At 41.2% G+C, this 72,089-nt stretch overlaps 5 protein-coding genes across 5 annotated transcripts in view; 2 read left to right on the top strand and 3 right to left on the bottom strand.

Moving 5' to 3' along the window:
• The first annotated feature begins 21,689 nt into the window (after window positions 1-21,689).
• LOC117349664 (olfactory receptor 5V1-like) lies at window positions 21,690-22,631 on the top strand. The gene has a single exon (XM_033923256.1). The coding sequence runs from the start codon at window positions 21,690-21,692 to the stop codon at window positions 22,629-22,631; it is 942 nt and encodes a 313-aa protein (XP_033779147.1).
• A 7,919-nt stretch (window positions 22,632-30,550) lies between these two features.
• On the top strand, window positions 30,551-31,483 carry LOC117350535 (olfactory receptor 5V1-like). The gene has a single exon (XM_033924842.1). It carries the CDS (start codon window positions 30,551-30,553, stop codon window positions 31,481-31,483), a length of 933 nt encoding a protein of 310 aa, XP_033780733.1.
• A 4,975-nt stretch (window positions 31,484-36,458) lies between these two features.
• On the bottom strand, window positions 36,459-37,445 carry LOC117349662 (olfactory receptor 6N1-like). Its single transcript, XM_033923255.1, has one exon. The coding sequence runs from the start codon at window positions 37,443-37,445 to the stop codon at window positions 36,459-36,461; it is 987 nt and encodes a 328-aa protein (XP_033779146.1).
• Window positions 37,446-61,320: 23,875 nt separating this feature from the next.
• On the bottom strand, window positions 61,321-62,094 carry LOC117349661 (olfactory receptor 6N1-like). The gene has a single exon (XM_033923254.1). It carries the CDS (start codon window positions 62,092-62,094, stop codon window positions 61,321-61,323), a length of 774 nt encoding a protein of 257 aa, XP_033779145.1.
• A 9,977-nt stretch (window positions 62,095-72,071) lies between these two features.
• The window catches only part of LOC117350536 (olfactory receptor 6M1-like), a gene marked incomplete at its 3' end in the record, with an annotated part of 7,241 nt that continues 7,223 nt past the window's right edge, over window positions 72,072-72,089 (bottom strand). Inside the window, exon 2 of the mRNA XM_033924843.1 lies at window positions 72,072-72,082. Within this exon, the coding sequence (XP_033780734.1) occupies window positions 72,072-72,082 (11 nt within the window). The remainder of the gene's footprint in view (window positions 72,083-72,089) is intronic.

Raw genomic sequence — 72,089 nt, 5'->3', positions numbered from 1 at the left:
AGAGATCCACGCTTTTTGAATTCTGTCACCATTTTCATCTCTACCACCTCCCTCGGGAGGGCATTTCAGGCATCCACCATCCTCTCTGTGAAAAATAATTTCCTTACATTACTTCTGATAGACAATGCCGGACATGTCAGGCTTCTGGCGCTGAATATCCAGGTATTTTAGACATCTACCACCTGATATTCTGAGCTATTTAGCTGACTGGGTTTGGCTCCTGGTCTTCTAAGTACTGCTAAGCCTGCTAATTCTTGAATATCCTGAATATCCTGGTCACCTGGTATGTTACGTGACATAGCTCGTCAGTGTCAATATTGATTAGTTGACCAGATAAGTATAGCAGCCAGATAGACCCACCTAAATAGCAGATTTATCTTTTGCCACTAAGATTTAGCAGTCACCTGATGAATATTGGTTTGGCCGGCTATGTCTACAGCAGCTGAACTTAGACTGGAAATTCAATGTCGGTGGCTGGACATGGTTTCAGCATTGAATTTATGGGTTTGCCACAACTGTGGAAGGAAATCCAGCTGCTCCTTGCAGTCTGAATATCAACCCCCTAAAAGTTAACTGAGTACTTGCTGATTTTCAGGCGGGTGCCCAGTTAATTCGGTGGATAAAGATGGGACAGCCTTTTTGCCAAAGGACTAAATATTGCCACTAAAACCCAGATTCTCAAAATGACGTTGTAATTAGGCAGTGGTAGGCACTGTACTTCCACCTAGCAATTGCTTTACTTGGTTTAAATGGTGCAGTAATTGACTGCACCATTTAAAACCAATTAAATTTCCATTAAAAAAAAGTAGGTACAGGGAATCACATTTAAAGGTGAGGCCTACTGGTACCTAATGTCAGTACAGCCATGGTTAAGGACAGAGTTGACATTAGGTGCCACTTGGACACCAGAAATGTAGGCCAGGGTTTTAAAGGCCTACATTTCTGGCACCTATCTTTGAAGGAGAATCATGCCTATCTTTGACAGAAGCTGCAATTCTGCAAACAGCACTGTAACGTGATTGACATACCACTGGCACCATTTATAAAGGCATTGAACAGTTATGGCACTGTTTGCAGAATTTGGCTCTAACTGGCTAAGTAATAGCTCTGCCCAAGTTCTACCCTCAGACCACCCCTGATCTAACCCGTTAAGGAATGACCTGTTGGAGCCAATATTCAATGGTACTATCTGCTGAATATTGATTCTGTCAGAATTCATCTGGACAGGAGCCTCTCCAGCCTGGTTAAAACTCTGAACATTGACTCCTCAATGTACAGTATAGAAAATTTTAAGAAAGAATAGCCCTGGTGGTTGAGTAAAGCCACTAGAGAGAGGTATAGCCATGACCATAGTTAGAACAATTGGAGGAATGAAGTGGGAAGAAGTACAGTAGGTTCCAAAGAGGAGTTGGATGGGGAAGAAAAGCAAAGAGATGCACCAAACTGATCCAGCTGGATGGTAGGGAGCCCAATCTCTATATTACAGAAGTGAGGGAGGATTCAAGATTAGGCAAATTCAGGTGGTAGAATAGTTTGGTTTCCTAGCTCTTAGCCTAACTCCACATGACTTATAAAACAGATCTCTGCTAAGTGGCATCAGACTTCTAGCCCTTGTCCTTTATCTCTACAAAAATTGATGTACCTGCTTGGTTAGATCTCATTGAGAAGATATTCAGGGACAAACCAGCCCTTAGCAATCTTGCATTTAAAAACATGTTGATTGCCACATGCTGATACTGGGTGGGTGGGGAATATGGAATATTATCATCCTCTTAACTGTTCTTTTTTCTTGCAAAATGTAAAGATAGCCATGGAAGAATGGTGAACAGTCTATAATCTTGTTTTACTATTAGCCCTATTAAGCAGAAAGGGCCAGATTCTGCAGATACAAGACTTTTGGGGATAAGACTCTTGCATTTCAAACGGGTAAGCAGCAGTCCTGGCTGGGCAAATGCATTGGTGGAGTTACGTCTTTTCGAAAAGGAATTAAGTCAGCCCTGTTTGACAAATTTATTTACTAACTGTGGGTACTATTGTTAGCAACATTTTACACGATGTATATGTAAGAAATGTATTGTATTTTTAATCATTTGTATTTCGCCGATTGTCCAGTCCTCTTCTAGAAATGGTTTGGTTATGGCGGTATAGAAGAATAAAGTTATGTTATGTTATGTAAATGGTCCATAAATCAGCAGCCGCCTACAAAACCGCGCTGGCTATGTGTCAATCATGCTTAGGCACCGTTTAAAGAATCACAGCTACCAGAAAACTGTGGTGTCTGCAATAAAGGCCAGGGTTCACTGCAGATGCCTAAGTTCTTTAGTGAGTTGCACTAATGGTGCCTAAGTCCCACTCCACCCCTAACCACACCCACTTAGGCAAAAGGCGGCATTAGCCATCAGAACAGGGGAGGCCACAGGGGCCACGGCCTCCCCCAAACCTTTAAGTCACTGGTTGTTTCCTGCCCTCCCTCCCCTCTCCCAGGGCTATGGTTTTAAAGCTTCAGAAAGTGGCTGCACAGCCGCCGCGCAGTCAAATATCAGGCCTGTCCTGGAACCCTTCATCCTACTTCCGGGGACAGGCCTGCTCATGGAAGCTGCATGGCGGCTGCCTGAAGATTTAAAACTATAGCGCCGGGAGGAGGTGAGTGGGGGACTCAGGAACTGCTGAGAGGTCGTGCACTAGGGCGGAGCTCCTGGGTTCCCCCAAACAAAGCATTGTTCCACTGCCTATGGATTTATTTATTTATTTCACACACTTATAATCCGCTTTATACCAAAGCGGCTCACAATTCAACGTACATAGCTTTAAAATCATACAATTTAAAACAACACATATCTTGCAGGGGAAAAGGTAGAACCCCAAATGACTGGTACTGTATTGTAATCATCCTATAAAGGTAAACATTATCCTTACAGAGGGGCATAAAGCTAGATGATAAAGGCCTGTACAAAGAGATGCTTCTCAGTGTCTACTTAAATGAGTTTTTAATCGGTTTTAAACAATGCGGTCAATTACCATACCAATTAAAATCAATTAAAACAATTTAACTAAGCAGTTTAATTAGAGCACTTACCACTGTCTAACAGATGACACCATTTATTGAATACGGCCCACAAAATACATGAAACTCTTCAAAGTTTTGCTAAATGGAGATTAAATTAAGCCTGGACCCATTCAAATCAGATTTAGGATGAAGCAATGTTTGCTTATAACTGATGAATGTACAACAATATGTACAGTAATTTGATCTAAATCTAAATCTAAACCTTAGGTTTGTATACCGCATCATCTCTACATTCGTAAAGCTCAACATGGTTAACAAGAGTTAGGGTAGAAAGGAACTCTAGTGGAGGGAAGAGGCAAAATGAAGAGAAAATTTAGAAGACTAGAATAAGCAGAGAGGGAGGAGGAGTTACATTTTTGAGAATAACCAGGTTTTCAGATTGATTCTTTTAAAAATGCAAAATGAAGCTTAGAAGTCATAAGTTCCATGATTCTTTATTTATATCATGCTAGGATTGGAGCATCAATGATATCTGTGGCTGGCGTACAATTGTGGAATGCCTTGCCTGGTATCCTGCGGTTTTATATGGGGAGGATGAATTTTAAGAAAATGCTGAAAACTCAATTGTTTGTCAATACCTTCTCATGCTAAGGTATATTTCAGTTGATAATCGCCTTCCAGGATTTTTCTGACATCGATGTATGATTTAAAGCTTGTTTGCACTTACAAACTGATTGAATGTGTGCTCTATCCCTATTATAACAGGGATGATTAACGATGTTGTCTTGACATGTCTATGTTATATGTAATATTTGGAGGAAAATAAGCTTCTATGTATGTCATATGGAAGCCACAGGTTTTGTTTTTTTTAATAAATCTTTATTAATTTTCAATCTTTGACAGCGCATTACAAATAATATAACATAGAAAGATTACATAAATGCACCATTCTCGCACAAATATTAAAGAAAACAATCATTTTCCCCACATTTTAATAAATAAATATATTTATCTGCTGTTATCAATCTTATGTTGATCCTTCTATCCCCCAATCTGTGTTCCTGCACCAAGTCTAATGGTAGGAACACAGATTGGGGTTAACATTGGTATTAATGGGTCTGCAGGGTCTGATATTCAGGCTCTGATCCAGTTACATAGCACTGATAGGGTGATACACACATTTTTAGTGGTACATAAATAATACAGAAAATATGGGCAGACTGTCAAATAGAAACATGATAGCAGATAAAGGCCAAATGTCCACTGTCTCCTCCTCTCCCTTAAGAGATCCCATGTGCCTGTCCCATGCTTTCTTAAACTTAGACACAGTCTTTGTCTCCACCACCTCTACTGGGAGCTCATTCCATGCATCTACCACCCTTTAAGTAAAAAAAATATTTCCTTAGAATACTCCTGATTACCCCTTAACCTCATTCTATGCCTTCTCATTCTGGAGCTTCCTTTAAGAGACTCACCTTGTGTATTTGTCACAGTACTTTCTGGTTAATTCTGGGACAATTTGGGAATAGAATCTGATTGGATCCTTGAGTTACCAACAATATTCAACTGTGGTGCCTAGATAACTATTTGCTTAACTTAGGACCAGAAAAAAAGCTGTCCTAAGTTAACTGGGGAGCTATACTCCCTAATCTCTACTGACCTCAACCCTTCCCTACCTGTCTCCAATCCCATTCCAGCCGACAGATCCTGGACTGTTTTTGAGCTTGTTTCCGAATTGCAAGTCTCCAAACTCTGCCTCAAACTAAAAACTTGCAAATGTACCTTGGATCCTTTCCCCTCCTACCTATTCGAGAATATCTCTACACAGGCCATCGCTTCCCTCACCAAACTTATAAACGATGCTCTAACATTGGGCCTTTTCTCCTCCGAAATGGGACATATTGCACTAACCCCTCTACTGAAAAAAACTGACCTTGACCCCTCTATTCCCTCCAATTACCGTCCAATAGCAAATATCCCTCTCCTAACCAAGATGTTAGAATCCATCATATCCACTCAACTCTCATCCTACCTAGAAAGATTCTCTATTCTCCTACCTCACCAATTCGGCTTCAGACCCAACTTCAGCACTGAATCCCTATTAGCCTCACTAATCTCTAAGGTACAACAACTTCATTCTCGCAACAAATTCGCTGTACTTCTATAATTCGACCTCTCCGCAGCTTTCGACATCGTCCATCATGATATCCTAATCTTCCAACTCTCTGAAATAGGCATAAGTTCCACAGTCCTAGACTGGTTCTCGAAATTCCTACGCTTACGCTCCTACACCGTTAACATAAATGGTACCTCATCCCCTCCCTGGAAGCCGATATGTGGAGTCCTGCAAGGCTCATCCCTCTCTCCTATCCTTTTCAATATTTACATGTCCTCTTTGAAACTCCTTCATCTATCCCCCCTGGAAACTCTCTACACCTATGCTGACGATATCCTCATCCTCCTTGAGACCAACTCGAACCTCACTAACCTCGCTGAGAACATATCCGCATGTATAATGAACCTTCAATCCTGGGCACATTCTGTACAAATGAAATTGAACAAGTCCAAAACAAAACTACTTTGGCTCGGCCCAATATTAGGTCATTTACCCACCTCCATCCCATTATCTTACGGCTCCATTCTTCAGCTTGAGTTTTCAAGCAAAGTCCTTGGCATCATCATAGACTCCTCTCTCTCCTTCAATGACCACCTCAACTTCTTGGTAAAAAAATGCTTCTTTAGTCTTCATATGCTGAGGAAAGTGAGATCGTACTTTCATCATTCTCACTTTGTCGTCCTTGTTCAATCCACCATCCTCTCTAGACAGGATTATTGCAACTCCATCTATTTAAGCCTAACAAAAAAAAAAACTCCATAGACTTCAGCTAATCCAGAACGCCGCGGCCAAGCTTATTTTCGCTAAAGGCAAGTTTGACCACGTCTCCCCACTCTTGTTCAAACTTCACTGGCTCCCAGTTCACTCCAGAGTCCTCTTTAAATGTGCCTGTTTAGCTTTCAAGATCCTACATGGCATCCTCCCTCCCGTTATCCCACTCTTCTGGAACTCTTCTAACCCTAATTCCACTAGATCTCCAAAAAACTGAAACTGTCATTCCCCTCTGCAAAAGGTATATCCCGCTAGGAAAACTAGGAACTTCCCTCCCCTTTAGAACCACAGAACTCTGGAACAACCTCACATCCCCATTTCAGAATTTCAAGCTCCCTCCAATCCTTCTGCAAACACCTGAAAACTTGCCTCTTTTCAAAAATCTAACACCTCCCGCTCTTTGGTACCCTGACCTTCTTTATCTTCCTAGCTCCTTTCCTATAACCCTTCATTGTAGCTCCTTTTCAACCTAACCCTGTAAACCGTGCTGAGCTCTACGCTTGTAGAGATGGTGCGATATTCAAACCTAAGGGTTAGTTTAGTTTAGTTTATACTAATTATTATCTATACACGGATATTCAGTGCTAGCACTAGAATATCTGGGTACAATTCAGCTGGTGACAGCCAATATTTTCTTTATTTCTTTCTTTATTTTAAACCATTTAGGGGGAATTCATCAAGGAGCGCTAACTACAGGCCGGTGAGCTTGACCTCAGTCCCAGGAAAAATGATGGAAGCACTGGTCAAGGACACAATCTGCGAACATATAGAAAGCAAGGGACAACTGAAGACGAGCCAGCATGGCTTCTGCAAGGGAAAGTCGTGCCTCATGAACTTACTGTACTTTTTTGAAGGAATAAACAGCCAGATGGATAAGGGGGAATCCATAGACATCATTTACCTTGACTTCCAAGGTACCTCACGAACGGCTACTTAAGAAGCTGTGGAGCCACGGGGTGCAAGGGGATGTCCACCGATGGATCAAACACTGGCTGGCAGGCAGGAAACAGAGGGTTGGAGTAAAGGGTCATTACTCAGACTGGCAATGTGTCATGAGCGGAGTTCCGCAGGGGTCGGTGCTGGGACCGCTCCTGTTCAATATATTTATCAACAACCTGGAGACGGGGACGAAATGTGAGGTTATCAAATTTGCTGATGACACCAAACTCTGCAGCAGGGTTAGAAACACGGAAGACTGTGAAGACCTGCAAAGGGACCTAACGAGACTGGAAGAATGGGCAAGAAAGTGGCAAATGAGCTTTAACATAGAGAAATGCAAGGTCATGCATGTAGGGAAAAAGAACCCGATGTTCAGCTACAAAATGGGGGGATCATTGCTAGGGGTGAGCAACCTTGAAAGAGATCTGGGGTGATGGTGGACTCAACATTAAAAGCATCGGCACAGTGTGCGACAGCATCAAAAAAAGCGAACAGAATGTTGGGTATCATTAAAAAGGGTATCACAACCAGGACGAAGGAAGTCATCATGCCGCTGTATCGTGCAATGGTGCGCCCACATCTGGAATATTGTGTCCAGTACTGGTCGCTGCACCTCAAGAAGGACATGGCAGTACTTGAGGGGGTCCAGAGAAGAGCGACTAAACTGATAAAAGGTATGGAAAACTTTTCATACGCTGACAGATTGAAAATGCTGGGGCTGTTCTCCCTGGAAAAGCGGAGACTTAGAGGAGACATGATAGAAACCTTCAAGATCCTGAAGGGCATAGAGAAGGTAGACAGGGACAGATTCTTCAGACTGTGGGGAACCACAGGTACTAGGGGTCACTCAGGGAAGCTGAAAGGGGACAAGTTTAAAACAAATGCCAGGAAGTTCTTTTTTACCTAGAGGGTGGTGGACACATGGAACGCGCTTCCGGAGGTTGTGATAGGCCAGAACACAGTACAGGGGTTCAAGGAAGGTTTGGATAGGTTCCTAAAGGTTAAGGGGATTGAGGGGTACAGATAGAAGTAGAGGTAGGTTATAAAAATGGTCAGGAACTACTTCACAGGTCAAGGACCTGATGGGCCGCCGCGGGAGCGGACCGCTGGGCACGATGGACCTCTGGTCTGACCCAGTGGAGGCAACTTCTTATGTTCTTATGTTCTTAACCAATTTAGCACACATTAGCAATTAGCAGGCACTAAACTGTAAGATGCCCATTATATTCTTATGGGTGATTGCATTTAGCATTTGATAATCATTAGCTTGCATTAATGTAGTGTGTATACACTAGAGAATGACATGGTGACAAAATACATCACTGTTCTTGTCCCCGCGTTCTTCTTTAGTATCTCAACCTCAGTCCTTCTACACCAGCATTCTTCAATGCTAGGCTTGGAGGGTTAGTGGGCATGTCCAGGCATACTCTGGTTCTTCCCTCTCTCCCTAAAGAATGATATGGGGATGGTTTCCCATGATTAATCATGGAAACGGGAACAACTGACATTCTCTAAATCGTATGTTCTTATGTAAGCCAAGTATAAGACAATCAAGCTATTGTGACATCACTGAGGAGGTTGGCTCTTAGGTATTGGTGGAATGAGGCTTTATGATATCACAATATCTGCTCTGGATACTAGAGACTGTGTCTCAACTGCAGAACTTCTACATCAGCATTCTTCAATGCAAGGCTTGAGGGTCAATGGCTGTGCTCATTCATAATCTAATTCTTATGTGAGTCAAGTATAGGATAATTAACCCATGGCTCTTAGGCATTGGTGGAATGAGGCATTATGACATCAGAATCTCAGCTCTGGAATGTTGCTACTCTGAGTCTTTGAAAGGGACTTGTGACCTGGGTCTTTCTTGAGTGTCTATCTCAACCTCAGTCCTTCTACACCAGTGGTCTCAAACTCGCGGCCTGGGGGCCACATGTGGCCTGCCAGGTGCTATTTTGAGGCCCTCGATATGTTTTATTATAATCACAAAAGTAAAATAAAACAGTTTCTTGATCATGTCTCTTTAGCTATAAATGTTATCATTATTAAGACTTGGCAAAAAGGAAAGATTTATAAACTATAAAGAGTTTTACCTCATGCAAAATTGTCATTTCTTTAATAAAACATTAACTATTTTTTCTGAGGCCCTCCAAGTACCTACAAAACCAAAATGTGGCCCTGCAAATGGTTTTGAGTTTGAGACCACTGTTCTACACCAACATTCTTCAATGCAAGGCTTACGGGTTGGTGACTGTGCCCATTCATATTCTAATTCCCCTCTTTCTCTTTAAAGAATGACATGGGGATGGTTTCCTATGAGGACAGGAATGGTGATGAATTTTGTTACTGTGTCATTCTCTAGTGTGTGCTACATCTGTTAGCACCCTTTAAATTCCACCCATAGTCCACTTAAAACCTACGCAAGTTACAAAACTCAGTCATAATAAAACCAGACAACATTACATTAGTGACTTCTATTTTGCCAGTACCTTGCAGTTCTAGGCGGATTACAAAAGAAGATAACTGGACATTTCCAGGAAAATTACAATTTAGGGAGCTGTTTACATGACTGAGACTTTGAAGAGAAAAATTACAAGAGTGGTAGAGACTATGAGGGGGAAATTTACAAGGGAGGGGATGGACAAGAGGAGGAGTTAAGATATCTGGATACATTTTTTGAATAGCAGGGTATTGATTCATTGCACATCTTTTGATCACTGCTGGAAAATACTGCCTCCTCAATATTTTAAAATAAAGTTTTGTGTGTGGCTATTGATTTAACACCGTAGGGGGTAGGGTGTAATATAAACCTTCCCTCAATACCTTCTATATCACAAGTGTTTGTGCAGTAAAGTCTTCAGGCCCTCAGAGGTGCCACCAGAAGCTCAATATATCTTCATAGCCACTGGCTTTATGCCCCCTATCGTCATCGGGTCTATTTAGTATTAGTGTGCAATGCTTAATAAACTTTTTTATGTTTTCAATAAATAATTTCAATAAATAGTTATAAATAAAGTATTTAACTTAACTTGGGTGGTTTAGCCAAGAGGGACAGAGTACGCCAACATGTTTCACCCTGTTCAGGTTTCCTCAGGGCACAATCCCTACAACAAGAAATGACTTAAATAATTAATATTCTATAAAATCGCATGGCATCAACTATATTAGCAGATATTGATAGCTTACCTCAAAACTATGTTACTCTTCACGACGTGGCCACCCGAATAATAATCTAAGATGGCCACAGCGTGTACTGTGGCTTGTTAAATATTCAACAACCCAGCTGGGACTAACGTCATCGGGCCAACCCGGAAGTGCGGGAATAACCGCAAAACCGGTAAATTCCGAGCTGGGAACACTTTAGATACAAGTAAATACTCCTGCAAATTTAATACTTTAAAGAATACAAAGAGGGGGATACAGTGAGACCTCACCAGAGGGATTGCCATTTGAGCTCCAAATTGAGCCCGTGAGGTACCACCGTGTCCAGTTGATAAATCCACCTCTGTTCTAGGAAATTAAGTTTCGCTTCCAAATTACCCTCGATTTCCTGGCTATCAATGGCATCAATGGTACACCATCTGATTTGATCGGTGGTATGTTTTTTGGCCAGCCAGTGTGGAACTAACGGAGCAGTTAGAGTCCCAGTAGATATCCGGGACTTATGTTCATTTAATCTTAAATGAACCGGCCGTTTACTACGTCCCACATATACCTGGGGACACGGGCAAACGATTATGTATACCACCCAACTAGATTTACAGGTGGTATGTGTTCTGGCACGGATGGTACGTCCAGTATGGGGATCTTGCCAGGTGCTACCTTCCAAGTTTTATCGCACCACTTGCAATGGGAACATTCGGAGTGAGCTGCCTGATCTACAATTGGATGAACTTTACGGTTTAGCAACTGGCCTGTCGTGGTGCCCTTAGTGTACGCTATCAAGGGGAATTCATCCAAACCCCTGAGGGCCCTAAGGATAGGCCAGTGGGCTCTAATGAATCCTACCACACTCCTAACAGCATCAGAAAAAGGAAGCACACACACTATTCTGGTGGTTTCAATGCCCTGAGCCCTATTTTTAGGAGTGTCCTGCAACAGCAGTTCCCGATGGGCATAACGTGCCCGTAAATAGGCCTTATGATTAGCCTTATCTGGATACCCCCGTGCCTGAAATCTATGAGTGATGTCCATAGCCACCCTTTGAAAATGGGTCAAATCTGAGGATACCCTCCTGGCCCTAAGAAATTGGCTGACCGGGAGGCTATACTTGAGTTTATAGGGGTGGAAACTTGAAAAGTGTAGTAAGGTGTTCCTGGCTACTAATTTCCTTTACAGGGTGGTAGAAAACGTGTCACCCTCCTTATGAATGAGAATATCCAAAAATTTGATTGTTGTCAAACTATATGTTACAGTAAATTGGATATTCAGATCAGTGGTGTTAATCCAATGCACAAATTGTTGGAGTTCAATTTCTGTTCCTGTCCATAATAAAAATACATCATCTAAAAAGCGTTTCCATAAGATAACATTATTTTGATATTGCATAGATGGATATATGGCCTGCTCTTCAAGTTTACTTACATAAAGGATGGCTATTGATTTAAGACACATTTTATTGATAATATGCAACGTTCTATCTGGGGAAAGCATCATTTGCCATATGTTAATTATTTTGGCAAGTAAGCAATTGGGAATGTGTTGATTGATCACGTTCCTCAGATCCCTGGGCACCATTATGTACTTGTATATTACTTCCAAAATTTATGTGCCACATTGTTCAGATGACCATGGAGAGAAGCAATCCAGGCTCTTATTTTCTTTGGTTAGCTGATCATTTCTGCCATTAAAATAGTGGACTTTGAGATCCTATAAGCAACTGAACAGTGTCCAGTGAATTATGGTAAGAAAATTTCAAGAATTTCTTTATTAGAAAATAGTATGTACTATACTGTATGTAGACAAATGTTTTTTCTTGGCTATAAAGCATTTCCATGCAGTAGAAACAGAGACCTTTTTTTTTTTTTTTTTAATTTATACAAAATTTTAACAACTTATAATATCAAATGATATCAAAGAAAAAGGATTGTTCTCACAAATTTTTCAGTAATTATACATACAGTACAGAATTCCTTTTCAAGCCCACAAAATTTGGGGAGTCAAACCTAAAGATCAACTAACGTTTAAATATAAGTAAAACTAAGAATTGGTTACTGATTCATCATATCCTAACCATTCCATTATTTGAGGACTCTGACTTTCCTCCTTATTCTCAGTAATGAAACATTAAACCAAACAAACCTCATTTCTGTTCTCTAGCCATTAGAAACTGTTGCAATTGGATGGGATACCAAAATACATATTCAATGTCTTGTAATTGAACAAGACATTTACATGGAAATTTTAAATAGAATGATGCCTCAAGAGCTAAAACTCTTTTTCTCAATTTCAAAAATTCTTTCCTCCTAAACTGCGTAGCTCTCGAGACATCAGGAAAAATCCTAACTAAATCTTCACAAAATTTAGTTAATCTGTTTTTAAAATAAAGTTTCATTATCAACGTCTTATCTATCTCACTCATGCATGTTATTACCATGGTGGATCTACTTTGAATCACATCTTGACTATCTTCCAAAAATTCTGTCAAATTTATTCCATTTGTGACCAGGTGATCCTCCTTCTGGTTGGATTGTATTTTTTTTTTTTGCGGAATATAATAATAATTATTAATTGGAAAGGTCTCTGCATTGGGTAATCCCAGTATTTCTTTAAGAAATTTCCTTACCAATATTTCAGGAGATAATAAATGAGTCACAGGGAAATTAACCAAGCGGAGATTCCTCACCCTATTCATATTTTCCAACATTTCACTTTTAAAATGCAATAATGTAGAATCCTTAACAGCAGATACTGAGACAGCTTGCAATGTATTGCTTTGCGTTTCTATCACACATAATCTTTTATCTAAACAACTTAAATTGGAATCCACATTCAAAAACTTTTGAGAAACAGATTGTGAATAGTCCAAAGTTTGTTTCATTGATTCTCTGAGAAACCCTTCAACACGAGAAATACCTAACCATAAATCTTTAAGGATAATATCTTGTTTTTCCACTGCAAGTGGTTGACCCTCTGCAGCACCTGAAAATTCAGGTAGTTTAGGTATATCAGAAAAAAATCAATTTACTTGTTTGCACAGAGGGGACTACAAATTCAGTGGAACTAGCGGGAATGATCTTCCCACTATCACTAGATACTGGGTGAAGAGGGGGGGTCCTTTCTAGGGGACTCAGCGATGCGCCCGACATGGGAGAGTTCATGTCACGAGAGAGTTGTGGTGGATTCTCTGTAGATAAAGACAAATGCCTGTCCATTGGTCCAGAAACAACAGGTGTTGAGCTCTTGGGCTTAATTTTCCTTTTCCCCATAATATAAAGTTATACAATCTGATTCCTTGCTCCCCAGCTCCACGTTGCTCCAAGGGGCTCCCAAGGGGCAGGGCTTGCCCCTTAGGGCACGCCCCTTCGGCCACGCCCTACAGCCGCAACCGCGGCAGCGGTCTGGTTTTAAAGCAGGAGAAATCAATCAGGAAGAGACGGACCCAGTGACCTCACGGGTCTGTCTCTGGCAGTGCCTGCCCGAATCCACCAAGCCCGACGCTGCTGCAGGAGACTAGGGAAGCAAGGCAAGTCTCCACCGACGTCCTCAGAATAGGTAAAGGATGGCTCCCAGTTCAACCGCGGCAGCGGTCTGGTTTTAAAGCAGGAGAAATCAATCAGGAAGAGACGGACCCAGTGACCTCATGGGTTTGTCTCTGGCAGTGCCTACCCGAATCCACCAAGCCCGACGCTGCTGCAGGAGACTAGGGAAGCAAGGCAAGTCTCCACCGACGTCCTCAGAATAGGTAAAGGATGGCTCCCCCAGAGACATATGATAGCAGATAAAGGCCAAATGACCCAGCCAGTCTGCCCATCTGCAGCATCCACTATCTTCTCCTCTCCCTATAGGCTAAGGCTCTTAACACTTGCATTGTGAGGACATAGAGCATTATGGTTATAGATATGTAATTTTTCTAGACAGTTACCTGGTGGGCCGGACTGCTTGTAATATGCAGCGCTGGACATGAGATGGATTACAATCATCGTTTGAACGTTTGATTGGCAACAGTCTATGGTGGTTTGGCATTTTCATCTTGAAAGCTAAGTACAGTGGTCTTCTTTTGTGACTTTGCTTCTGCTGTTTTTTCAATTAATTTTCAGCCTGTACGTTACTTTTGATATATAACTTGACTCCCAGGTACAATACTTTAACCTCACTGGCATTTTCTTGTGTCTAGCACCTCTTTTTGAGTATTTAATTTAGCCTGATTTTTTGACTAGAGATATTTTCTTCCTCAGTTGATTTATGAGGGAGTTTTTTTCTCTCTAGCCTGTTTCCAGAGCAGACCCATGATAAGATAATTCAGAATCTCTAGTGGAAACAGATTCTCGCTGAGTTCTGATTCTGTTGTGGAATTGAGGTCCAGTTTGATATTGTATGTAACTATTAGAGGGTACCTGGACACTTTAACATTGGAAGATTGTTTGAGTTTTACTGTGTGTATTTGATCTTTCAATTTTTGATAGCTTTATATATATACGTAGAAACAAGAGGGTAGATAAAGGCTAAATGGCTCATCCAGTCAACCTAAAGGGAGAGGAGTAGATAGTGGATGCTGCAGATGGACAAAGGCTCTTTACACCTACATTGTGAGTCATAGAGCATTATGATTATAGAAACATAGAAGAAAATAAACATGTAGGATTAAATCACTAACCAAATGATAAATAGTCAAACCAAATAACCAAATGACAAAATAAGTCTTTAAAATACATGAAAAGTGCTCAGAACCCACACTTCCCACATGAGAGCTGCAAGACTGTAAGCAAGGAACCATCACTGTACTTTCAATGTCCCTATATAACCATTACAAAAATCACCATTCTTGTGATATAAACCAAAATTACTAAATCAAAAATATAGAAACATGATGGCAGACAAAGGCCAAATGGCCCATCCAGTATGCCCATCTGCAGCATCCACTATCTCCTCCTCTCCCTAAGAGATCCCACATGCCTGTCCTACACTTTCTTGAATTCAGACACAGTCTTTATCTCCACCATCTCTTCCGGGAGACTATTCCGTGCATTTACCACCCTTTCTGTAAAAAAAAGTATTTCCCTAGGTCACTCCTGAGCCTATCACCTCTTAAACTCATTCTATACCCTCTCTCATCTATAATTCAAGTTGCTCTTTCCTTGTCTTTTTCTTACTCCAGTTGAAAATAAGGCAAATAATTTGCAATATTTTTTCCATTCAAAACATACTATCATATGGAAATTAATAGAAATAAAGCAGTGGTGCAGTGTTTAAAACTACAGCCTCAAACACCATGAGGTTGTGGGTTCAAACCCTTGCTGCTTCTTGTGACCTTGGGCAAGTCACTTAATCCCCCCATTGCCCCAGGTACATTAGATAGATTGTGAGCCCACCACGACAGACAGGGAAAAATGCTTGAGTACCTGGGAGAACAGTATAGAAAATTGAATAAATAAATAGTGTGAAAAGTTTCAGCCTCTGATAACCAGAGCTGGTATTGTGACATCATAATGCCTCATTCCACCAATGCCTAAGAGCCAACCTCATCAGTGATATCATAATGATTGTGCTATACTTGGCTCACTTTTACTACATCTTGATTTCTAGAGTGGCACAGTGGTTAAAGTTATAGCCCCAGTACTCTGAGGTTGTGGGTTCAAACCCATACTGCTACTTGTAACACTGGGCAAATCACTTAATCCCCTCATTGGCCCTGGAACATTAGATAGATTGTGTTTCTGCCAGGACAAACAGGGAAAATGCTTGAGCACCTGAATAAATTCATGTAAACTGTTCTGAGTTCCTTTGGGAGAACAGTATAGAAAATTAACACATACCCCCTTTTATAAAACCGTAGTGTACCTCCCAATCTCCTTTAGTTGTTACCTCAATTGTAAAAATTGCATACACAGATTCACTATTGCACTTGCAAAATCCGGGACAAACATAATCTTTGAGTCCTTGTAAGTCAAATTTTATGTCTCCTTTGCCACTCTTAAAATTTCCATAACATACTGAAATCATAACAGGCAAAAAATTACTGGTCTAGGTCTCGACTGACCATTAGGTCTTCTTCCTGGGATCCTATGTGTCCTCTTTATTTCTAATGGCACTTTTAAGTTAAGGGGGAAAAATTTTGGTATGACTTCTTTCAGAAATGTTAATATATTTTTCCCTCCACCCCTTCCTTTAGTCCCAGTATCCTCACATTATTTCTTCTTGCCTAATTTTCAAAATCTGTTATCCGTTTTGACATTTCTTGAAGAGCCTTGTGATCTTTTTTACACTGCAGCTGCTCATTTTCCACTTTCTCCATTCTGGTTTCTAACTGATTCATTCTGGTATGGACCATTTCCATTTTTTTGTCCCAGGTTTGCCACTTCTTTCTTCACTGCTGCCAGTTGCTCTGTGTTGTCTTTCAACACTAATCTAATGTTTCTCAGCTCCTCAATTAGTTCTATCATATCTAAAGCATCCACACGCAGGGGAGTCTTAGTAGAAGTGAGTGGATCTTAATTTAATCTTTTTGCCTTTCCATCTGTTTTTGAAGCTGTTTCAGGCTTGGCTTGCTTATTAGAAGCCATTATTTGTCCAACACCAAATTTGTGGCCATTGAGACGCAGTAATTTGATGAACATAAGAACATAAGTACATTACGGGGTTCAAGGAAGGATTGGATAAATTCCTGAACGATAGGGGGATTGAAGGATACAGATAGAGATAGAGATAGGTTTTAGACAGAGTATGGATAGAAGGATAAAAAGGGATTAGAGAAGGATCACATTATAGGTCATGGGCCTGATGGGCCGCCGTGGGTGCGGACTGCTGGGCACGATGGACCTCGGGTCTGACCCAGTGGAGGCAACTTCTTATGTTCTTATGTTCTTATAAGAAGTGCCTCTGCTGGGTCAGACCAGAGGTCCATAGTGACCAGCAATCTGCTCGTGTGGTGGCCCAACAGGTCCAGGACCTTTGTAGTAGTCTTCTATCTGTACCCCTCTATCCCCTTTTCCTTTAGAAAGTTGTCCAGTCCTTTCTTGAACTCTAATACCGTACTCTGTCCTATCACGCCCTCTGGAAGCGCATTCTAGGTGTCCACCACCCCTTGGGTGAAGAAAAACTTCCTAGCATTGGTTTTGAATCTGTCCCCTTTCAACTTTTCCGAATGCCCTCTCGTTCTTGTATTTTTCAAAAGTTTGAAGAACCTGTCCCTCTCTACTTTCTCTTTGCCCTTCATGATCTTGTAAGTCTCTATCATATCCCCTCTAATTTTCCTCTTCTCCAGGGAAAATAGCCCCAGTTTCTCCAGTCTCTCAGTGTATGAAAGGTTTTCCATACCCTTTATCAAACATGTTGCTCTCCTCTGAACCCTATCGAGTATTGCCATATCCTTCTTAAGGTACGGCGACCAATATTGGATGCAGTACTCCAGATGCGGACGCACCATCGCCCGATACAACGGCAGGATAACTTCTTTTGTTCTGGTTGCAATACCCTTCTTGATTATACCTAGCATTCTATTCGTTCTCTTAGCGGCCACTGTGCATTGTGCCGACGGCTTCATTGTCTTATCCAAATGTCTCTAAGACCAGTCTTTGGATTTTTATTCATAAATCCAGATATTAATTTGTACCACTGAGTGGCCTAATCTAATTTGGTCTTGGAGGATAAGATTCACAATGTTTCCCTGATTTGTACAAATGAAAGAATGGGGTGGGGGGAGGGGGGACTTTATTATATGGTATATGCGTTATGAGGTATTGAAGGGATGGCAGAGAAAGGGATAATTCTATTTAATATGAAGAATTTTAGAATTTCAAGTGATGTATTTAAGTCAAAATGGTGTCACTTTTTGATGCACTTGATGTAAGTTATAAAAATGAATAAAAAATTTTAAAAAGCCATTATTTGAACATGTAGAAATGGGGGGATGATATATATTTTTATCAAAAACTAGCTGATGCCCCGGCGTTGCACGGGTATTTAATTATAGCAATAACACTGTAAATGGATTCAAATAAAGATACTTTATAGTGGTGAATGAAATTATTTTTTTACAGCTTTATAAAAAGTACAATATTCAAATTATAATGTGAAATATTTGACAAAATGAATACAATACAACTAACACAAAACTTGATTATAAACAACATTTTTAGTTTCACCTCCCGGAGCAAGAACATATAAATTCTTGGGTGAACCCACCCTTGAGCAAGCAACATAGAGTTGTCCATGGGAAAAACAGGGGGATCTTAAATCCACTCCACAGTATGTAATAGTCTGTCCCTGTGATTTGTTGATTGTGATAGAGAATGCAAGTCTCACTGGAATTTGCAATCTCTTAAACTGAAAAGGAAGATCTGTTGGAATAAGTGGCATCCAAAAGTTTCAGTATTGATTTAAACAACTCAATATGTGGAAACTCAGGTTGAAAAGAAACTCCATGCAGTTTTTTCCCGGTTCAGAATGGAACCTGTGTTCCTAGTTCAGGATATGTGAGTACTCATGTAATGTAATAACATTATGAACTGGGGTGCATGAAGGAAACAGTTACAAACACAGTTAGAACATACAAACTCTATATGTATGGTGTCCGTGGTAGAATAGAAACGATGTCCCTAGTGGTTATAGTGTCATAGAACGTGTTTTATAGTTGGACTTACTGTGAGAATGGCAGCATTTTACATTTTTTCCATTGACATGAATGGGTGAAATCTGATTTTCTGTTTGTAGCTCCGCCCACGTGTGCAGGTGGGCCGCGAGACCCCCAGAACATATCACTCCAGGTAGTGAGGGATCTGCATACCAAGTTTTGTTCAAATCGGTCAAGCCGTTTTTGCGTGATCGCGGCACATACACACACACATACATACACACATACATACCTCCGATTTTATATATATAGATATAATTTGATATAATTTAAGGGCTCCTTTTACTAAGGTCCGCTAGCATTTTTAGCACACACACAAGATTAGCATGTGCTATAGCATGCGCTAGCAGAAAAATTACCGCCTGCTTAAAAGGAGGCGGTAGCGGCTAGTGTGCCCTAAAACCGCTAGCGCGCCTTTGTAAAAGGAGCCCTAAGTGCTGTTAAAACATAAAATGTCTGTACAATATGTTGCACTTATTTTTGGCTTTAAAATAAATAAAGATATATTTTTTAAAAAGTAGTGTATTTTTTAGCACCGGCCATGGTGGTAAGAGCTCTGATGCTCATAGAATTCCTGGGTGCATCGAAGCTGTTACTAGAGAATGACATGGTGGCGGTGACCCGCGGCTAGCCGCGTTTAGCCGAGGGTAACCCGCCGAAACGGGGAATGAAAACTAGCAGTCGCTGCGGGGACGGGGTCAAGGCCATTCACCGCCCCTTGGAGCGGTGAATGGTCGTGTCTCCGCAGTGAGGCAAAAGGATCGCGCGGTCCCCGCAGCCTCCACCCGCCTGTCCAATCGATCCTAGTGTTTAGCCAGCTCTCTCCCTTCTCCTCACCTTAGTTTGTAGATTTTCTTTTTCGGCGACCCGCACGCTATCAAAGAGCCGCGCACCCGCGGCTGCTCAGTGTTCGATCTTCTGCTCTGACGCAACCGGAAACAGGAAATTGCAGCAGAGCAGAAGATTGAACACTGAGCAGCTGCGGGTACGCGGCTCTTTGATAGCGTGCGGGTCGCCGAAAAAGAAAGCCTGCAAACTAAGGTGAGGCAGCATTAAGATATAGGGCAGGGGAGTGCTTGAGGCTCAGTTGAGTCCTTCCAGTTATCTGAAATGACTCGAGATTCTTTTCATTCTAAAAGGTCTTTGTTTTCTGTTTTCTCTGGAAGTTGATCCTAATCCCGTAACTGTGGTGCATGTAGTGATCTATGCAATCTGTGTTCATTTTCTTGCTTATAAATAATTCACCTTTTAATGTATGTTAAGGCAAAGGGGTGCATGCTCACTTGGGAAGGAAAAATGCCACAGTGGAAAATAGTGGTTCTTCAGTGTATCTGATGTGGTTTCTTTGCTGAAAGGTTAATTCTCTGCCCTGTAGTAAAGGTTCTGAATGGAGGGCTGTTGGGAGTACAGGGGCCTTAGTCTTTCACCTCTAGAAATTTGGGCAAAAATGCTGATTTAAAGCTAAGTTGAAGTCATGTTGGTGAGTCTTAGCTTGGTTTGCAACAAAGATAAATATATTGGGGGGGTGGAAGGGGGGTAATTTTAAAAGCACATAAATTGCAGGTTTGTGTATGGAAATGGCTTTTTTCAAAATCACCTATAAATATATGGATATATGGATAAAAATACTCATGATGAGCAGAGACATTTTTGGGGGTGGAGTTGGGATGGGGTTTGGATTTAACACACACATTTTTGGATTTTCAAAAGTAAAGGAGGGAGGGAAGGGTGGTGGTGGAAAGGAATAGAACAGACACTGAAGGAGGGTGGAGAGGAACAGACCCTGAAGGGAAATGTGGAAGACAGAGTGGGGAGAAGATGCTGAAAGGAAAGAAGACAGATGCCAGACTATGGGGAAGCGGAGGGAAGAAGATGGGTGCTAGACCAATTGGGGGGGGGGGTGAAGGGAGAGGCACTGTAACAGCAAATGGAAGACGCAGAGAGAAGATACACAGTGGATGGAAGGAATTGAATGAGAAGATGTGGAAAGCAGAAACCAGACAACAAAGGTAGAAAAAAAAATTATATTTATTTATTTTTTGCTTTAGAATAAAGTAGTATATTAGTTGTGTTGATAAAAATTTATAAACAAAGCCCTGCCAGCTGAACATCTCTTTCTCTAGTTCAGCAGCAGGAACTTTGATTTATAAGAAAGGAATAAGCTAAATATTACAGGACTAAGGCTTATATGGATGCAGCGGGGACGGTGACGGGGCGGTGAATGGGATGGCAGTGGCGGTGACGGGGCGGTGAAAGGGATGGCGGTGACGGGGCGGTGAAGGGAACGGCGGTGACGGGGCGGTGCAGAGGATGGTGGGCCGGGGACGGGGCGGTGACAGGGACAGATTTTTTCCCCGTGTCATTCTCTAGCTGTTACCGCTGCAGCCAGTGCTAAATAACAAAGCAAAAAAGAGGATACCTTTGTTTATTGGATGAAACTTAATACATTTTTACTAGTTTTTAAAGGCAATCCCTTCTTCAGATTAGAAGAAGATATTGCCATCAAAAACTGTTAAAAATGTCTTGTTCATCCAATAAAAAAGGTCAAATTTTCTTTTCTTTGCTTTTTTTTCCTATTATCTTTAAAAGTAGATTGACATGGCTGCAACACTGCTTCACATCAAATGGCACAAATAGTTTATAGAATAACCAAAACCTCTATCTATCTGTTCCTCTCAAAATTAAGGGCTCCTTTTACTAAGGTGCACATAGGATATTTAGCGCACATAGGATATTACTGCGTGCTACACCGCGTGCTAGATAGCTAGAACTAACGCCAGGTCAATGCTGGCGTTAAGATCTAGCGTGCGCTATTCCTCGTGTTAATGCCCTAACAAGCTTAGTAAAAGGAGCCCTAAATGCTAATGAAACCAGGACAAAATATGCAAATTAACTGGATTTTTAAAAGTGAATAGATGCAAAATTTTTGGTGACTTTGTTCTGCTTATTCTTACAATTAGCCCTGTTTGTGGCTATTCCCACAACAATATTCACCCTGATTTACCCTTGGCATTGTTCTCCTGTCATGAACCTCTTTTATGCTTACCCAACAGGTGAAATACAAAATGGAAATAAGAAACCAGACCACACCTTCAGAATTCATTATTCTGGGGTTCTCCAACATTTTGAAATTTCAAGAAATATTCTTCGGCATGCTTTTGTTGATCTATGTGGCAACTCTGGTGGGAAATATTGGCATCATTGTAGTAACCAGACTTGATGTTCACCTTCACAAACCTATGTATTTTTTCCTTGTGAATTTGTCCTTCTTGGACATCTGCTACACATCCACTACAGTGCCCAAAATGCTGGAGAACCTCTTGATGGAGAAGAAAACCATTTCTTGTGTTGGTTGTATTTTGCAATTATATTTTTTTGTTTCCTTTGTGGGTACAGAGTGTGTCCTGCTTGCGGTGATGGCTTATGATCGCTATGCAGCAATCTGTAACCCCTTGCGCTATATGGTCATCATGAGCAAGATGGTTTGCGGAAATCTGGCAGCAAGTTGCTGGATCGCTGGTATGGTAAATTCAGCAATACATACTTATTTCACTTTTAGACTCCCCTTCTGTGGTGCCAACAAGCTCAATTATTTCTTTTGTGATATTCCTCCTCTTCTGTCTCTTGCTTGTGCAGATACATCTATCAATGAAGCTATATTATTAACAATAGGGGTATTCATAGGTTGGACCCCTTTTCTTTGCATTATTATGTCCTACATTTATATCATATCGACCATCTTGAAAATTCGTTCTAGCAAGGGGAGACACAAAGCATTCTCAACCTGTGCTTCCCACCTTACGATGGTTATATTATATTATGGTAGTGCAATCTTCACCTATGTGCGTCCGATCTCAAGTTATTCACTTAACAAGGACAGGTTGGTGTCTATGTTATATAGTTTTGTAACTCCCATGCTGAATCCGATCATCTATACGTTAAAAAATCAGGAAGTAAAAAGTGCATTGAAAAAAGTATTTGTTAAAAGAAGCCTCTCAAATGCTTGAATGGAAACTGAAAAAACAACAACCTGATTGATTTTTGATCATCTGGAACAAAGGTTGAATTCAGCATATTAAAATGAGTCTTGTATTTAACCCTTTATTATAAATAATTTGCTAGAGATGGATTCTACAAATGTTATATATATGTAAATGTGGGATAAATCCTGCTATATACAATGAAAATAAATTGTGATTTCCAATATCTTTACATTTTAGTTGTACTAATTTAGTTTAGATTAATGCAATTTCATATTTATATGTAGGGCAATTCTATAACTATGTGTATATAGATACTGTACATATGCCATAGACCAGGGGTGCCCACACTTTTTTGACTCGCGAGCTACTTTTAAAATGATCAAGTCAAAATGATCTACCAACAATAAAATTTAAAAAAAAACACAACGCACACTGTATGCATAGAAAATGTTAATTATCATTCCTATTCCGGGGTTTTTTCAAAGAGGTCAAAGCAGATGACTCTATGCACTGTCACCTCAGTAACAACCATACAAAAATAGACAAATACCCACCCCTCTCCCTTTTTACTAAACACAATAGCAGTTTTTAGCGCAGGGAGCTGCGCTGAATGCCCAGCGCTGCTCTCGATGCTCATAGGCTCCCTGCGCTAAAAACCACTATTGGGGTTTAGTAAAAGGGGACCATATTGTAAAATATAGACAGCAGATATAAATTCAGACACATTTTGATCACTAAATTTAAAATAAAATCATTTTTCCTACCTTGTCTGGTGATTTCATGAGTCTCTGGTTGCACTTTCTTCTTCTGACTGTGCATCCAATCTTTCTTCCCTTCTTTCAGCCTGTATGCTTCCTCTCCTCCACACCTCATTCCCTCCCCCAACTTTTTCTTCCTCTCTCCCTGACCTTTCTTTCTTTGTCTCTTCATGCCCCCTTTCTTTTTTTATGTTTCTCTTCGTTCCTTCTGTCTCCCTGCCTGCCCCCTTTCTTTCTTTCTCCCTGCCCTTCCCCAAGCCACTGCCGCTGCCGCTGCCATCGGGGAACAGGACCCAAACCGCCACCAATGGATAACAGGCCCCAAATCCGATGCCGATGCCAACCCAAGCTCTCCCTGCTTCGGGCCGACCAGCATTCCTCTCCCCAACGTCAATTCTGCTGTCAGCGAGGAAGTTCCGCCCAGCCAGGCAGCGATTGGCTGGCCCGAACTTCCTCTCCGACGGCAGAATTGACGTCAGGGAGAGGAAGACTGATCGGCTTGATAGATTGCCAAGGCAAAGTCAGTCCTGGGTGATCGACTCACTTTGCCTTGGCGAGCTACCGGTCGATCGCGATCGACCTATTGGGAACCCCTGCCATAGACAAATTTCATTGTGGCCCATATTGACTTAGTTTTCTGTGTCTTGTTTGTTAAATTATTATGCATGTTACCTTGTAACCCATTCTGAGCTATCTGGGGAGGATAGGATGTAAATTAAATAAATAAATACATTAATATATATGTAAGAACTGAAATAACTGTCACTTATGTATGTTTGGGCACTATGTACCATGCTATATAATATCAAGTCAAGGGGCCCTTTTACTAAGCTGAAGAAAAATCAGGGTTTAGTTTGCCCTATTACAGGATGTTCCCATGTGCTAAGTCCATTTTACCATCCCCCCCCCAAAAAAAAACAAAAACAACGGGCTGTTTTATTTTGTATTTTTGCAGATCCCACCTTAGTGTGCTGGATTTGCAAAAAATATTAGTGTGGAATCATTTGCCACCTCATGTTTAGAATGCTCTAAGTGGTCATTTATTAACCCCATGTTAACCAGTTAGGGTGTGCCAATGTGAACGCACTAGCTTGTTAGCTGTTTCATGTTTGTTCCCTTCTCATCAACAAAAGAAGAAAAACCCAACAATTCCTCAGTAATAAGAAAGATCCTCCAAAAAATAAAAACTGTGGAAAATATGTTACATTACATTACATTACATTAGTGACTTCTATTCCACCCGTACCTAGGTGGATTACAAAAGAAGCTAACTGGACATTTCCAAGAGAATTACAATTTAAGAAGCTGTTTACATGGTTGAGACTTTGAGGAGAAAAATTGCAAGAGTGGAAGAGACTTTGAGGGGAAATTTACAAGGGAGGGGAAAAACAAGGGGAAGAGTTAGGATATCTGGATAAATTTTTTGAAAAGCAGTGTTTTGATTTCTTTTTGAAATGATTTGAAGTCGCTTGTTGTTGTCAGCAAGTTGGAGATGGAGTGGTCAAGTTTCGCTGCTTGCGTCGCTAGTAGGTTGTCAAACATCTTCTTGCGCTGAGTGCCTTTGAATGGGGGGTAGGTAAATGGGGTCTGAGTTCTCCTTTGTCTAGTAGTAAGGTTCCGATTTAGGCGGTAAGTGGGGGCAGTGCCATTTATTGCTTTGAATAATAGACAGTATAATTTGAATTGAATTTTTGTTTGTATAGGTAACCAGTGTGAGTCTAGGCAGTGGTGATGTGGTCAAATTTACTTAGCGAGTAGATCAGTCTGAGAGCTGTGTTTTGTACAGTCTGTAATTGTTTTACCATGTTTGCTGGGCATAGTAGATAGAGGATGTTGAAATAGTCCATTAGACCCAGGGAGAGATTGAAGAGCATGGCTAACGGTTCCGCCAAAACATCGCATAGCTCTCTGAGCACTCTTGGGTGCAGATTGTCCGGTCCCATGGCTTTGTTCACCTTGAGTCTTGACAGTTCTTTGTAAACATCAGCTGGTGTGAACTCAAACTTCTGTCTTTATATACTAAGCCTATTTCCTTCAGTATTTTGAATGTTTTGATCATGTCCCCTCTCAGTCTCCTCTTTTCAATGAAGAAGAGGTCCAGTTTCTCTAATCTCTCACTGTATGGCAACTCCTCCAGCCCCTTAACCATTTTAGTCACTCTTTTCTGGACCCTTTTGAGTAGTACCGTGTCCTTCTTCATGTACGGCCTTCATGTACTCTGCATTTACCATTGCTTCAGCCTAGATTTATGTTGTTTCTCCATATCAACATATGCTTTTCAATTTTTTCAATTCCAATTAGGATTCCTGAAGAAGACCTATTTGTCAAAATATGGACCGTGTGGGTTTTTTTTTTTTGTCCTACGCATTTGTGGACTTTATATGGTAATTGATTAAATAAATGTGTGCAGCAAAGAACCCCAAAACCCAATCCATTATAGCATTATAAATAAATGGCACCAAACACCCTATACAGTCCGCTCTTAAACTCTTAGGATCCAAATCAACAAGACTACCCAGAAAGCATTTTTAATCATGCACAATTTACGAAAAATAAGAAAATTCTTCGACAAAGAACAATATAGGCTCATAGTCCAATCCCTAGTCCTGGACCTGACTGTGTCAACAGATTTGGAAGGAAAAAGGAAGATCACTTTTTATACCTATCTCGAAGAAAGGCAATGCAAAAGATTGTAACAACTATAGGATGATTGTGCTACTTCCACATGCCAGTAAAATATCACTGAAAATAATACAACGAAGGTTGCAATCATGCATTGAGCAAGAACTACATGAAGTTCAGGCTGGTTTCAGAAAAGGTTGCAGAAGTAGAGACATAACTATGAATGTTAGATGGATACTGGAGAAAAGTGAAGGATATCAAAAGCCTCTTGTATCCTTGCTTCATATCTAGGCTGATATTTTATAAGGGACTCAGAGAATGCTAAGCCTAGATTTGTGGAAGGGCATTTTCGATAGTGTGTCTAAGTCCAACTTTGGATATTTCCCACATGACATCCAAACGCTGGTGTGGGGAAACACCCATTTTCAAAACCACTAGATGTCCAAATGTGTTTTGTTTTTTTCTTAGAAAATGACCTATTTGGATGTTTTGGTCCTTAGGACGTCCAACTTTTTTGGCCATTTTCAAATACAAAAACAACCATGTTCAAAACATCCAAATCAATCCCATTTGGACATGAGAGGGACCAGCATCTTAATGGATTGACCACACAGACATCTCAAGAGGGCAGTGAGGCACCTTAGAGGGCACTGCTGTGAACTTCACATAAAGGGTGCCATGTCCATATTTCAACAGAACCCCCTTTTAGTGTTTGGTGAGCCCTTCAATATTCCTCCAAAACTTACACTATCCACCTAATACTACAGTATCCACCTACCCAGTGGTGTAGTGAGGGTGAATGATGCACAGGGTGGTGGCACCACACCCCTACCCTCTTTTTTACTCCATCTTATCCTACCTCCCCCCCCCCCCCGCCACACATGTGCTCCCCCCTTCCCTTCCCTCATACCTCTTTAATTTTCCAGGCATGAGCAGCATCACAAACTTGCTGCCTACATCATGTTGGCTTTTACTCTGATGTCACTTCCAAGGCGCGGGACCCGAAAGTGATATCAGAGAGAGACAACACTGATACAGGCAGCAAGTTCATGATACTGCTCACCTCAGGAAAAATAAAGATGTATAAGGGAAAGGGGGATCAGGAAGAAGCGAGGGGGGTAGAGAGGAGGATAGGTGCTGGCACTTCCACCAAGATGGCACCCAGGGCAGACTGCCCCCTGCTCCCCTTGCCCCCTCCCTTACTATGCCACTGCACCTACCATTCCAATAGCTCTTATGGCTGCAGATGTCACCTATATGGCAGTATAGTAAGTTATGGGTGTGTTTCAGTGGGCTCACACTTTCCACCAAAAATGCAGTGGTATGTGGGACTTGCTACACCTTTATATGGTTCACTAGCCCACCCACCAGGCTACTTAAGACACCTGTGTGTAGGTCTGCTAGGCTTTCCTATACTAGGAGGAGTGTGTGGCACAGTGGTTGGAGCTACAGCCTCGGCACCCTGGGGTTGTGGGTTCAAACCCCATGCTGCTCCTTGTGACCCTGGGCAAGTCACTCAGTCCTCCATAGTCTCAGGTACGTTAGATAGTGTGGCCGGGCCAGTTCCCGAGTAGATGGGAAGCCCGCCGCGGACCACAGGCAGATTTATGTAGCGCCTTTTGTATGGCTGGCAGAAAGAAAAACCAGGAAAAGGATTTTCAGAAAAAAAAAATGGCTCTCCGGTTTATTAACACTTCCAGGAATAAGGTAAACAAAAATTGGTCCAACAAATCAATGTTCCATAAGTCCATTAAGGCAATCACTCTCGCTCCAGTGTGGGCTACCCGCCCTGAGCTTTATACTGGGGTCTTTATCAGCAGGAAAAAAAAACGTATTCAAAACATACATTCAAAGGTGTGCTTAGTTTTCTTGGACCCACGCCTTCCTCCTGGGCAGGCTGGCAATTCCCAGTCAGTGTTCCTTCGTTCACACAGTCAGTCACTCCTGCTGCTAGCACACATTTCTCCCCCAATTGTCTCCCTCCCAGAAGGAACCAAAACTCAGAATTTTCCCTCTGTAGTCTGTGGGAGTTCACTGGAAAGCCTGGCAAACAGACTTCCCTTAATTTAGGTAGAGCTGCTTCTGCCTTGTGCACAGCTTGCCTTAGCTTGGGGATTCTCCAACAGCCCTCATATCTCATTCTCCCCCAGTATCCATGTCCTCCTCCCATTCATTATCCTCAGAAACACTAGTCATTTCCCCCTCATTAGTCAGAGAGTCCAGGCTGTATCTCCAAGTCCCTAGCTTGGGCAGTTCCTCTCCTCCCCCTCCTTGCCTGCCTGTCAGCTCTCTCCTACTGTTTTCTCTCCAAGACAAACCTCCCAGGTCACCCTCCCAGGGTCTGTTGGGCAAGGCAATAAATCTCCCAGGGCTTCCAATCTCCCTTCTGCTGGGCTGACCTCTGTATAGCATCCTGGGGCGAGGAACAGGCAAACTTTGGAAGATGTGTTATTTTGATGGACTGAGGCATGTCTTCCATTCAAACTAACACAATATAAACTTAGCTATGTTTTTCTCCTTAGATACTACACAGTGTTTTATGATTTTAGCAAAATTCTCCCTGGTGGTACAACATGTTCTCCCATTAGAGAGAGACCAATTGCCACAAAACATTAATGGAAAAAAAAACCACCAAACCAAATGAACAAACTTTGCAACCATATCTCAAAGGCATTATAGGAACATTAAAAAAAAAATCACCGACAGACATAATTGATTATCTTTGCTGTTACATAAAAGACATTGGGATTCTGCAAAGTATTTGCTTCCTGGATTTTCCACTGTTGTAAGCAGGATGCTGAGTTAAATGGACCTTTGCTCTTGCAATTCATATGTTCTTATATAGATGCTCCTAACTGGCTTCTAATTGGTAAACTTATTCTATAATGTCTGAGCAACTTTCCACATTCCTGAGATAATAATTGTTAGTTTAATGTGAGTTTGAGAGTTGACATTGGTCATCACCAAAATTTTACCACTAAAGGTGAGTAATATTCCATTAATAGTTGACTAATAAAGAAATAGTGTTGACGGCACCTAAGAAAACAGGACATATTGCATTAAAATGGACCCTGAATATCATTTAGGGGTCCTTATACTAAGGCGCGCTGACCAATTTAGCACGCTAACTGATTCGCCTGCGCTAAATGCCAAGGCGCCCAATATATTCTATGGGCACCATAGCATTTAGCGCTCACTAATATTTAGCGTGTGCTAAATCGATTAGCATACTCTAAATTAGTTAGCATGCACTAAATCAATTAGTACACTCTAAATCGGTTAGGGTGCGCTAAATCGGTTAGCATGCCTTAGTAAAAGGACCCCTTGGTCTAAATTAATAGTATATGACTTCTTGAATGAACTATTTTTAAGCGTTGTGACATTTATGTTGTAGAAGACAGGCAGGGACAGAAAATTAAGAATTTATATTTAGAGGTTTCTTGTTAGAATAGTACTACCATGATAATGTGGACTAGGACATGGTTGATTAATTGCCTTATATATGTTTTAATGTACTCTATATGGAGTTTTTTTTTGTGGTCATTCATGAATATTTGTTATTAATGTATTGTAACGTATTGATTATCAATAAAGTAAAAAAAAAAAAAAAGAATAGTACTTGAATGAGATTTTGTTCATGTGGGGAGGGACATTTTCTACAGTATATGAAAACAGCCAAAAATCCAGTAGAGAAAATGACAATTTTTGAAACAGCAAAGCATCTATCTTTTATTTTCGGAAATCACCATTTATACTTATGTTCACTCTTAGTATGTCTATCTCTTTGACCATTTTTGAAAAGAAAAATCTAAAATAAAACCACACAAAAACAAGCCTTTGGACTTAGAAGCAGCCAGCGTTAGCCACATGTCACATTACAAAGTCCCAGGTACATATGTCTTCATACATTTCTTATATTTTATGGTTAGCCCTCTGAAAGGGAAGGGGAATGGGGACTTGTATACCACCTTTTTGTTGCTTTGGCATTTCAAAGCTGACACTCAAAGCAGTGGGCGCTGGAGGATTAAGTGACTTGCCCAAGGTCACAAGAAACAGCACCAGGATTTGATCTCACAACCTCTGGGTGTAGAAGCAGCAGCTCAACCAGCTCCTCCCATTTAAAACTCATCCAAAAACTTACCGTACCCACCTGTATACCATAACAATAACCCTTATGCCTGCAGGTGTCATCTGTAGGTACAGTAGGTTTTGGGTGGGTTTTGGAGTGCTCACCATACAATACAAGCAGGATGTGTACCTGCCACTTTTTAATGTGACGTTCACTGCAGTGTCCCCTAGAGTACCCCTCTGATCTGCTGAGCTGTGTCTATGTGGCGATCTGAAGCTGTAATACAGGCTAGGATGGAATGCTTCTTTGACATCTTTGGCTGGTGGGAGGGGAGTAAGGAGGGTCATGCTTTAATCCCTTTAGGGATCATCTGGTCAGTTTGGGCCCATTTTTGACCCTTAAGTAGATCATGAATGCAATCTGCATCACTCTCAGTATCCCATGGTAAGCAATTTACTTTAACTTCTTTCCTATAGGTGAAACCCTGAGTCGAAATGGAAGTGAAAAACTACACTGCACCTTCTAAATTTATATTTCTATGGTTCTCTGACCTTCCTAAACTCCAAACATCACTCTTTGGCATCATTTTGGTGATCTACCTTGTAACCTGGGTGGGGAATTCTGTCATTTTACTAGTAACTAAATTCGATTCTACTCTTCACAAGCCAATGTATTTTTTCTTGGGTGTTTTGTCCTTCCTTGATATTTGCTACACATCAGCAACAGTGCCCAAAATATTGGAAAACCTCCTGAAAGAGCAGAAAAGCATCTCCTTCGAAGGCTGTTTGACGCAGATGTATTTCTTCCTTTGTTTTTTGGGCACAGAGTGTGTTCTGCTTGCTGTGATGGCTTACGATCGTTACGTGGCAATCTGCAAACCTCTGCAATACCTGATCATTATGAACAGAAAAGTGTGTGGATGCCTCGTGACATTTTGCTGGACTGTAGGTCTGGTGAATTCAACAATACACACTTATTTCACGTTTACATTACCCTTCTGTGCTTCAAATGAACTCAACTATTTCTTTTGTGATATCCCCCCTTTGTTAGCACTCTCCTGTGCCGATACCTCAGTCAATGAAACCATACTGTTGGTCGCAGGCACACTCTTAGCTTGGACTCCTTGTCTTTGTATCATCACATCCTATATTTATATCATATCAGCTATACTGAAAATCAACTCTCGAGAAGGTAGACAGAAAGCCTTCTCAACCTGCAGCTCCCATATCACCGTGGTAATCTTTTTCTACGCCACCGCCGTCTTTACCTATATGCGCCCAATCTCAAGCTATTCACTGGACAGGGACCGACTCCTTTCTCTTTTGTACAGTTTCCTAACTCCCATGTTGAATCCAGCTATATACACCCTGAAAAACAAGGATGTGAAAAAAGCCTTGAAAAAGACATTTTTAATGAAAACATTATAGTCATATTTTCTTGTTTGGTGATTTTGTTTTATGACACATGGGTCCTTTTACTAAAACCAACAGCGGGAGCCAGCATGATAAATACTCTGACACCCATAGGAACTGACTGGGTGTCGGAGCATTTGCCATATGGCAATATGGCACTTGACTGCACGCCTTTTGTAAAAAGAAGGGGGGGGAAGTTTTTAACACCTGGAGGGTATGTATGCTAATTATTAACATTTTATTAAGATAAATAGTACTTTTTATCGCAAATAAAAAATGGTATGGTTCAAGATCTGATTTTCAAGTACCGTATTTGCCGGCGTATAAGACGACTTTTCAGTACCTTAAAATCCTCCCCAAAGTCGGGGGTCGTCTTATACGCCGGGTACTGTTTACATCACAGTTCTTCAACTGGTGCCGGTCCGCAGAAAATTCCTGCCGGTCCGCATAGGACCGGCGAGTTGGACCCGTTAAAATTTCTGCCCCGATGGTGTTTGCAGAAATCTTCTGTTCCTCCCAGCCTCGGGCGATCAAGACAGGCGGTCATTCCCTCTGTGAGTCTCGCCTATGCGGAAACAGGAAGTTGAAACAAAATAGGCGGGACTCAGAGAGGGAAGGTCCCGACGTTTGCAGCCTGTCTTGATCGCTGCCCCTGCTGAGTCGCCGAAGAGGGCCGCGGGGAAAGTGCAGGCAGAGAGAAGATGGTCAGCGTGCGCGGGGAGGTCAGCGTGTCGATTGGGGCCATCAGCAGCGTTTGTGCTGAGTCTGCCCACGTGCAGGATGCGGCGGGTAGGGGCCTCCGACTCGTCTTGGGCGGCTGGGCCTGCGGTGCAAAGCTGTTTTTGCCGGCTTGGGGGGGGGGTCGCGAATCGGAAGAAGGGGTAGTCTTATACGGCGAGTATATAACAAACTCTATATTTTAACTGTAAAAGTTGGGGGGTCGTCTTATACGCCCAGTCGTCTTATACGCTGGCAAATACGGTACTTGTGACTCTTTTCAGATGCACACTTCAAAGAGAAAATCTCCAATCCCCCTGCACCTCCCCCCCAAAAAAAAGGAAAAATAATTTTGAAAAACATGATCAATTTTTCATTCTATGTATTAGATAAAGTCTGGTATCTACTTTTTAATCAAAATGCTTTGTTGGAGACAGATTTTGCTAATGTTCTTTGTGTAGATATAGATTTCCTATTGTCTATAATGATAAATTACATAAAAACATAAGAATTGCCGCTGCTGGATCAGAACAGTGGTTCATCATGCCCAGCAGTCCGCTCATGCGGTGGCCCCTAGATCAAAGACCAGTGCCCTAACTGAGACCTGCGTACATTCCGGTTCAGCAGGAACTTGTCTAACTTTGTGTTGAATCCATGGAGGGTGTTTTCCCCCATAACAGCCCCAGGAAGAGAGTTCCAGTTTTCCACCACTCTCTGGGTGAAGAGCTTCCTTATGTTTCTTCAGAATATATCCCCTTTTAACTTTAGAGAGTGCCCTCTCGTTCTCCCTATCTTGGAGAGGGTGAACAACGTGTCTTTATCTACTGAGTTTATTCCCTTCATTATCTTGAATATTTCGATCATGTCCCCTCTCAGTCTCCTCTTTTCAAGGGAGAAGAGGACCAGTTTATCTAATCTCTCACTGTATGCCAACTCCTCCAGCCACTTAACCATTTTAGTAGCTCTTCTCTGGACCCTTTCGAGTAGTACCGTGTCCTTCTTCAAGTACAGCGACCAGTGCTGGATGCAGTATTCCAGGTGAGGGCATACCATGGCTCGGTACAGTGGCATGATAACCTCCAATCTGTCCGTGACCCCTTCTTAATCATTCCTAGCATTCTGTTCACCCTTTTCACCACCGCCGCGCATTGCACAGACGGCTTCATCGACTTGTCGACCAGTACTCCCAAATCTCTTTCCTGTGGGGTCTATCCAAGTACCACACCGGACATCCTGTAGTCATGTATAAGATTTTTGTTACCAACATGCTTCACCTTACACTAATCCACGTTAAACCTCATTTGACATTTCACGGCCCATTTCTCGAGCGTGTTTATGTCACATTGCAGGTCTTCGCAATCCTGCTACGTCTTCACTACTCTGAATAACTTACAAATATAATCTGTTCTTTTTTGTATGTCTAAATCAATTCAGTTAGACACAGATATGAGATCATGATGCCCTTCATTTGTAATACCTGAAAATTGTATTTATCCTCAACTTCAATCTAATTAGTCTTGGGACCTTGCATCAGGTCTCCTTCTAGAATCTTACATTCTAAATCTTGCCAGTAGGTGTCACCCTTTGAATGTTCACCTTGACTCCATACCCCTAAAGACTATGGGGCTCATAATCGAAAGAGAAAAACATCCAAAAATTAGCCTAAGTTGGCACTTGGACAAACATTTCTCAAAAACGTCCAAGTGCCAATAATAAAACCGGGTTTTGGACATATTTCTAAATGACCTAGGCCTTTATATTGCCGCTCAACGTCCAAAGCTAAATGGGACATTTCGGGAGGCATGTCGAGGTTTGGAGTTGGTCGGGACGTGGGCCGGCTTAGACTTAGTCGTACAGCATGTATAACCAAAAGTTTAACAACAGAATCTAGACGGAACTTGGACGTTGTGACTTAAACCATGTAAAACACGGTCTAAGTCACAAAAACCCACCTAAACTCACCAGATAAGCACTGAAAACACATAACACAGACCCCACACACACTACCCCAGTGATCACCAACCCCCCCCATCCCCATAAAAATTGTATTTGGAACTTTAAATTTCAGCCTCCAGACCATCATCACCTGGCCGCCTGGCATAGGAAAGCCTAGTCATCCAGCACTGAGGCAGTTTAAGTTGTCTTGGGGGTGGGTTAGGGACCCATAGAGAGGAGGACCCATGCCCATAAGCCCCTGTGTCTTAGGCTCTTTTTAACTCTGGACGACTTGCAAGATGGACGTAAATGGACTTAGACGTCCCTTTCGATTATGCCCCTCCACAAATTCTGCCTTTGCACAGCATTAACACCACTGACAAAAGGTTATCAAGTTGTGTTAAGGCAATATCCCATGTTATTAAATGACACTAATGCAGGTTGTCTTACCCTAACACACTATTAGTTATGTCACCACAACATATATAGTAGTGAAATGCAAAACAAGCAAATGTATTTAAAGCATTTGGAGATAGGAACCCCCTTCCCCTCAAAGCAAAATGTCCCTGTAGAGTGTCCTCTCCAACAAGCACCCCCGCAAAAAAAAACGCAATCATTTACTCAACCTGCCTAGCCCACTAGTGGTGGACTTCACCATGAACAGCCCCTAAGTCCTAAATCATTCAACTCCTCCCTCACCCTCTTAAGACCCCCTCTCCAGGCCTACCATAGCTGAAGCATTGGTGGGTAGTGGTCTGGGCAGGAGGAATACCCCTTCCCAGTGTAGTAATCCAAAATGATGCTGGCAACCGCTATTGACTGTCTTGTGATATTACTGCTAAAAGCCTTCTTTCCTTATAAGGGCTAGATGGGAATTCTGCAGATGAACTAGATTTTTGTTTTCTGAAGAGTGCTTCCCATCAATATTGATCCGGAAGATTAATTTATCTTAATCCCTGATCTTAGCAATATTTTGCTTGTTTGTTTTTTTACCTCTAATTCAACCTTTTGGGGACATGGTGAGTTTGGTGAAATGTTTTATTTGTTCTTGTATTGATGTATTAATTGCATTTGTCATGTTTTTTGTGATTTTATTATGTATATTATCTTGTAATCTGCATAGAAATGTAGGATAAGCGGAATAACAATTTTTAATTAAATAAATAAATTGTTCTCAAAAATAAATTATAGTGATTTTGTGATCACTCCACTTGTCTTCTGTGTCTTTGTAGTCCATTGCCTTTCAGTTTTCTATTTTCAGCTAAGTCTGCAGCCACTATTGTATTTATAAGGTTTATTTACAACCTTTTTGAAGACATTCACAGAAGGCAGAATAAGATGGACATTGGTGATAGACAATTACAGCAGTAAAACATATTCAAATAACAGTACACATTGTGACATAGTATTACTCTTCCATTATCAGCATAATACAAAGGAAATTGAACACCATGCTATTAGATTTTAATCCAGCCTAGGCTCCAATTGACATGAAAGTTCAAAGGAGCAGAACGAAACCAGCAAGTGAAATAAATAGATAGAAATGATCAATGAAAGAAATAAAATGATTACTTGTTTATCATATAACAGCAGATATACATGGTATCAGATACATAGATCTATTTTTATGAGGTGTCACTTTAAGTCATATTTATTAATCCCCTCTTTTACTAAGCCGCGGTAGAGGTTTCCATCATGACCCAGAGCGTTAAATGCTCCAACTCCACTCACAGAATTCCTAAGCGCAGTGGCAGAGAATTTAGTGCCTTGGGCCATGGTAGAAATCTCTACCACGGCTTAGTAAAAGAGGGCCTAAAAATTTTTTAATTTTGTATTGCTTCTTGATGTAACCTACATGTAAAGGAAGAAATTTCATGATCCTCCTGCTGTATTTTGGGGGGCTTTAATTTTTAAAAAGCTGATGCTATGTTGAAGTCATTTTATTAAATGTGTGATTAGCAAGCGCAAACTGGATACTGCAGAAATTTTTCAAAGCATTTTTCAATCATTTTCCTGTTTGCATTCACTGACCTGTGTGCTACTGCAAATTATTTGTGGGAGAGAATTTGTCATGGGCAGAGATTGGGTGTCTCTGTGTCATCCAGCTAATGTGTTATAATTAGCATGCACTAACTGGATAACAGAGTTAATCTTGGAACACGTAACACTTTCTAAATAAAAGACAGTAAGCACTCTCATTTTAATTTTTGCAGGTACAATGCGCTAATGGGAACATTAGCTCACGTCATGCAGTAAAAGAAAAAAAAAAAGTCCAAAAAGATACCACATTAAATCTGAGCTTAGCATATGTGAAAGGGTCACATTCAAATGCGTATGCTCACACATTCCTATGATGTATCACACTGATAGCCTCAGTTTTATTAGGAAATGCTTTGTTTATTTTTAATGCTTTCTTGAAGGCTTCTTTGACATCTTTGTTTCTTAGACTATAGATGAAGGGATTTAAGAATGGAGTTACAATGCCATAGAAGACAGCCACAACTTTGTTCTTGTATGGGTCATCTCCTGAAGGCCTGACATACATTACACAGACAGTTGTGTAGAATATAGCAACTACAGTGAGGTGGGAGGCACAGGTAGAGAAAGCTTTCTTTCTCCCTGTGGTCGAGGGAATTCTTACTATTGCAGATATGATACACATATACGTGCCCATAGTGAAGAGAAGTGAGGCAAGGGTTGTTGTGGTTGCAGAAATAGACAGTATCAGCTCACTAAGGAAAGCATCAGAGCAAGCCAGTTTTATTACGGGGGCAGCTTCACACAGAAAGTGATCGATTACATTGGGGCCACAAAATCTTAACCTAGCCACCAAGACACATGGGAGAGATGCAGCGATGAAACCGCCAAACCAAGCTCCAACAACCAGTTGAATGCACGTTGTAGGAGTCATAACTGTCGTATAATATAGAGGGTTGCAGATGGCCATATAGCGATCGTAAGCCATCAGGGCTAGGAAGAAGCTCTCAGAGGCTCCAAGTACAGCAAATATATAGGCTTGAATAATACAGCCCAGCAATGAGATGACATTGCTGACTGAAATGAAGCCTTCCAGCATTTTGGGGACAGTGGTAGACACATAACCCATCTCTAAGAAGGACAAGTTGCTCAGAAAGAAATACATGGGTGTATGAAGGCGGGAATCAATCTTTACCAAGGTGATGATGGTGAGATTGGCAATCATGGTTAAAATATAAATAACGAGGAATATAATGAATAAGAAGACCTGCAGCTCTGGGAAGCTTGGAAATCCCAGGATAATGAATTCAGTGACTTTGGTTCCATTCACATTAGGCCCTGTTTTCATTGTCATGGTCCTGAGGGTCCTAGGGAGAAAGAGATATTAAACCTGCTTCATGGTTAAATCTCACAAAATACGGTGACTTCCCTAAGTGCAGAAAATCACTAGGGAAAGAGTTCTCCAATCAATGTTCATAATTCAAAACTAAAACTACAAAATAAGGAAATTTTTAATTTGTTTTTGTTTATAAAAAAGGAGGTATCAGTGATTGAGAGTGCACACCAGGCACTAATACTGAAACAAATATGAGCCTCAAGGGACTCAGTTGTCATGAACAATTCACATAATTTTGCTCCTCAAATTTGTGCATCTCTCTCTCTTTCTCTTTCAATCCTTTTCACAATCTGTCTCTTTCTATCTCTCTCTCTCTGTCTTTCTCTGTATCTCTCTCTTCCTCTTTCTCTCTAGATAGATAGATAAGCATGATGGAAAATGCCCAATGAAAACAACTGAAAAACAGAGATCAGTGCCCCATGTGAAAAACTGCTGATTCACACTATTACCTGCTAGCTCTAAAGGAAAACAATGTCCCATGTAATAAGCTGCCGATATACTATAATTTTATAAAAATTTAGATACCTGTATTGCATCTATGGTTAACTCTGGAAATGACCTTAAGCATTCTAAGGTGACTCTGTAGACGCAATTCTCATCAAAGATAGGCACTGGAAATGTAGGCCTTTAAACCCCTGACCTACATTCTGGTGCCTACCTTTGATGAAAGCTGCAATTCTGTAAATGGTGCCATTGTGTGACTGGCACGTGATCAGCAGCCATTTATTTAGGTGGCTGTGATGATGCTGTTTGCAGAATCCGGCCCTTAAAGGTTAGCCACTCACTGCAAATATTCACAGGAGATAACTGGCTGTATCCCGCTGAATATTAGTGGTTCCTGGCCAGTTATACAGCGCTGAATATCAGGAGGAAAGTAGCCACTGGGCTGCTGCTTAATTTCACTAAGCCAGTTATCCATCTCAATTATTACTTCCATTCAGTTTTATATATTTTATAGTTACAGTTTATTCATTTGTATCCTGCTTTAAGAACGTAAGAACTGCCATCTCCGGATCAGATCTTCGGTCCATCAAGTCCGGCGATCCGCACACGCAGAAGCCCAGCCAGGCGTACACCTGGTGTAATTTTAGTCACCCATATCCCTCTATGCCTCTCGTAAGGAGATGTGCATCTAGTTTGCTTTTAAATCCTAGAATGGTGGATTCCGCAATAACCTCCTCTGGGAGGGCATTCTAGGTGTCCACCACTCATTGCGTGAAGCAGAACTTCCTGATATTTGTCCTGGACTTGTCCCCCCTTAGCTTCAGTCCATGTCCTCTTGTCCGTGTCACATTGGACATTGTAAATCATTTTTTTTCCCCCGCTCTATTTTGTCAATTTCTTTCTGTATACAAAGCGGGTCACAACAAATACACACACACAGTAAAACAACAATACCTGTACATACACATCAGACAGCTAGAGAACTTGTCAACGTCCAGGCTTAAGTACACATTAGAATAATTAGCTCTCATATTTCATCTTACAAAATAGATATATTTTTAATTATCTTTTAAACTTACTAAATTTTCCTGCTAGCTTATATACAGTGGAATTACATTCTATTCTTAAGGACCTATACAGGAAAACATACACTTTTAACTTTATCTGTTTCACCGTTGAAATATATAAATCAAGATTATCAGCAGATCGCAACGTTGGAAGCGGAATATATAGAAACGTAGAAACATGATGGCAGATAAAGGCCAAATGGCCCATCCAGTCTGCCCATCCACAGTAAACCATTATCTTTTTCTCTCTGAGATCCCACGTGCCTATTGCAGGCTTTCTTCAAATCAGACACAGTCTTTGTCTCCACCACCTCTACCGAGAGACTGTTCTATGCATCTACCACCCTTTCTGTAAAAAAGTATTTCCTTAGATTACTCGTGAATCTATTACCTCTTACCTTCATCCTATGCCCTCTTATTGCAGAGTTTCCTTTCAAATGAAAGAGACTTGACTCATGCACATTTACATCATGCAGGTATTTAAATGCCTTTATCATATCTCCCCTCTCCCACCTTTCCTCCAAAGTATACAGATTGAGATATTTAAGTATGTCCCCCATATGCCTTATGATAAAGACCATGCACCATTTTAGTAGCCTTCATCTGGACCGACTCCATCCTTTTTATATCTACTTGAAGCTGTGGCCTTCAGAATTGTACACAATATTCTAAATGAGGTCTCACCAGAGGCTTATACAGGGGCATCAATACCTCCTTTTTCCTACTCGCCATACCTCTCCCTATGCAACCTAGCATCCTTCTAGCTTTCACCTTTACCTTTTCAACCTGTTTGACCACGTTAAGATCATCATATACAATCACACCTAAGTCCCGCTCTTCTGTCGTGCACATAAGTTTTTCATTTCTTAAACTGTTCCGTTCCCTCGGGTTTTTGCAGCCCAAATGCATGACCTTGCATTTCTTAGCATTAAATGTTAGCTGCCAAATTTCAGACCATTCTTCAAGCTTCACCAGATCTTTCTTCATGTTATTCACATCATCCCGGTTGTCTAATCTATTGTAGATTTTGGTATCATCTGCAAAGAGGCAAATCTTACCTGACAGCCCTACAGCAATATTGCTTAGAAAAATGTTAAAAAGAAAAGGCCCAAGAATAGAACCTTAAGCCACACTACTGGTAGCATCCCTTTCCTCAGAGCGATCTCCATTGATCACTACCCTCTATCACCTTCCACTCAACCAGTTCTTGACCCAGCCCGTCACTTTGGGATCCATCCCGACGGCACTCATTTAATTTAATTGATCAGATTTGTCTGACAAGACCTACCTTTAGTGAATCCATGTTGCCTTGGGTCCTGTAATCGACAGGATTCCAAAAACTTGACCATTCTCTGTTTTAAAAGTGTTTCCATTAATTTGCTTACCACAGAAGTCAAAGTTACCGGCCTGCAATTCTCTACTTCATCCTTACTTCCACTTTTTTGGAGAGGGACCACATCTGCACTTCTCCAGTCCTCTGATACCACTCCCAACTCTAGAGACTCATTGAAAAGGTCAGTCAGTGGAGCCACCAGAACTTCCCTAAGTTCCTTCAGCACCCTCAGATGTACACCATCCAGCCCCATTGCTTTATCTACCTTTAATTTAGCTAGATACTCATGAACACAATCCTCTGAAAATCACTCAGGGTCTACCACTCTTCCATCCCTATTCATGTTTAGCTTCTGTGGGCCCACTCCCAGCGCTTCAGCCATGAACACTGAACAGAAATATCCACCAAGGACTTTGGTGCCAATCGATTCACACAAAGGTAGACTATCAGCAATATCTTCTAGCATCTTCTGTACTCCAGTTTAAGCCAGTACAATTTTATTTGGTATTCTATACTTTGATTTCTATATTTCTATAGTATTTTATACTTTGTAAACTGCATAGTTCTTTGGTTTATCAAATATATTTCAAACATTGAACTTTAAATGTGATTTGTGGAGTGAAAATGTTTCAAAAGTGGGATTACAAATAACAGAGGTAAAGGTTTAAAAAGTATAGATGGGTAAATTTAGGCAACTTTCATTTTTGAAAATTTTGTATATTATAGGAACAGTTGGGTTAAAATTGTATCCATAACTTTCTTTCTTCCTCAGGCCCAACAATTGTCTCTTTCTATTCCCTCCCTCCTTACTTCCTAGGTCCCTAGTTCGTGCTCCCTCCCCCTCATTGCCTTCCAGTCTTTGTCCTTCTTCCCTCCTGCACTGAAGCCTGCCTGGCTGCCTTCCTCCCTCCCGCACCGAAGCCTGCCTTCCTTCCTCCCTCCCTCCTTGCTGAACCGAAGCCTGCCTGCCTTATACCCTGCTGCACTGATTCCTCCTCCCTGGTCCGCTGCTTGCCCACTGCTGCCACAACTCCATGATGTCTGCCTTCGCCCTGCCATGCTGATTCCTCCACAATGGTCCGCTGCTCCCCCACAGCTGCCGCAACTCCATGAAGGGAAGGGCCAGCGGCGTGCAATCGGGCCCACAAGCCTTCCCACGATGTCAATTCTGACATCGAAGATAAGATCCAGGCCAACGATTGGCTGACCCAGACCTTCTCTCCAATGTCAGAATTGATGTCGGGGGAAGACTTATGGGCCCAATTGCACACCACCAGCCCTTCCTTTCCTTTCCTGTGGCCAGGTACTAGTGACCTGGATTGGCCACCATGAAAATGGGCTACTGGGCTTGATAGACCTTTGGTCTGACCCAGTTAAGCTATTTTTATGTTCTTATAATTTAGGGGAAGATCTAGCTGTGCACTATTCTGTAACAATAGGGGGAAAATTCTGTAATCTACTTGTTTTAATCCCAGATGCCTGGTAATGCCTAATGCCAAAGCAGGTGTATTTAGGGGCAGTGCCGGACTTAGGTATCACTAGACGCTGCTAGGTGCAATTCTCTGATACACTTAGATACTAGCAATGTAGGCTTTTAGAACCATGGTCTATGAGGGGCAGCTAGAAAGTTCTCAGCCCAGCCAACAAAGCTGGGGCATTCTCATCGAGGGCTATACACTTAGGGCCTGATTCTGTATAGGATGCCCAATCTCAGCATCCATCTAAGCGGGGATTGTTTTGGAGGTGCCAACAGGAGGGATTGTGCAACTCTCCTGCCGGGGATTCTTTCAGGTGTTTCAGCAGGAGGGAGTGGGCATCCTTCCTTCCGTAGACAGTGTAGGGGGGGGGGGTCGGGTTGGTGGTGAGAGGGAGTGGGCATCCCTACTTGCGGTGTAGTTCAGGAGTTCCCTGCTGTGGCCGCTCAGCTGATTGTGGCAGGGAGATTTCCAGTTTGGTGGCCGCGTCTATTTGAAATGTAGGCCAGCAAGAAGCCGTGGTGGGAATTAAACCCAGATCCCCAGAATCTTAGGCCCTGTTTTATTAAGGTGCGCTAACGGATTAGCAAGCGCTAATCATTTTAGTGCACACAAAATGCATGCTAATCGGTAAGCGCACCTTAGTAAAAGAGGGAGTTAGTTTGCAGTACTAACCTTTCCAGATATATAATGGAAGATTATTACATGCACTAATCTTTAATAAAAGAACCCCCAAATTCTCAGCTAAACACATATTAAATTAGTATTGCACAATCTGTTTTAATGCAACTTAATAAACAGAATGCATGCAAACAAATGCACATTAAAATAAAACATTGTCTGTCTCACCATGCATTAATATAATAGCAATGACAGATTATTCACATTTTCAACATGACCTGCAGAGGATGTACAGTATTTTCAGCTTATTTTCAAATGATTTAAGTTGAAAAACAGGCAGGTAAAAAAATGCAACACCAAACATGTATTGTTATCTATCATTCCTCCCCCCACCCCTCACCCCTTTTACAAAACACAGTTTTTAATGCCAGCCATGGAGATAACAGCTCTGACATCGGAGATGTTACCACAGCAGCTGATGCTAAAAAAACCACACTACAATTTTTTTAAAGGGGGAGTAAATGATTTTATCAAAATATTAAGAGCGGATAGCGTAGCTGCTTTTAAGAAAGGTTTGGACAAATTCCTGGAGGAAAAGTCCATAATGTGTTATTAAGACATGGGGGAAGCCACTGCTTCAAAACAAAGAAGAAGGGTTCCAACCTAAACTGCAGTAAAAAAAACAACCGAGAGCAAACAAAACAAAACTGCAGATCTGTACAAGACGTAGGCAAAATTTATTGTGACAAAATAATTATATGCAAACCCTTTTACCAATCAAGGGACCCGACACGGTCCGTGTTTCGGACAAACCTTCGTCAGGGGTCCATGGTAAAAAAGGGGGGATAACAAAAAAGTCACAAAAAACTGTAGAATAGCAGCAAAGTATGAGCGACGTCAAAATTCGCCACTGCAATGAGCCGTCGAATTTTGACGTCGCTCATACTTTGCTGCTACTCTACAGTTTTTTGTGACTTTTTTGTTATCCCCCCTTTTTTACCATGGACCCCTGACGAAGGTTTGTCCGAAACACGGACCGTGTCGGGTCCCTTGATTGGTAAAAGGGTTTGCATATAATTATTTTGTCACAATAAATTTTGCCTACGTCTTGTACAGATCTGCAGTTTTGTTTTGTTTGCTCTTGGAAGCCACTGCTTGCCATGGATAGGTAGCATGGAATGATGCTACTCTTTGGGATTCTAGAATCTTGTTATCTTTGGGTTTCTGTATGAAATGTTGCTACTTTTTGGGTTTTGGCCAGGTACTAGTGACCTGGATTGGCCACCGTGAGAACGGGCTGCTGGGCTTGATGGACCATTGGTCTGACCCACTAAGGCTATTCTTATATTCTTTATGTTCTTACAATGCAATGCAGAATTTACCTTTTGTGCACAGGATTACTGATTGGGCTGCAAACCAGGTCCTTTCTCTTCTCTGCCGCCTGTTAAGAGAAAAATACACAGCACAGATGCAGTCTTCTAGCACGTAGAGTCTGAGAAGAGGATCTAGAAAGAACTGGGGCTGTGCAGGCTTTTGCTGCTTAGTCACATGTGGCCAGCAAAGAAAGTCAAGGGGCAGATCAGGAGAGAGGGTCCATGTAACACTGAGGTCCCTGTAAATTTTTTTTGTCAGGGAGGAGAATAAAAATATAAATAAAACAGGCATTAGCCCTCCACTCCTTTGAGGTGTTCATTCCCTGCTCCGTGCCTGCTTCCCTAACCTGCGACCGGCTCTAGAGTATGGCAATTTCTTCTATCTCCTCCCCACCTGGGTCCTATAAATGTGTGGCCTTTGCCAATGATTAATGCAGGCCACCATTGGACAGCACTGCAGCTTTCTCTCAGCCATCTCCCACCTCCTCTGACAGAAATGTCTTGTTGTCGCACAGGCAGGACTGGTAAAAGGAAGACTTCACGGATGGTTGTGGTGGCCTGTATTAACTGCCAGTGAATGCTGCATGTTTACAGGAGGAAGTACTGGATAGGAAGGGGTGTTTCAATAGCTGGAAGTACTGGACCCATGGAAGGGGTGTTTCAATAGCTGCCATGTGATAAAGGTTGGCTTTCTAGACTAGTAGAGGGGGAAACATAGTGGTGTGCGGGCTTGGAGGGTGTTAGAGGAGACAGAGTGAAAGATGAATGCAGGGGGGCCTAGGAAGGGAGAGATGCTAGCTCAGGAAGACAGAGATTAGAAGATGCTGATTCTGGGAGGATAGGGGAAAGAAAGTGAGATGTTGGCTTGAGGGGGTTGGGGGAGAGAAAAAGAAAGGGATGCTAGCTTGGGATGGGGTAGGGGAGAAAAATACAGGATTGTACTGAAATTTTGAAAAAAAGAAAAGTTGCACAATTTGGGATATTTTGTGCAGAAATGTATATTTCTTGTATGCAGAATTCTGCCGGGAGCAAAATATTCTATCATGAAATGGTACATGCATTTGTTCTCTTTCCTCTTTAATTGGTCTCATGTAAGTCTCATAACCTCTGTCAGATGTTCTTACTTTCCTGTACTGAGTGGTCGGCTTACTTTTCTCCGGGCGACCCTTTTTATTCTGGATGGAGACTGGAAATGAAGGTATTTAATTGGATAATGAGCCATAAATATTCTAAATGATTCTTCAGGGTGATAATCAGGTCCCATTAGAGCCATTAACAGAAGTTAAATAGTTGCAAATATTTACATCATAGAAGTAGATTCTAACATGGTAAACTCAACTGATTAAAAATTGAACTGTCCTTACGAAGATGTCAAAGGTGATATAGTAATTTCACATCAGAGAATTTATATTGTTGATCTCTGCTAACAGTTTATTGAAATTGCATTTGACAGCTGAATTTAAATAAAGCAAGTTTTGCTTAAAAGAGGAGTGACAATTCCATTTAATTGGTGGTGAGAGTTATGGTGGCTTTCTTTCTGCACGTCCAACTAATGAGGGTTTTTTCCCCCAAAATTTTAATTTTTGGACAACATGCTAAAATTAGAAGTAACCCAGTCTCTCTATAACCCTGGGCCTTATCTAGAAAATAAGCCTTAGCGACAAAAAAATGGTAAAGTAATACAGTTACTCTTAATTGTCAATAACATACATCTTCAAACATTATTATTTAAAGTCAGTCTTTCTTACAATACTATAAATATGAATTGGTTCTTGCCAAAAAATTTGGAACCACAGTCTTTTTCAATAAACACTGGTCGCTTTTGCAGGTCTACTTGCAATCACTGCCCAGCAGTGTTTCATCCTAATATCTCAATTTATATTAATTCTCTATGTTCTCTTGCATTGAATGTAAACATATAAACAAATATTGTACCTTTATGTTCTGTATTGCTTCCTGCATTGTAGTGCTGTGTATTTAATTGATTTTTTAAGTTTTATACTCTCTTGTATTTTTCAAAAACTCAATAAACTTTCAGGGAAAAAAATGATATGTTGATCTATTTCATTGAAATATGCAGTAAGAACATAAGAGCATAAGAATAGCCTTATTGTGTCAGACCAATGGTCCATCAAGCTCAGTAGCCTGCTCTCATGGTGGCCAATCCAGGTCACTAGTACCTGGCCAAAACCCAAGAAGTAGCAATATTCCATGCTACCGATACAGAGCAAGCAGTGGCTTCCCCCATGTCTTTCTCAATAACAGATTATGGATTTTTCCTCTAGGAACTTGTCCAAACCTTTTTTAAAACCAGATATGCTATCCGCTCTTACCATATCCTCTGGCAATGCGTTCTAGAGCTTAACTATTCTCTGAGTGAAAAAAATTTACTCCTATTGGTTTTAAAAGTATTTCCCTGTAACTTCATCGAGTGTCCTCTAGTCTTTGTAATTTTTGACAGAGTGAAAAATCGATCCACTTGTACCCATTCTACTCCACTCAGGATTTTGTAGACTTCAGTCATATCTCCCCTCAGCCGTCTCTTTTCCAAGCTGAAGAGCCCTAACCGTTTTAGTCTTTCCTCATGTGAGAGGAGTTCCATTCCCTTTACCATCTTGGTCGCTCTTCTTTGAACATTTTCTAGTGCCACTAAATCTTTCTTGAGATAAGGAGACCAGAACTGAATGCAATATTTTAGATGAGGTCACACCATGGTGCGACCTCATCTAAAATATTGCATTCAGTTCTGGTCTCCTTATCTCAAGAAAGATTTAGTGGCATTCTTAGTCTTGTTAACCATCCATTTTTGTAATAATTCCTAGCATCCTGTTTGCTTTTTTGGCCGCCACCACACATGGGGCGGAAGGTTTCATCGTATTGTCTACGATGACACCCATATCCTTTTCTTGGGTGCTAATCTCCAAGTGGACCCTAGCATCTGGTAACTGTAATTCATGTTATTCTTCCCAATGTGTATCACTTTGCATTTGTTCACATTAAATTTCATCTGCCATTTGGACACCCAGTCTTCCAATTTCCTAAGTTCCGCCTGCAATTTTTCAGAATCCACATGCGTTTTAACAACTTTGAACAGTTTAGTGTCATCTGCAAAGCCTTCATGTTAAATTTTGGGAGCTGCCCTGAAACACATATGCAATGCACATATGCATTGTTAATTGTATTGAAATAACACAGATGTAGTCACCCCCTACTGAGGGAACATTATTTGTTCCACATTATCTGCCATGTTAACATCTAAATAGATGTAGACAACTCTATGTTAGCGGTAGGATGCAGTCTCTGTCCAATTCCTGCCCATTTCCCTTCTCGTTTTGCATTTGGCCATTTGGCAACTAGCAGTGTTTACTTATTCTACCTGAGCACTGAAAACAATCATTTGTATATTTCAAGAGATAAACTGACAATGTTAGTAAAGATGACCCTTATAATTAACTAGTCTTTTAGCGCCCATTACATTAACGGGTGCTAGAATATATGTGTATGTGTCTGTCTTTTTTTTTTTTTTTTCTCTCTCCTTACCCGCTTTCTGTATTTCTGTCTTTCTTTCTTTATTTTTTTTTTTCCTTGCTGCTCCCCTGTCCATTCTCCCTTCCTTTTACCTCCCCTGTGTCCTCCACCACCCTATCACTGCTCACCTTATCCAGCAGCAGCCCTTCTCCCTTTGTTTTACCTCCCCCCTGTCTGCTCAGTATTTACCTGTGAGGCACCAGGATCCGGCCCACAGCTGCAAACAAGAGAGAGCTCAGAAGACCCGTTCAGGAATTTTGAATTTTCCACCAGCAGCATCTACCAAGAATTGTCAAGGCTCAAAGTGTATTAAGCCATGGGACCAGATAATTTGCACCCCAGAGTGCTTAGGGAATTGAGAGATGTCCTGGCAGAACCATTAGCCACGCTCTTCAATCTTTCCCTGGGCACGGGAAAAGTTCCACTAGACTGGAAAACAGCTAACGTCATTCCGCTCCACAAAAAGGGATGCAAGTTAGACACTGCAAATTACAGACCGGTAAGTCTCACGTCAATAGTGTGCAAGCTTATGGAAACATTGATTAAACACAAATTAGACACGGTTATGGATGACGAGAGACTGAGGGATCCACACTAGCATGGATTTACTAAGGGGAGATCCTGCCAATCCAACTTGATCAGCTTCTTTGACGGGGTAACAAAAGAACTAGATAAAGGAGAGTCCCTGGGTGTGTTGTATCTGGACTTCAGCAAGGCTTTTGACAGCGTCCCACACCGTAGACTTTTGAACAAGATGTAAATAAATAGATGTAGACAACTCTATGTTAGCGGTAGGATGCAGTCTCATTGAGGCTAGGAGGAATATTAACTGCATGGGTTAAAGACTGGCTCAGTGGTAGACATCAGAGGGTGGTGGTAAATGGTACCCCCTCTGAAAAGTCGGAAGTGCACAGTGGAGTACCGCAGGGCTCGGTCCTGGGCCCAATCCTATTTAATATCTTCGTAAAAGATCTGCCTCAGGGACTTCGGGGAAAAATTGCATTATTTGCCGATGATGCTAAATTGTGCAACATAGTGAGCGGAGATACCATGCCTGACGCTATGACACAGGACATACTTGTTCTGGAACACCGGTCTACTCTTTGGCAGCTGAATTTCAATGCCAAAAAGTGTAAGATAATGCACCTTGGTGGCACAAACCCATGTAGAACCTACACTCTGAATGGTGAGACCTTGACCAGAACTGTGGCAGAACGAGACCTGGGAGTAATCATTAGTGATGATATGAAGGCAGCCAATCAGGTGGAGAAAGCCCCATCTAAAGCTAGACAAATGCTAGGTTGCATCCGGAGAAGCTTTGTCAGCCGAAGGCCCGAGGTGGTGATGCCGCTGTACAGGTCCATGGTGAGACCACATCTGGAGTACTGTGTACAGTTTTGGAGGCCACACTATCGGAAGGATGTGCTAAGAATGGAATCGGTTCAACGATTGGCCACCAAGATGGTCTCAGGGCTCAAGGATGTCCCTTATGAAGAACGACTAGGTAAGTTGCACCTTTACTCTCTCGAGGAATGCAGAGAGAGGGGTGACATGATAGAGACGTTCAAATATGTTACTGGCCGCATTGAGGTGGAAGAAGATATCTTCTTCCTTACAGGCCCTACGGCGACAAGGGGACATCCGCTGAAAATCAGAGGCGGGAGATTCCATGGTGACACTAGGAAGTACTTCTTCACCGAAAGAGTGGTCAACCGTTGGAATAATCTTCCACTTCAGGTAGTTGAGGCCAGTAACGTGACTAATTTTAAGATCAAATGGGATCAACACGTGGGCTCACTTCAAAGAGGAACTTAGAGGGGAAGGTTATTTGAGTGGGCAGACTTGTTGGGCCGTAGGCCCTTTTCTGCCGTCATATTCTATGTTTCTATGTTTCCTGCTCCCCCTGTCCAGCAGTAGGCCTGCCTTCATTTTATTGCCCCCCATGTCCATCAGCACCTCTTCCTCTGTCCATCAACCCCTTTTTCCTGCTCCCCCTGCCCAGCAGTACGCCTCCATTCCTCTTTCTACCCCTCCATTTCCCTGTGCTGCAGCATTTCCCTCCCACCCCACTTCCTTTTGACTAAGAAGGTAAGGGGGAAAAGAAAGAGACACCCTGGACCATGGAAGCAAAGGGGGGGAGAGAGAGAGGCATTCTGGACCAAGGAAGGAGGGAAAGAAAAATAGACAGATGCTAGACCAAGGAGGGAGAGATACATATACCTTGGACCAAGGAGGGGGACAGAGAGATTCCTTGAAGTAAGAAGGGAGGAAGAGAGAAATCCTAGACCAAGGGGAGAGAGAGAGACCCTGGATCATGAAGGGAGAGATGGAAAGAAAAGAGATGCTGGGGGGGGGGTCAGGGGTGGTGGTTGCACGAGGAAAGGAAGAGATAGAAGAGAAAGTGAACTTGGGAAGGTTCAGGAAAACAGCAAAGAGATGCTGGGTATGGAGGGAGCATAGAAATAGGGACACAGAGAGGCAATACTGGACACAAAGGGAGAAATAGTGGCACAGAGGGGAATGAAAACATGAAGTAGGCAGGACCCGCCAGAGAGGAAGGCCTGAAGCCGGCAACAGCAGCATATTTTAAATGCTGCTGCTGGCCGAAGAAACCAGGCCTTAAACACAAAGCTGGGAGGGGGGAGGGTTTTAAAAGGTACACCGGCGGTGGTGGTGGGTGGGGGTTGAAAAGCCATGCCGTCCGGGCTCGGCCGCCAAAAGGTACAGCGGCGGCGGTGGTGGTGGGGGTTTGAAAATCCATGCCGTCCGGGTTCAGCTGCTGCGGCCAGCAGCCACCGACATCCGCCGCGGCCAGAAGCCGCCGTGGCCTACGACCACCGACAAGCCTCCGCGGCCGACATCCGCCTCAGGGGGAAGGGAGAAAGAGAGCTTCACACGCATGCGCACTCCTACCGGTGCCCTACAGCGCACGGAAAACAGAACACGCAGATGGAGTGCGCATGCGCGGCTAACGTTTTATTATATTAGATGATTCTTATGGGCAAAAAACGATGGTTAACAATACCAAGAATGTTATAATGCCCCTGTATCGCTCCATGGTGCAACCTCGTCTATGAAAAAATCCAGATGCCAGTGGAGAAAATGAATTTTTAGTTCTTTTTTTTTCATTCAAAGATTTTTATTGATTTTAACATACAGCAAAAAGTCAAATAATGTTAACAAGGCAAGATACAGACAAGCTGCACATAGAAGGAATCAGAGAATAATGATTATCAATACAGTACAACAGGCTGAAAAATGCCTATCTAACAGGAGAGTATCAGCGCAACCCGCATTTCAAAGATTGTTGTAACATTTTCTCCAAGCATTCGTTTTGCATTATAATGCTCTTTTGCCCCAAATCAGAGAGTTATACTGAAAAATTAAGGTCAGTTTTGAATTCAGCGACCCCAAATCACTATAGAACACTCACTACAATTCATGCCCCAAAACCTCTGGTGTATTCAGTGCTCACAGCCATATACTTAAGCGAGCAGAGGACTGCCTTTTGTATAGTTCTATTCAGTTCAGTGACCTAACAATGATGTAATGTAATGTAATTTATTTCTTATATACTGCTACATCCGTTAGGTTCTAAGCGGTTTACAGAAAATATACATTTAGATTAGAAATAAGAAAGGTACTTGAAAAATTCCCTTACTGTCCCGAAGGCTCACAATCTAACTAAAGTACCTGGAGGGTAATAGCTCCTTCTCCACCCCCGCTGCATGTGTGCATCCCTTTCCTTCCCTGTATTTCTTTCACTTGACTGGCACAAGCAGCATCACCAGCCTGCTGCCCTCACCAGCCTCGGCTCTCCATCTGACATCACTTCCTGGTCTCATGACCAGGAAGTGACTTCAGAGGGAGGCCAAGGCAAGCATGAGCAGCAGGTTGGAGATGTTACTCACTCTGGCAAAGAGTTAGAGATAAAGGGGGGAGGGAAGGTGCACATGCAGCAGGGGATGGGCAGGGGTGTAGAGAAGGAGAGGTGCCACTGCCTCACCAATTGCTGATTTCTTCCTGACTCCATCCATGGACTGGCCTGTTATTAATGGAACACTGCTGCAATGGTAAGAGGATATATTCAGTGGCACTGCATGGTTAAGTGCCACTGAATATCCAGGGATGAATTTATGCAAGGCCAGATCAAGGGACATTGGTGCCCAGAGCCAACCTTTACATTGGCACCTCCCTCCCAGGCATGATCCAGTAGCTCCACCTCGATCTCAAGTCCTCCTCCTATTACTGGTGATAAAGTCTGTCAAAATCCCAAATCCCAATCTGGAATCTCTCCCTCACTGACTGTAGTGGGAAGTGAAAACAGAGGGAGAAAGGCTGGACTGGGATCTTGGTACCTTTTATCACTGGCGCTCTGGGCCAGTGTCTTACCCGTTCCATAAGTTGATCTGGCCCTGGTTGGATGATCAGGGTTTAAATGTGTATGAGTCTGTCCTACCCACTTAAACCATGTTGAATATTTGCCTATATGTTAATGTATAGCTTCAGAACTGAATGGTTGGATTTGAACATGAATAGAGAGAGAGGAGCAGTGTATTAAAAAAAATATCCAGGTATCATCAGACAAATGGAAGCACTTTATTTTACAAATGTACAAGATTTCCAAGATCCTGCTTTCTTTTTCAATAACTGGAAATGATATGAAGCTTATTCAATGCCTTGAGAAAAGTGTTATTCTATTTTAATGCTTTCTTTAATGCATCTTTCATATCCTTATTTCTTAGACTATAGATAAAGGGATTTAAGAATGGAATGATAATGCCATACATGAGTGAAACAATTTTGTCCTGTTGAGGGCTGCTTCTTATGCCAGGCGGCCTGACGTACATCACACAGAGAGTTGTGTAGAATATGATTACAACAGTGATGTGGGAGGCACAGGTGGAAAATGCTTTATTCCGGCCCATTGCCGATGGAATTCTTAAAATTGTGGATATGATGAACGTGTAAGACATGACAATGAGCAAGAGGGTGCCAAGACTGGAAATAGGTCCCAACAGAGAAAGTACAAATTCAACTGATGAAATATCTGAGCAGGACAGTCTCATCACAGGGACTGATTCACAGACAATATGATCGATCACATCAGGGCCACAGAAATTTAGCCTGGCTATAAGAATGACTGGGAAAGAAGCAACAAGGCAACCTAGAACCCATGTGGCGAAAGCTAACAGGACACAAGTCCTTGGATTCATAATTGTTATATAATGTAGAGGTTTGCAGATGGCTATAAACCTATCAAACGCCATTAGCACTAAGAAAAAGGTATCAGTTACTCCAAAAGTACTGAAGAGATACAGTTGGACAATACAACCAGAGAATGAAATCCTATTGTTACCTGTGAGAAAGTTTTCAAGCAATTTTGGAAGACTTGTGGATATATAACCCATCTCTAGGAAGGAGTAGTTGCTAAGAAAAAAGTACATGGGGGTGTGTAGCTGGTGATTTAGCTTTACAAGTATAACAATCATAGTGTTGGAGGCCATGGTTAAGATATAAACAACCAGAAACACCACAAAGAGCAAGATCTGCATATGTGGAGTGCTCGGTAATCCCACGATAATGAACTCAGTGATGCTAGTTTCATTTTCACTGGGGCGTATTTTAACAATTTTTACCTGCCGAATAAGAGGATAACACATGTAAATAGATCAACGCTGTCACTTAATTGAAAAGCTTAAAAATGTCAACATTAAAGGAAAACAAACATGCCTTACACATTTTAAAAATTTAGGGGAAAATATTCAGTTGGCAGAGCTCAACAGTTTTGAAAACACTGGCCTTACATCTTAATATACTTATTCAAGTCATTGGACTATTGTAATCTTAGAGAGATGTCTTAAGCCAGTGTTTCCTGAATCAGTCCTGGAGTACTCCTTTCCAAGTCAGGTTTTCAGGATATCCACATGACTGGCAAAGGGGTACTCCAGGATATCCACATGAATATGCATGAGGCTGATTTGCACACACTGCTTCCATTGTATGCAGATCTCTTCATGCATATTCCATAAATTTTCATAGGTCCTCCACATGCTGCCCTGATGCCATGGAAATTATTGTAGGGGCGAGCCTGGGGGGGGAAGAATTGGGTGGGGTTGAAGGCGGAATGGAATGTGGCCATGCATCCAGGATTTCAGCTAACAAAATCTAGTAACCCTAATCTTACTTTTAGCTATCTTTCAATTTTCCATGTGACCTGGAACCAAATAAAGTGCTGAAATACCTCAACCCTGCTGCTGTGGTGTTTAAGTCTCACAATTACATATAGCTGGGAGATCTTGTGTCCTATACAGAGAGAGAGACATCCTGGACCAAGGAAGGAGGGAGGGAAAAACAGACAGATGCTAGACCAAGGAGGGAGAGATACATATACCTTGGACCAAGGAGGGGGACAGAGAGATTCCTTGAAGTAAGAAGGGAGGAAGAGAGAAATCCTAGACCAAGGGGAGAGAGAGAGAGACCCTGGATCATGAAGGGAGAGAAGAGATGCTGGGAGGGAGGGGTCAGGGGTGGTGGTTGCATGAGGAAAGGAAGAGATAGAAGAGAAAGTGAACTTGGGAAGGTTCAGGAAAACAGCAAAGAGCTCCAGGAATCAATACTCCATGTTGTTTTATGAAGGGCGTTCAATCCAGAGCACCCTTTATAGAATACAATCAGGCATTAATTTTTTTTTGCTGGAACCCATAACATGGAGAGAATGTTTCTAACCACATTGATAATTATTCTAAGGGTCCGCAGAAAAGTTCTCAGCCCAACCAACAAAGTTGGGGTAGTTTCCATCAAGGGCTATACACTTTGGGCTTCATTCTCTATATGACGCCAAAGAGGTGGCTGTCAATCATGTGTCATACACGCATCAGCATCCTAAAGAGAATCACATCTACATTGCTAAACAGACATCTTAAATATAGGCCAGATATATAGTGACACTTTAGCATATCCAAAGCCACTTCTGGGTGAAACCACACCCTTGTCCCACTTTGGGTGTGCTTAAGCATTCCTATATGTCTCCATAGACATGCTACAGATGCCTACAATCTAGGTATCCTTCATCACACAATTTTTTTTAAAAAAAACATGCATCCCGATGGCTGTAGGATGCCTACCGCCGCCTGCAATCAGGATGCACATTTCGAGAATCAGACCCTTAGGGCTAGATTCACTAACCTGCCCAATTCACTCAGCTCCATGTCCAATCCGACGCAGACCAATTGATTCACAACGGGCCTGTATTCAAATGTGGACAATCAGAGGAACGCCCCCTCACCAACTACATGGATCGCTCTCCAGTGATCCTGACACATGCATAGACCATCTACTTTCCTGTAGATGGTCTGCAAATGTGTTTGATGTTTTTAAAATTAATTTATTTTCTACTCGCGAGCCCGTAGTTTTAACCCATGGGCTTAAAGCGGGTTAAAACCACGAGATTGCACTGCAGGGAAGGACGGAAAATCAGGGCAGAGTGCGCAGGGTAGAAAGCAGAATCGCAGCAGGGAGCAAATTGTTCACTTTCCCTTTGCTTGCTGAAGCCCACGCGAGCCGACAAGCCTCAAACCAATCGTGGCAGAGAGCGGGGGCAGAGAAGATTGGGGCAGGAGAGTCAGGGCAGAGAGCAGGGCTAGAAGTTGGCAGGGATTTCAGGGTAGCAATGGAGCAGGAGAGTCAGCAGGGACGTGTGCGACTGATCCTCAGCTGTCACTTGTTATGGGATCGGTCAGCTCAGTCGGTATTCATCTCTTTTTTTTAGTGAATTGCTGCCTGCCTATATTTGCATGCCATTCCCCCTCATTTGCATGCACAGATTGGAATTGGATAGGGAGGCAGGTTAGTTAACTGGGTCCGGGTTGCAAAGGGGTCGCTAAGTGGACTTGATCGGTGGACTTAGTGAATCTAGCCCTTAGTCAAGTGATTTTTCACTTTTTTTGTTTTATTGGAAAGATATGGAACACAGAAAGTATAAAATTGCTAGACTAAGGGACTCATAATCGAAAGAGAAATACGTCCAAAAACCAGCCTAAGTCGGCACGTGGACGAACATTTCCCAAATATGTCCAAGTGCCGATAATAAAAATGGGTTTTGGACGTATTTCTAAACGACCTAGGCCTTCATAGTGCCGCTGAACGACCAAAGCTAAACAGGGCATTTCAGGAGGAGTGTCGAGGGCGGGACGTGGGCCAGCTTAGACTTAGTTGTACAGCATGTATAACCGAAAGTTATACAGCCGACGATCGACGGAACTTGGACGTTGTGACTTAGACCATGTAAAACATGGTCTAAGTCACAAAAAACCACCTAAAGTCACCAGAGAAGCACTGGAAACACATAAAATAGACCCCCACACACTATCCCAGTGATCTCCGACCCCCTCCACCCCCATAAAAATATTAATCACACCTTTAAAATTAAGCCTCCAGACCATCATCCCCTGGCCGCCTGGCATAGGAAAGCGTAGTCATCCAGCACAGAGGCAGCTTAAGTCATCTTGGGGGTGGGTCAGGGACCCATAGAGAGGAGGACCCATGCCCATAAGTCCTGTAATCACTGCATTGATACGTAAACATGTGCACTCCCCTATACACCCCCTTTTGTACTGGCATATAAGTGTCTCCTGCAGCCATAAAGGTTATTGGGGTGGTAGATAAGTTGGTCTAGGAGATTCTGGAGGTGGTTTGGGGGGCTCACCGTGACCTATAAGGGAGTTGTAGTGAGGAGAAGACATGGTACCCTTTTAGTGAAGTTCACAGCAGTGCCCTGTAAGGTACCCCACTATTTAGGTGCCATGTCTGGGTGTTCAGTCCATCACTTTGCAGACCCCTCCCACGTCCAACAGGGCTTGTTCTATGCGTTTTGGACTTGGATGAAAATTAGACAAAATGTAGTATAAAGATTTAGCGACTTGGACGATCAGATCTGCAGGACGTATAATTAGACGATTTTCGAAAGTAAAAAAATTTTGGGATGTATTTTTCAAAAATGTGTCCTAGGCTGTTTTTTACTTTGGACGACTTGCGAGTTGGACGTAAACGGACTTAGACGTCCCTTTTGATTATGCCCCTCCATGCATTTTGGAAATTAATCTCTTTTGATATCTCTCTCTCATAGCTCTCATTTGTTTAAGCAAATTATTGTAAACCGAGTCGAACTTTCCTGGATTGAAGTCTTGGTATATAAAACCAAGCATTAGATTAGATTAGGAACCAGTGACCAGATAGTGTGGCACCTAGATACAGGTCAGCAAAGAGTATCTAAGCAGAAATCAGCCCATGGCATTCAGTTTTTGTAACAAAAGAACAAACACAGGAATCATTACATTAGGGACTTCTATTCCGCCTATACATTGCAGTTCAAGGCAGATTACAAAAGAGCTAACTGGACATTTCCAGTGAAGTTACAACAGTTTTGGGGGTTTTTTTTTGTTACAAGGGAGGAGAGGTAGCTGGATTAATTCCGGAAGAACTTGCAAATTGGATATTAAATTGACTGTACGTTACTATGTGATATAACAAATAGGGAGGATGTCACCAGATCAAGAGTGGGTCAAATAGAAGAAACTTTATTGATAGTCGTAATAGTCGACTTGACATTCACAGTGTTTTGGCAGGAACTGCATTATCAAGAGTGTAAGAAAATCATAAATGCACACATTAAAACCATGTATATATATGTTCAAAAGATTTAAAAAAAACAACATAACACAGTTTAAAATTCAGTTCCACAACATGAATCAACATTGAAAATGTCTAAAGCAAAAACATTTCTCCTGTTTGACCCACTCTTGAACTGGTGACATCTCTCCATTATGACTCCTGTGTTTGTTTTGCTGATTTCGTCGTAGAGATCTCTCGGGCTTTTCTCTAGAATCAGTCTTTATAACAATTGCTGTCCTCTGTGGTTTGAATGTCACCTTGAAAACGTTAAAATGCAAAAAAATCTCAGAATTATAAAGAGAAGAATAAAATAACTTTTTCAATGTACACTGTCTAAATTAATTACTCACATTTATATCCTGTGCAAAACTCCGAGGATCCATTCCCTATTTCAAATGGTTTGAATTGGTGATTTGAATGATTGTCATTTTCAGACATCAAAGAGACTTTATAGCATATGATTGGGGTCCCCACTGAAAATCATTATTAATTCCAGGTTCAATATACAGTATGTCGACAATGTCCTTGTCATTACGTTTGTAGAAATCACATCATATTTTCATAGAACAAGATCTTTTTTTTTTCCCCCATGCTGAGCTGTTACAGTTATTCATTTCATGGATAAGCTTCATTATCTAAAACGATTTCCCTTAAATGTGATTGTCTTAGAAAGCATTATAAACAGGGAACATTTGGATTGTGATCCTTTTACCTAATGCTATGCATTGGTTTATTCAACTAGAAAGCAGGATTTTGAAAGGTGAGATGAACCAGTATAGAAGTAGTATACTAGAGCGACTTTTGAGAGAGGAAATTTATACATGATTTGGGCATCCAATGAATGGTTCCTAAGGCAATTCAATTGATTTGGGCATTACTAACGAAGAGGGAGACAAATAGAGTTCCTTCTGGGAAAGTTAAATAGCTCTGAGACAATTTGTTTAATTTTCTGTGTATTATCTGGATGAGAATTTGCTCACCAACTCTGTTTGAAAAGGAAATATTGCCTCAATAAGGAAATCACTAGAATGTGGGAGATCCAGGCTGGGTTTTCCAGGAACCCCCTGTTCACCTTCACATAAAAACTTAGGCAGATACAGTTGGAAAGTATAAGGACAACTTTTATTTCTTTACTTTGCTGAGCCTGATCACTCACAGTTCATTCATTCAAAATAAACAGCCCTTCTTCTTCAAACTCATGAACATATTGCTAGAGTTGGCTTACCTCAGCCACTCTACTTTCATACTCCCCTCATAGGTATTAGTCTGTTTCCAGAGCTCTGTATCAGCTCATAACTTCTCTACCGGGGTCTCCTTTCGTAGGGAACTCTCCTGGAGAGTCTGTTTCTTGGGGCTTGTATGAGACTCTAGATTTGGAAGCCTCCTTTCAAACTGGAACTGATATGCTCAGGTCTGCCTCGGTCTCGCCCCTGTGACTCAGCAGCTCTTCTACCTTTTCTCAGGTAGTTTAGCCCTGATCTGCTGAACCTAGTGCATCCTGGGGTTTGTAGTTCCTTCTTTTTCTGATTAGCACCCCCTGTTACCTGGTGGTATAATATCATCATTATTGAGGGAGAATCCTTGACACTCACATAGAAATTCATTCATTGATTTTTCCAAATTTCTCCATCTAATTTTCATGTTGTTCAGTCATGTGTCTGCTGGCCCAGAACATCCTCTCCGACGTCAGAATTGATGTCAGGAAGAAGGCTTCTGGGCGGCGATTAGCAGCAGCAGGGAGGTAAGGACAGCAGCAGCCGGGGGTTTTTAAATCGGGCCTGGAGGGAGGCTTTTTTTTTTGCGCAGCAGGGAGGGACAGGAAGCGATCGCCTGTCCCGTTGTCCCTGCGCACTGCTTTGGGACGCTATCTCTGAAAACAGGACATTTTGGTGTCCCAAAGCTGTGTGTGGGGACAACGGGACAGGGGATCTAAAAACAGGACATATGGTCACCTTAGCTTTACCACATTTGCCTTAAAGATGCAATAGGCAATTCTTTTTCACGGAGAGGGTGGTAGATGCCTGGAATGCCCTCCCGAGGGAGGTGGTGGAGAGGAAAACAGTGATGGAATTCAAAAAAGTGTGGGATAAATACAGAAAATCTCTAATTAGAAAACAAATGACACAAATTAAAGAAATTATGCTGGAATTGAACAGACTTCTATGGTTTGTTTCCCATATATGGTGATTCGGTGGAGGATGGGCTGGGGAGGACATCAATGGGAAGTCCACTAACTTGGAACATGAGGATGCTACTAGCCAGACTTTACAGTAGATATCCTGCAATGAACGGGATGGTTGGATAAGCTTGGACGGCAACTCCAGCAGTTGGAATCTAGGACAGTACCAGGTGGACTTTACAGTCTATGGCCAGGAAATATTAAAGATAAAAGATAAGTTAATTTTTATCATGTATTGTTAATGAGTATAACTAATGGGCAGACTGGATGGACCATTCTGGTCATGATCTGCCGTCATTTACTATGTCTGTCATATGTTTACGGAGTATGTCATAGGGGAAAACACACTCCAAGGATTCAAGACAAAGTTAGACAAGTTTCTGCTGAACAAGGACGTACGCTGATAGGGCTAGTCTCAGTTAGGGCACTAGTCTTTGACCACAGGGCCGCCACATGAGCGGACTGCTGAGCATGATGGACCACTGGTCTGACCCAGCAGCGGCAATTCTTATGCTCTTATGTTCTTAATAGCTAAAATTAGGCACCTAGATAGGTGTTTACCTTAATTTTAAAAAATACGTAATCACCAATAATTGTCAATTAACACTTAATTGGATGGTAGGCGCCTACATTTTGGGTAGGCACCTAGTTCAAGGTGCCTACCAGAAAGCAGGCATGGTTAGAGGTGGATCATGTAGGCAACTATTTGGATGTAGGCACCATTAAGCATTTAACTTAGGCGCTAGTATTTAGGTCAAGAAAACCCTGGCATAAATATGGTGCACCTAAGGATAGGACGGTTAAGATTACTTTAATGATCTTCAAAAGTTTCCGCACTTTTAGTTTTTAAGCGCTATTTATTAAGTATCTCAGAAGCAAATTATATCACTTTACCACAGATGAGATGACTTGCCAGACTGACTAGTCACATGCCATTCTACGACACACACTCTTATCACTTCTCCCACTCCAACCATTTCCCGGGAAAATATGAAAGTACAGAAACCTTTTGAAGAACCTTCGTACAAAGCATGCCTAACATTTAAAGATCCATGCCTAAGCATCACATTACTCAATATCTAAATTTTAAGTGCCATTTATAGAATTGGACCCTGTATGTTTCCAGACATTGTTGCTTCACTTTTTATTTTATGCAATTATTTTTTTTTTTTAATGTATGTTTCATGCAAATAACAATTTGCCAAACTCAGGAGAAAATACCTTCTCACATTGGAGAAACAAAAGAGACAGCAAAGGTGACCTCAGGGTGCTAATATGCTTTATTAATTCACATAGAGACTCAACACATAGTCGCATCATATTAAGGACAAGATAATAGAGCTTTAGGCTTTTATATTCTGTTCAGACTCCTGATGCAGGCTTTTGTGGCCAAAACACATATGTGTTGAGTCTCTATGTGAATGATTAAAGCATATTGGCATCCTGAGGTCGCCTTTGATGTCTCTTTTGTTCATACAAACAACAACACATTGTCATATACCAATTTATCTCACTAGAAAGAAGAAAAAAATTATACTGTATCCCCTTTCTCCTTCTCCCAATTACCTCCTAAAACACTTCTGTTCCCTTAACACCCATCTTCCTAAATATACAGAGATACAGACAATACCCTCACCCCACCTAACCTCCCCCTTCCTTGTCCCTCCTGTGTTTCCTACCTCCCAAGAGTGAGAATACCTATCCATTGACTCAGCCAAACTCTTTTCTGGACTTCTCAACACTTTTTTATAGTTAGAATTACTACACTTCTATGTACTGGAATTTCGTTCTCTGTTCCCTCTAAGCTGAGCGGAATTGCTCTACCTACAATCTAGCTAGTGAAAGGAGCTGTTTTGCTATCATATTTTCAAGAATGAGGGACAGGCAAGCTCTTCAGGACTCCAGGGACCCTGCTTGTCCCTAACAATTGAAAACATAATATTGAAGTACCTCCCCTCCCCCCCCCCAACTAGCACCAGTGCAGTTCAAGGACTCCTCTCAACTTAGAGGGAACAGTGATTGCGTTCCCTTTTGCAGTGCCAGCAGACAATATATTTCACAAACATGACCCGCAATGTCTTGCATCTCTCTCAGTATAGAGGCTTGTTTACATGACCAACGGGCTGGTAGCCATTTTATTTTAATCCTTTGGAAATCACATTGAGGTCGTTCAATCCTGTTGGAAAATCTTTGTTTCTTTTTAACACTTTCCTTGCTGCTTCTTGCATATCCTTATTTCTTAGGCTATAGATAAAGGGATTTAAGAATGGAATGATAATGCCATACAAGAGTGAAATGATTTTGTCTTGTTCAGGGCTGCTTCTTGTTCCAGGGACTCTGACGTACATCACACAGAGGGTTGTATAGAATATAATGACAACGATAATGTGAGAGCTGCAAGTGGAGAAGGCTTTCTTCCTGCCCAATGCCGATGGGATTTTTATAATTGTACATATGATGAAAGTGTAGGAGGTTCCAATGAGTAGTAAAGTGCCAAGAATAGAAACAGAAGCTATAACTGAAAATGCCATTTGCACAGAAGAAATGTCTGAACATGACAGCTCCATCATAGGGTTTGATTCACAAAGTATATGGTCAATGACATTGGGGCCACAAAAAGGCAGTCTGGCTACCAAAACGACAAGTATAAGAGCAAGCAGGAAACCTGTAGTCCATGATGCTACTGCCAAGAAGACACATGCTCTTGGATTCATAATCATTGTATAATGCAGAGGTTTGCAGATTGCCAAATATCTATCATATGCCATTAATACTAACAAGAATGTGTCAGTTGTTCCAAGGGTACTGAAAAGATAGAGCTGAGCAATACAGCCACTGAATGAAATCTTATTGTTTCCTGTGAGAAAACTTTCAAGCAGTTTCGGAAGGCTTGCAGATATATAACCCATCTCTAGGAAGGAATAGTTGCTAAGAAAAAAGTACATGGGAGTGTGTAGCTGATGGTTTAGCTTTACAAGTATAATAATCATTGCATTAGATATGATGGATAATATATAGATAGCTAGAAATACCACAAAGAGCAAGATCTGTATATAAGGAGCAGTTGGAAATCCTATGACAACAAACTCAGTGACTCCAGTTCTATTTTCTTTCCACCATGCTTTCATTATTGTCTGTCTGAAGAGGAGAGATTATTACATATGTCGACACCTTTGATATATTGATAGATTATGTCAATTAAAAAAAAAAGAAAAAAAGTGTATATTAGGCAACTATTAAGTGCATTAAAATATGAATTTTGGATATAATGCTATAAAGTATGTGATGCAACAATCAAAATAAGAAAACCCAAATTATACTAGAACAGCACTACCGGTAATATAGTGAACAGAAGAGTATGTGATAACATGTATATGACAGCTGACCAAATAAATGTGTAGGATATGAGGGGGGTTCTGAAAAGTTCTCAGCCCAACCAACTGCCTAAATTTGACATTGTTTTGCCACTGTAGCGAAAAAGAGTGTTATTTTAGTTTTTCAAAGTGCCAATTTACAGACTCTAGCGAAATAAATTAAAATAACTCTTGTCATATGATAGGTGCCATTTTGCTAGTGACTTACCAAGTTAGGTGTCATTTATAGAATCCAGACCTGAGAGCTTATTTTTTGCCAACATCTGGGCACCTAGATTCTGTTATAGAATACAAGCATAACATTTAAACTCCCACAATTACACCAACAATTGATGTGGCAAAATTGCGGTTACATAAAAGTGGCAAAACACACTTGGCTCCTTTTACTGAACTACAGTAAGCACTAGCAGTCACTTACCACAGCTTATAAGGGTTTACTGCTGGACACATTGAGGTATCCTATGGTGAAAACCCAATGTGGGCCTGATTCTATATATAGTGCCCGGAAACATTGCCATTTGATGATACAAAAAATCAGCTGCGTCAACATGTGTCAGAATATGACATTAATTTGTAATGATTGAAATTGGAATACCGGATACATTTCAAACTGTTGGTAATGTGTACATGGGTTTCTAACTTTGTCGAAAAAAACCCAACGCTCTCCACCCATATCAAACAGGTTTCTGAGCCCACGACTCTACCGAACTTTCACTAATCGGACTAGTTACAAATATTTGTTAATTCCAAGACCACCGTAAGTCTGTTCTCTTGATATCACTTGATCTGACATCTGCTTTTGATACCATAGACCACACCTTACTGCTTAACAGATTACAATCCATAGGTATCACCGGGACCTCATTACAATGGTTCACATCCTACTTTCAGAATCGTAACTACAAAGTCCAATTTAATAATACCACATCTTCAACAATAACTCAAACCTATGGCATTCCCCTTCTCTTCAATATCTTTATGAGCACTCTTCTTACTCTGGCACAATCCATAGGCTTTACCGTTTTCACATATGCCAACAATATTCAATTACTTCACTGCCTAAACTCTACTACACTAGCTGAAATAGAATAAATCAATAATAAACTCAACTTGATCAACTCTTGGCTTCAGCAAAACAAGCTTTCTTTAAACATTTCCAAATCCAAGAGTGTATTTTTCTCTACCTCCCAAAAAAGCACTTTGAACCATCCGATCAGCATTGATTCATACACTATCCAACATGACAATAAAATCAAACTCCTAGGAGTTATTATTGATGAAGATCTCAACTTTCACCACCAAATCAGCAACGTCACTCAGAAATGCTTTTACAAATTAAGACTCATCTGTTCTATTCTTTCTTTATTAGATCCCCCTTCCATCAATATTTTAATTCACTCCCTTGTCATTTCCAACATTGACTACTGCAACGCCTTGTTTCAAGGAATTACTCAAAAAGAAACTTGTTGGTTACAACTATTACAAAATACTGCAGTCAAGCTTATCTACAAAGCAAAAAAAAATTGACCATGTGACTCCCCTCTTGCGGAAGGCTCACTGGTTACCCATTCCTCACTGCATCACTTATAAAATACTTCTGCTAACATTTAAAACCAAGCAGTCCAATTCAGCAGCATTTATCGATAAATTACTTATTCCATATACCCCTTTCCGGAATCTGCATTCCACTACCCAAAACCTATTCTCTATTCCTCCCATTCATGCACTATTTCTTGATTCTACCCATAAAACCATTTTTTCAGTCACTGCTCCCACATTATGGAACAACCTTCCGTCAGATCTCAGACAAGAAACATCCCTTGAAAAATTCAAATGTAATTTAAAAACATTCCTTTTCAAAGACGCTTTTTCAGTTTGACTCTATTCTCCGTGATCCCAAACAGCATCCTTGTAATCGGCAGTACTGAATTAAAATGCTTCTTTTGAAGCAACCCCTAACTTAGTGTACTAATGCCCTCTCGTTTCTTCCATTTCTTTTCACATTTTATTTTTGCTATTGTATTTAAGCTCTTACCATCCCCCAGTTTTCCTTTTTTTATTCCAGTAAGTCTATTTGTTTTGTCATCCCCCCCCCACACACACGTTTTTTTACTTTAAGGTTTTTTTATTTTATTTCATTTTAACATCACTCTGATAATTGTAAACCATTTAGGGTTTTTTTGATAAACGGTATATCAAAGATTACCGAAACTTGAAACTTAGCACCAAGGTACCTAGTGGATAATATTCTGCCATATGTTCCACTTCCGAAACTACGTTCCATGGAACGTGCTGACCTGTGTATCCCCCCAGTTAAACAATTACAGTTGAAAGTATCTAGGGCAAGCATGTTATCCTATATAGGGCTACAGGCATGGAATAAGATCCCTAAATAAATACTTGAACAGGAACATTTGTATAATTTTTAACAATTATGGAAGAAGTTGCTATGTTGTAAGATGTAATATGCGAATTTAGTTTTTATGATAATTGCAAGCTCTGGTCGCTGATAGGCTTTGCTTGTCTGATCTGTTTGTGCTATATGTAAAGTTGTTTTAATTGTGTATGGATCAGTTGAAACCCACTTCTTATAAAGCGGGATATACTGTAAGTCAATAAACTATAAACAGGAAAAGAAGCACAAGTGAAATTGGCAATCTCTGTTGAGCAGAAGTGACTGGCTAAGTTGTTGCTTTCTTTAATTTATTCTATATAAATATAATAGAATATCAGAGCATTGCCAAATAACATAAATATAAGAATTTAAAAATAAGGGGGAATGTTTTTCTGACTGATGATGGTTTCACCCCTCCCCCCAAAAAAAATGCTAATTATCCTCTATCAGACAATAGCATCTGGTTAAAATTTTGAAGTCTTTTCCTTCTCTTTTAATAATTGCAGTGCAAGTAGCGAGGTGTAAGATATAAAATATTAAAATCCTAAATTTCTAAGAAGAACGTCTTACAATGCATCTCAAAATAATCCCAAATTTTTTTACTTACATCTCTTTCAGGGACACATTTATTTGCTGGTTGATCTATTTATGAAACAGTTGGAATTGTTGATTATGTAATATTAATTTTCAAATCTTAAAATACTATTGAGTTCCCTACTTGAAAGCATTAGTAAAGTGTGTAATTATTCTATGCTGCTATCCCCCTTCCGCTACAAGGGTTCTACAGAATCATTTCACTTTTTCACTGTTCTTTTTTTGTGTAAATGTACACTAGTTTAATATTTTATGGTAAACCTTTTTGTAACCTTAAAAAATAGCCCCTTGAAATATGATTGGCTAGCAGAAATCATAATTGATCTGGGTAAGCAACAAATGGCCCCTAAGGTGATTAAATTGTTTGAGTTACATCTAATCATGATGGGACCAAACAGATTTCCTTCTAGAGAAAGCTATATTTTTTGTTGGGAATAAACACAACAAGATTGCTATTGAGTCTACTCTTCTAATCTCTTATGGATCACCACTACATAGGAACACCAAGGAATATTTTTTTTTTCAGTCAGTTTATAATGATTGAAAAAAAAAAATACTTCTCAAATGTGACAATGCCTATAGGGCAATCACTCATAAGGGTCCATCTACTAAGCCACACCAAAAAAGTGCCTAATGCTGTTTTTAGAACGTGGGCCTCCCAAGCGCTAAGTCCTATTTTTAGTGAAGCTCTAAAATGGCCAACAGTGCTGTTTTCCTATTAATGGCTATGCTAAATTGCAAAATTAGTGCATGGCTATTAGTACATGAGCCCTCAGAGCTGCCTATCTAGTAGACATCAAGGACTCCTGCGCTAATTGGTCAGCATGCGCCAAAGTATACATGATAACCGATTAGCAAAGGCATGCCTACCTCTCCTCCCCCAAACACACACCCCACGCAAAAGAATAAAAGGGCAAATTCAATAAGTGGTGCATACAATAATAATAATGAATTTCAAGCTCATGCTGACAAAAAAATATTAAGGTCAATTGGGTTGTAGGTGCCTGGCTCTTTCTGCTCTTGTTTATTGGATTTTTTTTGTGCAGAAGTGTCTGTCTCCTTTGTTTTTGCATAAACCCAGGTGTCTACCATCATGTAGGCATTTTTAAGTTTCAAGTTTATTAAAAGTTTGTTGTACACGCAATATCAAATACTTCAATGCGTATGACAATTTAAAATTGGGAGACAAAATAAAACAATTTGTACACATAAACATACAATGTATGGACACAAGTAATTAGCGATACAAAAGGGAAGAGAACATAAGAACATAAGCAATGCCTCCGCTGGGTCAGACCTGAGGTCCATCGTGCCCATCAGTCCGCTCACGCGGCGGCCCAACAGGTTCAGGACCTGTGCAGTAATCCTCTATCTATACCCCAGCAGGAAATTGTCCAGTCCTTTCTTAAACCCCAATACCGTACTCTGCCCTATTACGTCCTCTGGAAGCACATTCCAGGTGTCCACCACACGCTGGGTAAAAAAGAACTTCCTAGCATTCGTTTTGAATCTGTCCCCTTTCATCTTTTCCGAATGCCCTCTTGTTCTTTTATTTTTCGAAAGTTTGAAGAATCTGTCCCTCTCTACTCTCTCTATGCCCTTCATGATCTTGTAAGTCTTTGTTATATCCCCTCTAAGTCTCCTCTTCTCTAGGGAAAAGAGTCCCAGTTTCTCCAATCTCTCAGAGTATGAAAGGTTTTCCATCCCTTTTATCAGACGTGTCGCTCTCCTCTGAACCCTCTCGAGTAACGCCATATCCTTCTTAAGGTACAGCTACCAATACTGGACACAGTACTCTAGATGCGGACGCACCATCACCCGATACAACGGCAGGATAACTTCTTTCATTCTGGTTGTAATACCCTTCTTGATTATACCTAGCATTCTATTCGCTGCGCACTGTGCCATCGGCTTCATTGTCATGTCCACCATTACCCCCAAGTCCCTTTCTTGGGTACTCTCAGTCAATAACATCCCTCCCATCGTATAGCTGTACCTCGGGTTTCTGCTTCCCACATGTAGTACTTTACATTTCTCAATGTTGAACTTCATCTGTCATCTCGTCGCCCATTACCCTAGTTTGTTCAAGTCCCTTTGCAATTCTTCACAGTCCTCTTTAGTCCAAGTTCCACTAAATAGTTTGGTGTTGTCCGCAAATTTTATTATCTCACACTTCGTCCCTGTTTCTAGATCATTTATAAATATATCAAATAGCAGCAGCCCGAGGGGTGAATTACAATCTTTAAGGAAAGTAAAAGTACATTTAAGGAAAAAGCAACATCAGGAGGGTAATGAAGAATGTTTTTAAAATATGGCTAAGCCTAAAAAGAGGATAGGGGAGGTTGTGACCTATACATAAGGTCTGGTTAAAATTAGGTATTTGAGCCAGGGTTTAATGATAGATGAATTATCCTATCTATGACTCAAATGCGTCTTTCTAATGAGGTTTCTCCACTTAGATAGATTGGCAGATCGGTAGATATTTCTTGTTAGTTGCTACTAGGGCATCATTAGATACCTCAATGTGGGCAAGATAAACCTTGGCCTACATTAGAGATGTTCCAATAGTGCTTACAACCACTTAGAAAGAGGTCCTCTAGTTCTGTTATCCTGGAATCTTTATAGATTCTCTTGCAAGGGGTGACCAACAACTCAAATTATCCTGTCCTTCTAGTAAAGGTGAAAAAACAAGGAAGGCAACCAAGTCACATCAAGGTCTTCTATTAAAGGTATCAAAGGAACCACGATCTTTGGCCATTCTTTGACCTTCAAGTTTCCTCAACTTTGGAACAATCTTCCATGCTTTTTAAGAAGTACTATCTCTCTTCCTTTTTTTCGCAAGTCTTAAGAACATAAGAACATAAGAAGTTGCCTCCACTGAGGCAGACCAGAGGTCCATCTCGCCCAGCGGTCCGCTCCCGCGGTGGCCCATCAGGCCCATTGCCTGAGCAATGGTCCCAGACTATCCCTATAACCTACCGCTACTCTTATCTGTACCCCTCAATTCCTTTATCCTCTAGGAACCTATCCAAACCTTCTTTAACCTATCCAAACCTTCTTTGAAAATTATTCTGTTCACTAAGCACTTTGGTAATTAATTTCCTCTTTTTTCTTTCTCTTCAGTTCTTATTGGCCTAAACTAACTACTGTAAACTGAGAAGAGCTTTCCTGGATTGAAGTTTTTGTATATAAAGCCAAGCATTAGAGTAGATTAGATTAGATTGTATTTTTTATATGAAACAGAGCTTCTCAACCTGTCCCAAGAGCCCTGCAGACAGTTGAGTTTTCTTACTATCCATAATAAACAGGGTTCCTTTTACTAAAGTGTGCTAGGGTTTTTAGAGCACTCACAAGATTATCATGCACTAGCTGAAAAATTACCACCCGCTTAAAAGGAGGCAGTAGCGGATAGCGCACGTGGCAATTTAGCGTGCACTATTCTGCATGTTAAGGCCCTAACACAGCTTTGTAAAAGGATCCCATAGTTTTTTGAACATAGGTTTTGGACGGTAGTACACAGGCTGAGCTAAATTTTTTACTTACTCAGCCCCATCCATTTCACCTGTGCCCTGGTCTGATCACTATTTTATATCGCTTAATCTTAATTTTCAAAAATTTACATCATTTCAAACACGTCCAGAATTTAAAAAGGTCTCATTCTGAGATTATTCTAATTTAGAACTATCTGATATTCTGCCTACTTTCAACCCTTCCATCCCAATTCCCAACTCCACTTCACTTGATGAACAATTAATAACTTGGAACTCTTCTTTACAATCTCTTATAGATAACAAAGTACCAGTAAATTCCAAAACACTTTCCCTCCGCAAATTCTCTAACCCCTGATATACGGAAGAACTCTCCCTCCTGAAAAACAACTACGATCATTAGAAAGAAAATGGCGACACACCAATTCTTACATAAATTTACAACACTACAAAGATCAGGCCACCCTCTATAAAAAGGAAATTAACCACGCCAAAAGCAATTACTATTCCAATAAAATTACTAAAGGAAAAAATCCTTCCATCTTATATTCCATTCTAAAATCCATTACTCCTTTGACCCAAAGAGATAACACTAAACAAAAGTGCAATCTCACGGCCCAAGAATTGGCTAATTACTTCTGCAAAAAAATCAGTACTATTCGAAATACTTTTTATCCTAATACAGCAGATAATTACATGAACAATTGCAAAATTGAATCCATATCTACAGCCAAGTGCACTAATTTCAAGATCTCCTCCATAAAAGATATGGAATCCCTTTTCCAGAAAATTAATTTAAAAGGTTCACATTCCGAAATCATTCCCCCGTTCTATCTTAAAAAATTATTCTCCTGCTTTGGTCCTTTTATTCACGCTCTCGTTCAAAAAAGTTTACTTACTGCATCAGTTCCTCTTCTCTGGAAAATGGCCATTATTACTCCAATACTAAAAGACCACAAAATTAGCCCAGATGAAGTGTCGAGCTATCGTCCCATCGCTAACATACCTTTCCTTGCCAAAATAACCGAAAGACTCGTATTTGACTAACTTTCAGATTTCATTGAATCTACAAATGCACTTCACCAAAACCAGAATGGCTTTCGGAAATTCCACAATACAGAATACTCAATGATAGGATTGATAAACAACATCCACTACTATCTAGATCATCACAAACCAATAGTTCTTTTTTTCACTAGACCTATCTGTGGCCTTCGATACAATTGACCATGATTTATTACTCAAACGACTGGAATCCTTAGTTTTCGATGACCAAGTCTTAAACTGGTTTGTTTCATTTCTTTCTAACCGCTCTTCAATTGTTAGATTCAATGACGAAAATTCTAAAGTCTACTCCTTAACCTCATCCCCAAGGTTTTATTTTGTCACCTCTTTTGTTCAACATTTTCCTTTCCCCACTACTAAGCATATGGCAATCAATAGGCTTTACATCTTTTGCATACACGGACGATATCCAGCTCCTTCATCCTGTAGGCCCAGAAAACAATGAAGAAATTAGGGCAATTAACAATAAACTCGAAATTATAAAAAATTGGCTCAATTCCAATAAACTAGCTCTAAACATTCAAAAAACTAAATCGATGCTTTTTACCTGGAAAAAGGACCCAATTCTGAGTACCCCTTTTGCCCTTAATGCTATTCCCTTAGAGTTAGTGTCTTCCTTAAAAATCTTAGGTGTCATTGTCGACGACAAACTATCGATCTACGACCATATTAGTAATATGGTTTAAAAACATGCTTTTTCAAATTACGCTTGATACACTCGATCTCTAAATTCCTCGAGCCCAAATCCATCAACATATTAATTCATTCTCTGGTCATAGCCAAAATTGATTATTGCAACTCTCTTTTACTCAACATCTCACAAAAAGAAAAAAGAAGACTTCAAATAATACAAAATACGGCTGTTAAATTTATCCATAATACTAAAAAATATGATCACGTCACGCCCTTAATGATTGACTCCCACTGGCTTCCAATTAGCCATCGCATCACTTTCAAAATATTACTTTTAGTTTATAAATTTTTAATTTCTAACGAACCTCAATTTGCCACCAGAATGCTTATCCCTTATAACACTTCCCGGTCTCTTCGTTCGACATCTCAAAACCTCCTATCTGTTCCATCCCTGAAAATTATAGGCATTAGAAGACACGTTTTGTTTCTGTATGTTTTCGGTCATGTTTTCGGTCATGGCCCCCCAACTGTGAAACTCACTACCACAGTATATTAGAGAAGAAAAAGATCTTCCCTCATGGTGACCAAGAAGAAAAACTGTCAGCAATAGAGGTGAGCCATGAGGAGGTCCTCCAACAGATAGATAGATTGAAAAGCGACAAATCCCCAGGCCCGGACGGAATCCACCCTAGGGTACTAAAAGAATTAAGAAATGAGATAGCGGGAATACTCCAACGAGTTTGCAACCTATCCTTGAAAACTGGAGAGATTCCGGAGGACTGGAAGATAGCAAATGTTACACCTATCTTTAAAAAGGGGTCAAGAGGAGACCCGGGAAACTATAGGCCGGTAAGTTTGAAATCGGTTCCGGGCAAGATGGTGGAAGCACTGATAAAGGACAGCATCTGTGAGCACATCGAAAAAAATGGGCTGATGAAAGCGAGCCAATATGGCTTCTGCAAGGGAAGATCGTGCCAAACAAACTTACTGCACTTCTTTGAGGGGGTAAACAGCCAGTTGGACAAAGGGGAACCTGTAGACATCATTTACCTTGACTTCCAAAAGGCCTTTGACAAGGTACCCCATGAGCGGCTACTTAGGAAGCTGTGGAACCACGGGGTGGAAGGGGACGTACACAGATGGATCAAACACTGGTTGGCAGGCAGGAGACAGAGGGTTGGAGTGAAGGGTCACTACTCGGGCTGGAGGAAAGTCACGAGCGGAGTTCCGCAGGGGTCTGTACTTGGACCGCTGCTGTTCAATATATTTATAAATGACCTGGAAACGGGGACAAATTGTGAAGTTATAAAATTTGCGGACGACACTAAACTCTGTAGAAGGGTTAGAACTACGGA

This window comes from Geotrypetes seraphini, chromosome 16, assembly GCF_902459505.1.
Source record: "Geotrypetes seraphini chromosome 16, aGeoSer1.1, whole genome shotgun sequence".
Lineage (NCBI taxonomy): Eukaryota > Metazoa > Chordata > Amphibia > Gymnophiona > Dermophiidae > Geotrypetes > Geotrypetes seraphini.
The sequence above is the reverse complement of the archived record's forward strand: the minus strand, read 5'-3'. Positions and strand labels throughout refer to the sequence as shown.

What these genes read in the sequence shown, in the direction of transcription:
- LOC117349661 (XM_033923254.1), bottom strand. Translation starts at nt 62,094, where the DNA reads ATGGGTTATATATCTGCAAGCCTTCCGAAACTGCTTGAAAGTTTTCTC.
- LOC117349662 (XM_033923255.1), bottom strand. Translation starts at nt 37,445, where the DNA reads ATGAAAACAGGGCCTAATGTGAATGGAACCAAAGTCACTGAATTCATT.
- LOC117349664 (XM_033923256.1), top strand. Translation starts at nt 21,690, where the DNA reads ATGGAAATAAGAAACCAGACCACACCTTCAGAATTCATTATTCTGGGG.
- LOC117350535 (XM_033924842.1), top strand. Translation starts at nt 30,551, where the DNA reads ATGGAAGTGAAAAACTACACTGCACCTTCTAAATTTATATTTCTATGG.